Below are 72,089 nucleotides of genomic sequence, written 5' to 3' on the forward strand. Positions count from 1 at the left end.
TGATTGCATGGATGACACAGCAATTATGGGGTAGTGTGCCAGAGTCATGTGGGCTTTAAGCATTTATCTTGAGATAATAAAAAGCTATGAGACACTACTCTGCATGGATTACCTTGTGAATGCCATTGGTCTGCCTCATGTCCAAAATAGAAGTATATAGGTCAAGTCTATCTCAGATTTACCTGTCACATATCAACAGGGAAAAATATTTTGCTTTTCACTATATTTGCCTCCAGTAATATACAATAATCTAAATGCAATTTTCTTAAAATACATTGGAAAAAATTAGAAGAGGTCAGCATTTGATTAGTGCCTACTATGTCTTAGACTTTGTATGAAGTTAATTTACAAACAGTTTTAATTTTGGCCCTCACAATATTCCTATACAACGATTGTAATTTTCAGTCAGTTGGAGAGGTGGACACAGAGAGGTTAAAAAATTCATTCTGCATCAGTTTGTTAAAGGTAATTGGAAATGAGAATTTAACCTTTCAGATCTGTCTCCAGATACCAGTCAAATGAAATCGTGTTAATAAATTGAATTTATTTCTTGGTACCTACATCTCTTACTTTCCTATAATAAGGAGACTTGTGTAAACCCTTTATCAGAAAAATAAAATCAAAATGAAAACCGTATTTGTAAAAAGCCAAAACTTTTTGGTATCCCAAGAAATAATAGAGCACATGAGTTTGGGACTCTACTGAATACGTTCAAGAGGCTTTTTGCCTTTATAATATTTAATTAAACTAAACAAACAGCGCTACCTCGGGTAAACTGGGTAGATTGTTCCCTTAAGGTAAAGGGGAGGTGGGGTGGACAAAAATTCCTGGAATACACCTGTATACAATCCAGAGATTAAAAAGTAGACCCTGTAATGAGGAATTGGACACATTTATTGACTGAAAGAAAGATCATCATTTCAAATTCTGAAAAAGTGATGAGAAAATTTCTTAAGGAATATGATATTTTTTTCAGAAAAAAAGAAAACAAACCATTGTTACAGGAAAAGGGCTTTTCACATCTTTGACTTGGAAGATTTTCTTGCATGTGTGCAATGAAATATTTTGTAAGATGCATTTACAGATATAATCACGTTTGTTCCTGTCAAACAATCCTGAGTAGAGTATGTTAACTCTGTCCCTTCTTTATATCTAGGGATATTGATGAGCAATGACATTAAGAGACCTGACCAATTTAAATTGTTAGTTAAGTGAAAGAGTTAAAAGGAACTCAGACTTTAACCATATATTTATTCCACCACATAAATTGTGTTTCCTAAACAAGAATCAAGGTGAAAATCTTGAGAAGAAAATATTTAAGTGTAGTTGAAATTTAAAATATCTATGCATTTTAATTATGGAAATACCATAGTTGGCATTGTAATGTAGTCTTTCTTATATCTGTTTCTCTCTCTTTCACCTGGAGTGCAGTCCTGGACCCATAGCTGGTGCTTCTTAATTGTGGGATGTAAATTTCCTCATTGATATCAGAAAGCTCTAAATGCACAAAAAGGTTTGGGTGATTTATAAACAGAGTTTCCACACATCATATAACATATGCCGAGATAACCTAAAAATATCATCAGGCTCGGAGAATTTTAATACCTCTAGTTCTAGAGATGAGACAATGATGGAGGGGGAATGTATTAGCCAAGGTTTCCAAATGAAAGTTTACAGAATCAGGAAGAAAAAGAAAAGGGTGTGTTAGCAGCGGTAGATAAAGCAGTGGGCTTTAATAATTTTTAAATGCCAAAGTGTCTTGAGTTCAGAACAGTGACATGATCTTCACACCCTTCCCAAATTTCACCTTGCACCAACCTTTCCAGGTGATTATTGCCTTTAAGTTCAACAGAATTGTACCCTTTACTCAAGACAAAACCACTCATGGGAATGGAAACCACTTACACCAGGTACTGAAATTCTCATAGGATGTAGAGTGCGTGGAGAACAGAACACGTGGCTAGAGACAAAGAGTAAAGAGACCAACACTTGAAGCCTGGAGGGAGAAGATATACTTGCCCCTCTTCATAGATAGCAGTTGGTTTATCTGTAAGTTTTCTGTAGAAATCTATAAAAATCAGTTTTTGCCTTGTATTAGATTCTATAACAGCCAGAGAACAGATTCTGCAACAGTTAGAACTTAGCAAGAAAAGGATAATTTTTCTTGGGGTGTAGCAAAGCCTTTCCACTGAATAAATTCATGTGAGGCAAGAAGGGTCTATCAGAGGCTATGAGAGAAATCCCTGCATTTCTTAAGAAATGGACTAGATAGATTTTTGGGACCTCTCCAATGTGGAGGTTCCAGGTTTCTGAGAACTTTTACAAAAAATGATGGGGAGCGAGTTGTCAGATCCTTTATGCATAGGAAGTCTCCCCTCAGAGGTTCTCATCACCCTCTAGGTAAAGAGCTGCATGTGTTGGCCACCAGTACAACACTGCTGCAGTATAAAACCCTCAGGGGCACCTGGGTGGCTCAGTTGGTAAAGTGTCTGGCATCTGCTCAGGTCCAGGCATCAAGCCCCATGTCAGGCTCCCTGCTCAGCAGGAAGACTGCTGCTCTCTCTGACCCTCCCCCTGCTTGTGTTCTTTCCCTCTCAAATAAATAGATAAGTCTAAAAACAAACAAACAAAACCCAGATTTTGCTCTTACTTTTATGAGATGGGTAAGCACCATCTCATTGGTAAACAATGTACTTTATGAAATGTTGTCACCAGGTGGTCTTTCTCTCCCTTTCCTTCCCCTGCCTTCCTCCCTTCCTTCCTTCTCTCCTCCTCTCTCTTCTTTCCCTTCTTCCTCTTTTTTTTTTCTTTCTCTCCTCCTTCTCCTTTTTCCTCTCCTTCTTCTCATTCCCCTTTTTAACATTTTTCTTAACTGTATTTGTTGCTGGATCTTTCTGAATACTTTTATTTTTATTTTTTATTTTTAGAGATTATTTATTTTCAGGGGGGAGGGGCACAGGGAGAGGGGGAAAGGGTTCAATCTCCCAACCCTGAGATCACAACCCGAACAAAAACCAAGAGTCAGTCACTTTTAACTGCACCATCCAGACGTCCACATGAATAGCTACTTTTAGAGGTGAATGTCTTCTTTTTTCTCTCTCTCTCTCTTTTTTTAATCAATAGGTTCACAAATAACTTGGTACTAGATCAATTATGAGATGAAGTAAAATAAACTAGATAAATCCATAAATTTAGTTTCAAAATTATGCCTGCTAGGACTTTGTAGGGGAAAAAATATGTTAAAATGTGAAGTTATGTGTTGGTTTGAGCACAATTTTTGGGGTTACCTAATTTTCATTCCATAGAGACTCAATGCCTTTCATTGGCTGTGGGCTATTTCCCAACTTTCTAAGTTGTGGGTAACTAATACAGACCAATACAATACAGACTAATACACTTGAAAGATTTAGAAGATGCATCACGATTAAGTTTTGCAACAAGTAATTGCACGGGAAGCATGCAGGGCCTGAAGAAATTGTTTCATCAATTAAATGCTGAATTGCTTAAGATAGAACTGATAGTAATAAAGCAATTTCTGCAAGCTCATAATTTCCCTCAAAAGGACCGATGAGAACAACACTGTCCTATATACATTCTCAACTATGATATTTGCATACTTTTTGATCCATTATGGTTTTACCCCGTGGGCCCACTTAGGACAGTGTGCTAACCAACGATGCCTCAGTAGACTACGAAGGAAAACCAGCACTGCAGTTCATCCTTCCTTCCCAGGAACAGTGAGAAATGCTTTGCAGCTAGTCTAAACTGTTTTCTTTGTTCTTCTTCCCTGCATGAAAAGTTTCATTTGCATCCTGTCTAACATTCTGTAGATTACCATCCATATTCTCTCCAACGTCAGGGTGAAAATAAATATTTTGACTTATTGCCCCCACAAGACAATAGTGAACAAATCTTCATGGAAAGGTTATCAGGAGACTCAAAACTAGCTACTGGGAAAATAATGACTAAGGCTCACCTAGGGATGGTAATAGTTCAGTGTTGAATTCTAACACTTACTGGTTTTGATGAATGGCTCAAAGTCAGGAATTGAGAAAGATTCTGAGCCTGGACCCAAGCTGCATAAGAAAGATTGTCATGATCCCTTAGCAAGATCTGTAATAGGTACAGAGTGGGATGTACATCCATAACAGTTTTAAATATTTTTTCATACCTCGATTATCTCAGTTAATTTTCCTGTTTTCCTATGAGCTGTGCCATATTTTTTAATTTGAACTAGTGGCAAAATACATATACTAAAATTATAAATAAATATTAAATATTATATGCAATAACTATGAATCAGCTCTTTATGGTTGAGAATACATTCCTTAAATGACCAATAACATAGCTACCAACTTGGCAATGAAATTAATCCCTTCAGTCCTCAAGCCAGCAAACTGATAGGAGTAAGAGAGAAAGACAGAAACCTGGAACAAATGTTACATATTGACTTCAGGTTAAGAAAACTTTCTCTAGAGAGAGAGTGGCTAGAAAGAGCACTTATCATTGCCTCATAAACAATGCAGCCTCAGTTATAGTTCCTGAATAAATAAACAAATGAATAAACTTGGAATTATGAAATTTAGATTGAAGTTTTATGAGCTTATATAATTTTCTCAATCTCTGAATTTGCTTTATTTTGCTTCTTTTTGCTTTTAAAATATGATGGATACGCTTATTTACCTCTAAATTCTCCTGGATAACCTTATCTTTAGGGATTCTATATATTTAAGGGAAATCCTAAATTTGTGTAAAGTCATGTCTGCATGCACTTTGGATTGGCATGACATTTCACAAGCAACAAATATGTTTATATGTAGGCATATGTAATGAGTATACCTTAATCTACATAAGTATGACTTTCTCTGATAAGTGATGAGAAATAACGTTGGCCAATTGACTTCTAGGCTTTGAGTATGATAGTAACGAGGTCCAAAAAGGTGGTTTGATATGTATTTCCTAGTCATGACATATAATTCAAACTCTGACCGTAGATCTTTTAAAACAGTACTATTTTGTTTATTGTTTTTGTTGATTTTAAAAATGGAGGAAATAGGAGGAAGGTTGTGTGAGACTGAGCGAAGATGTGTCTCTCCAAATCTTTGCCTGCTCTATAGATAAAGCATCATATTTTCATATGGAATATGCTAACTAACGTTGATAAGGAAGTGGAGTAGATTCTGGTTACTTGATATATTTCAATATTGATAAACCTATGTCTCCAACAATATGTATTTGGTATCTGTATTAATAATGTATTTTATTTTATTTTTTAAAAATATTTATTTATTTATTTATTTATTTTAGAGGGGGGGGAGGGGGACCGCTGGCAGAGGGAGAGGGAGAGAAAGTCTTAAGCAGACTCTATGCTGAGTGTAGAGCCCAATGCAGGGCTCGATCTCACCACCCTGAGATCAGGACCTGAGCTGAAATCAAAAGTTTGTTGCTTAACCAAATGTGCCATCTAGGCACCCCTGTATTAATGTATTTTAAAGTGATTATATGGATGTTCATTACTCTGTACTATGTAGGCATTAAACTATATATTACTATCAGTATTAAGTATTATAAAAGGAATTAAATCAGAAAAAGTGGGAATATTGCCATCCATTTTAATGTTTTACAGTATCAGTATATGGCTTACCTAGAAATAAATTCAGAGATAATATACAGTCTGCTTTTAAGGGAGAAAAATATAAGTCTTTTGTTGAGATCTAAAAATATAAGGAAGGCCATATTTTTTTTTCTCCAACACCAAAGCAAGTCTCCACTACCCTACCACACACATGAGTATTGTGAGTTCCCTATGAACAAGTGAGAAAGACCAGGAAATAATTTGTATCCAGATCTTTCTAACTCAAAACCTTTTAGCAATATTCAAGAAATACATAATCTATATTTGTACCATTACTAAGAATATGGGAAGTACTGAAAATGAAGAAGACAATCTTTCTACAGAGACATGCAATGAAAATAGAAGAAATACTAATCAATAATTCAGACCTTTCACCCTAGTACTTTGTCTCATGGAACACTGACCTACAATTTCTAGATTTTCAATATTTCCATTCATACATTCAATGATATTTTTGACTATTATTGCCCATGTTAAGTTTTCCGCTAAGGACTGTTGCTCATGCACTGAGATCAATTCCCACCTTCTTATAGAGACATTCTCAAAGATTTACAACTCTCCTTAGTAAATCGAATTAGTCTGAGAAGAAAATTATGCAATTTATATCTATCTACCTATCTGTTTTCAATCTAAATGTCTTCTTAGTGTCTTGATTTTAAGAGCACATTGCCTACTGCCAAAGAAAAACTTTCTTCTGTGTATCTTACTTTTGGCTCTTCAATAAATTTGATGAATAGAAGTAATTATGAGCTTACTAAAAACCCTTGTCATTAATTATATAGATTGCAATTGATTTTGTAGTAGATAACTCAGAAATGTTAAATATTAGTACAGAGTTTTTTGTGTTTTTCTGAACCAAGTACTGGATTAATAACATGTTTTTTTCTACAGAATGCCTTTTCAGTATTCTATATATTTTAGGGGTTATGATGGCCATTTTGGAAGGACACAAAGCCAGATCAGAACATTGGTGAATCTTGTATTCCTCAGGTGGAAAAAATTCACACACATTAAAAGTTATGTTACTACCCCAATAAGTAGGGAATCATACCAAATGGAGGCATTTGGTTATTACGGAGAAGATGATTATTCAAATTAGCGTTGGAATAACTAAATTTATTTATTTGTGTATTTATGGTTATATATATGTATTAATTCACTTACTTGTTTTTAAGAAATGCATGAAACCACTAATTGCCTTAGGCAAGAAGAGACAGAAAATGTATTGTTTCACTAAGATTTACCAGCCACAGATTGCTCAATCTGATAATTGATTGTCATGGCACAGGACTGTAGGATTCACATAAAAAAGTCATAAAAATTCACTAGAATGTCAGTGGAATGATAGGTATTTATTATTACAGACCACTGTTAAACAAGTTAGTAAAGTATTTCAGAGAACTTCACAACAGATAGAAAATGACAATGAAAACCTTCATTAAACAGACTTTTTTTTAGATATATGACTTTAAAACATTTACTGATGTCTAGAAATTTACGATGTTTTCTTTCCTTTTTCTTATAAAAATGTTAGCAATTGTGTTAGAAAATACACTAAAATTAATGGAACTTCTAGGAGGAGAAAGGAACAATTATGCAAGATGGCAAGTGTCCAAGGTTTAAAAGGAAAAAAAAAATGAGCCTTCATGTTGTTTTGATCTGATTAAGCCCAGAAGAATAGAAATACAACTCACCTCTTCTGCACAGATGCCTCCACGCTCATTTCATGACAAGATCTGTATTTCAGGCTTTTGTATGGAAGTTAAAAACAAAAATAACCGTTTTTAAATTTAAGAATTCATTAAAGGCTGAGTTAAATTTTTAGCTTAGAAGTGTGGCTGCTTTATTCAATGAAACGTTTTGATTAAGTAATACAACTTCTTTTTGAAGAATATGAAAATTGATAATAAACTTATAGCATTTTTTTAGAACTATAACAACTAGCACATTTATTCAGTATACCAATATTCAGGAAATTTTTGAATATCATTTTATTTTTTATTATTAGTATGCATTTTTTTGAAGAATTTATTTATTTATTTGACAGAAAGAGAGAAATCACAAGCAGGCAGAGAGGCAGGCAGAGAGAGTGAGGGGGAAGCAGGATCCCCGCTGAGCAGAGATCCTGATGCGGGGCTTGACCCCAGGACCCCGAGATCATGACCTGAGCTGAAGGCAGGGGCCTAACCTACTGAGCCACCCAGGTGCCCCAGTATGCACTTACTTTTTATCATTTCTTATTTTATTTTTTCATCATGACAAGTGTACTCTTCAATTCCCATCCCCTATTTTGCCCATGTCCCATCCACCTCCCCTCTGGTAACCATCAGTTTTTTCTCTGTAGCTGAGTCAGGTTCTTGGTTGTCTCTCTCTTTTTTTCTTTTTTTTTTTTTTTAAAGATTTTATTTATTTGTTTTACAGAGAGAGAGAGAGAGATCACAAGTAGGCAGAGAGGCAGGCAGAGAGAGAGGGGGAAGCAGGCTCCTTGCTGAGCAAATAGCCAGATGCGGGGCTCGATCCCAGGACCCTGAGATCATGACCTGAGCTGAAGGCAGTCTCTCTTTTTTTCTTTCCTTTGCTCATTTGTTTTGTTTCTTAAATTCCACATGAGCAAGATCATATGATATTTTTCTTTCTCTGACTGACTTATTTCACTTAGTATTATACTCTCTAGCTCTATCCATGTTTTGCAGATGGCAAGATTTCATTTTTTACTGCTGGATAATATCTGACCTCTTGCTTATCCACTCATCTATCCAAAGATACTTGGGCTTCTTCCATAGTAAATAATGCTCCTATAAACATATGGATGCATGTACCTCTTTGATTTAGTGTTTTTGTATTCTTTGGGTAAATAACACAGCAGTGTGATTACTGCATCATAGGGCAGTTCTATTTTTAACTTTTTGAGGAACCTCCATACTGTTCTCCAGAGTGGCTGCACCAGTTTGCATTTCCACCAGCAGTGCACAAGGATAACCCTCTCTCCGCATCCTTGCCAACACCTGTTGCTTCTTGTGTTGTTGATTTTAACCATTCTGACAGGTGTGAGGGGATATCTCATTGTAGTTTTGATTTGCATCTCTCTGATAGTAAGTGATGATGAATGTCTTTTCATGTGTCTTGTTGGTCTTCTGTATATTTTCTTTGGAGAAATGTCTGTTTATGTCTTCTGTCCATTTTGATTAGATTATTTGTTTTTTGAGTGATCAGTTTTATAAGTTTTTTAGAGATTTTGGATACAATCCTTTTATGAAATAATGTCATTTGCAATATCTTCTGCCATTCCATACGTTGCATTTTAGTTTTGTTGATTGTTTCCTTCACTGTACAGAAGCTTTTAATTTTGATGTAGTCCCAATAATTTATTTTTGCTTTTGTTTCCCTTGCCCTAGGGGACATATCTGGGGAAAAAGTTGCTTTGGCTGATGTTAAGGAAGTTACTGTGTTCCCTTCCAGGATATTTATGGTTTCAGATCTCACATTTAGGTCTTTAATCCATTTCAAATTTGTTTTTGTTTATGGCATAAGAAAATGGCCCCATTTCATTCTACATGTGGCTGTCCAAACTTCCCAACACCATTTGTTGAAGAGACTGTCTTTTTCCCACTGGATATTCTTTCCTGCTTTGTTGAAGATTAATTGACCACACCGTTGTGGGCTAATATCTGGATTTTCTGTTCTGTTCCATCAATCTGTGTGCCTTTTCTTGCCAGTGCCATATTGTTTTGAACACTACAGCTCTGTAATATAACTCTAAGTCCAGAATCGTAATGCCTCCAGCTTTGCTTTTCTTTTTTCAAGATTGCTTTAGCCATTCCGGGTTTTTGTGGTTACATACAAATTTTAGGAATGTTCTAGTTCTGTGAAAAATACTGTTGGTATTTTGATAGGGATTGTATTAAATATGTAGATTGCTTTGAGTAGTATAGATGTTTTAACAACATTTGTTCTTTCAATCCAGGAGCATGGATTGTCTTTCCAGTTCTGTGTCATCTTCAATTTCATCAGTATTTTATAGTTTTTGGAGTACAGATCTTTCACCTCTTTGTTTAAGTTTATTCCTACGTATCTTTTCTTTTTTAGATTTTATTTATTTATTTGAGAGAGAGTGAAAGAGAGAGAGAATGCATGAGCAGGGGGGAGGGGCAGAGGCAGAGAGAGAAGCAGACTCCCCATCAAGCAGGGAGCCTGATACGGGACTCTATCCTAGGACCCTGGGATCATGACCTAAGTTGAAGGCAAATGCTTAACAGACTGAGGCACCCAGGCAGCCTATTCTGATGTATCTTACTGTTTTTGGTGCAGTTGTATATGGAATTATTTTCTTAATTTCTTTTTCTTCTGCTTCATTATTGGTATATAGAAATGCAACAAATTTCTTTACATTGATTTTGTATCCTGCAGCTTTACTGAATTTGGTATTTTTCTGTGGAATATTTTGGGTTTTCTATATATAGTATCATATCACCTGCAAATAACGAAAGTTTTACTTCTTTCTTACTGATTTGGATGCCTTTTATTTCTTTTTGTTGTCTGACTGCTATAGCTAGGATTTCCAGTACTATCTCAAATAAAAGTGGTGAGAGTGGACAGACATCCTTGTCTTTCTCCTGACCTTAGGAGAAAGTTTTTCACCATTGAGTATGATGTTGTTTGTGGGTTTTTCTTAGAAGGTTTTTATTATGTTGAGATATGTTCTCTCTAGACATACTTCCCAGAGGGATTTTATCATGAATAGATATACTTTGTTAAATGCTTTCTCCACATCTGTTGACATTTTTAAATTTTAATCATAAACCCTCATCATTGAAAGATTCTTACTTATTCTTAGAACAATGTTGGATTAATGAGTCAAATGTCCAAAAGTCCTCTATTCTACATATATATAATGCTTTTTTTTCTTTTTAATCTGAGACAGCTTCTAATTTGTGAAAGCACCATCTTAAATCTAGTTATTAAAAGATCATAAATACTAGACGTCTTGCATCCTATGATAACCCACCCGATGCTCATCAAGAATTCTGTATTTTTTGGAAGGCCTTAAATACTCTTAAGACTCATAGAATATCTGTGTTTTATACCGTAAGGGCTCCATGATGCTTAGAGACCATTTTTAGTTCTCAGGTGAATGTTCTTCCTGGTGGTTGAGACTGCTAGAGACCTGGTAATCCTCAGAATCTAGTTTTCCTGATCCAGTTTATAAATATGCCTATTCCTTACAAGTTTTGCAACCTGTATTAGCCATGACTTCAAGGGGTGCTTGTTGGCTCCGTCTGTTACATGTTCGACTCTTGATTTTGTTTCAGGTCATGATCTCAGGGTCATGAGATTGAGCCTGCATTGGGCTCTGCACTCAACAGGGAGTCTGCTTGAGATTCCCTCTCCATCTGCTCCTCCCCTTGCTCACACAATCTCTCTCCCTCTCTCTCTAAAATAAATAAATAATTTTAAAAAAACCAACTTCAAAATTCTGTCACTTTACACTTACACACATTGCACTTTCCTGATATAGTCATTGATACAAATTTCCTCTTTAATAAATGGATGTAATTGGAGATAGAGAAGTTTATACAACCCACAAATATGTTTAAAGAGGTATAAAGTATAACATTAAATATGCATTTTATGCACAATGATTCAAAAAAGGAAGCAAATATTGGGGCATCTGCATGGCTCAGTTGGTCAAGTGTCCAACTCTTGATTTTGGCTCAAATCATGATCTCAGGGTTGTGAAATTGAGCCCCACATCAGGCTCTGCACTGGGTGTGGAGCCTGCTTATGGTTCTCTCTCTCCCTCTGTCCCTTCCCCCTCTAAAAAATAAAAAATTAAAATTAAAATTAAAAATAGAAAGGAAAGAAATGCTGTTAGTAGCATGAAGAAATTGCACAAAATTCTATACAAAATAAATAGTTGAATTAGTATATCAAATTTTTAAGCGTTCTTTCCTTAATATTTTCTGATATTGAATAACTTTTTTTCTATTTCATTTTTAGCCATGCAATGCTGTTTGAGTAAATTGTTTATTTTTCCACTGAAGATGAGTTTTAGCATGCTAAAATCTTATTTAAAATTTCTAAAAAATGCTTTAAAACAACATCTATCTTTTTCACCAAGTACAAAGGAAATCACTGCTTTGTGCATGGTCATGTTTGACAGTGATAATCTGTGTTTTCTGCTTCTGGCACTTTCCTGTTATTGACATAATTCTTGTCGTCCCAGGTTCCATGGAAATATTTTGGGGAGTCCTCACAAAAATATGTTGAACAGGACTCTTCATTTTTTCTCATGTGATTATGATATTGCCTGAAATTATCTTCAGAGAAGTTAATGTGAGAGTGTGGATGCATGTTTTCCACACTTCACTCCATCCAGGTTTCAGACTTACTATACAAAAATAATGTTTTTGTGTATCTTGATGGATTTTTTTAGTACAATGGAGAGAACCAATGGATCTGGTCTCATCTTTGGATTCCAGGGTCTCATGAGGATATTTAATCTTAGTGCTGTGTGCAGGTCTCAGCCTGTTGGTAACCAGTGTTGTGGCTGGCCCCGTCCTTGTGGGTCTTAGATTTCAAGATAAACCTCAGCAGTAACCATCAGGACACTGAAGAAGAAAAAGAGGTTTATTATTCACAAGTACTGGTAAGCGCAGCTCATCTGGGGCACACGGAGCAATGCGTGCCTGCGATTCTGCTTTAATCCGTGTTGAGGGTGAGGGCCTAGGCTTTCTAGGGTTCCTTCTGCATTGATGAATTGAAAACATAAGGGAATTCAAAACGCAGGAAGAGTAAAAAACAAGCTTCTGTACCCCAATATTTATAGCAGCAATGGCACGGTCGCCAAACTGTGGAAAGAACCAAGGTGCCCTTCAACGGTCGAATAGATAAGGAAGATGTGGTCCATATACACTATGGAGTATTATGCCTCCATCAGAAAGGATGAATACCCAACTTTTGTAGCAACATGGACGGGACTGGAAGAGATTATGCTGAGTGAAATAAGTCAAGCAGAGAGAGTCAATTATCATGTGGTTTCGCTTATTTGTGGAGCATAACATGGAGGACAAGGGGAGATGGAGAGGAGAAGGGAGTTGAGGGAAATTGGAAGGGGAGGTGAACCATGAGAGACCATGGACTCTGAAAAACAGCCTGAGGGTTTTGAAGGGGCGGCGGGGGGGGGGGGGGGGGGGGGAGGTTGGAGGAACCAGGTGGTGGGTATTAGGGAGGGCACAGATTGCATGGAGCACTGGCTGTGGTGAAAAAACAAAGAATACTGTTACGCTGAAAAGAAATAAAAAATGAAAAACCAAAACAAAACAAAAACAAGAACAACAACAAAAAAACAAGCTGGCCCCAATGATCAGTTAAAAGAGATCAGCCAAGAATTCTAAAACAAAGGAGCTTCCTGGGGGGAAGACGCTTATCTCTTCATCTAGTCCGGTGGCTGGCAAACGTTCCTGCAGGGTGGCTGTCTTTGAAGTGGAGGCCTCAGCAATCAAAGCTGAAGTCATGCAGTTGCCTTCCAGAGAGGAGGCAAGTGTTAAGGCAACTGTTAAGGCTTACACCGCACTTGGAAGTGTTTCATCTTTGGCCTCACATCATCTGTCCCCATGGTGATTTCGTCTTTGGTCTCTATTTGGCTCACACATCTGTACTTTTGTCAGGACTTCTCAGGGTCACTTGTCTCTGTTCTGCTGCTGTCAGCCGGTGACTTGAAGTCTAAAGCCCTTCTTCTTCCCTGCTGGTGCCCCAGTTGACCTGGGTACTGGTTTCCAGTCATTCCCTCCATTTGCATCTTTTTCTTTTCCTTCTTCCATGAATCTTATACCTCGTCTTCCTTCAGAACCTGTGTTTCCTTCAGAAAGCTGTCTGTGACAGCCCTTCCCGCCTCTGCACTAGCTCTCTTCTCCGAACTGCTGCCGTGTATGGTTTGTTCTTGCCATTTAATGTTTAGTAAATTATGTACTTACTCGCTCTTCCCTTTCTGGGTACTCGGTGTGCGGGTCCTGGCATACAGATATTAACGAGAGCCCCTCTGCTTTCGGAGTAGTACACAAGTTAGACTAGGGAGGCTGCAGGGAGCACAATTAAAACACACTGCTTCACAAATCATATAGCATTAGAAACAATAAAGCAGACTCGTAAATAATACTCTGGAAAGATAACTCTGGCTACATTTCTTTCTTAGATAAAAATTGCAGGAACATATGGACCATGATTCCATTTCTCAAAAAAAAATAATAAAATGATGAATGTTTATACATACATGTGTGTGGCTCCAAGAAATTTGATAAAGATAAGGAGGATCGCACAACAGATTGGTAATATCATTGCAAGATATGGGGTTAAAATGTGTAATTAAAATTCTGTAATATTCAAATATGTAATCACTGAACAAGTACACATTGAATAATGAGATTCCACAATGAGCATCTGTAAGGGACTTGGTGATATGATTGTGACTAATTTTCTTCATGATTGTTGTAAATTTAATAAAAATTTGTATTTCAATATAGTTTTCACAATTTAAACCATCATTTGCAATATAGTTTTGAAATTAAATTTAAATGATAGTTAAGATAAAATAAAAATAAATCATAGAGAAAATGATATGTTAGTGCTTATAGAAGCATATAAAAATAAAAGCCATTTTAGGGACACCTGGGTGGCTCAGTTGGTTAAACATCTGCCTTTGGCTCAGGTCATGATCCCAGGACTGGGACTGAGTCCGGCATTGGGCACCTTGCTCAGTGAGGAGCCTGCTTCTCCCTCTGCTCCCAGCTTGTGCTCTCTGTCTGTCTGTCTCTGTCTCTCTCTCTCTCAAATAAATAAATAAAATCTTTAAAAAAACATTTTTTTAAAGCATGCAATATGGAAGTGCTAAAACTTGAATTCTCTTATTATTACTGATTACATCTAAATTCTCGGTGGCTCAGTCAGTTGAGTGTCTGCCTTGGGCTCAGGTCATGATGCCAGACTCCTGGGATCTACTCTAGCTCCGGCATCAGACTCCGTGCTCTCTCTCTTCCTCTGCTGTCTTGCTCTCTCTGTTAAATAAAGAAATAAAATCTTTAAATAAATAAATCCTGTTTCCTTAACCAAGTTGGGGCTTAATCTAAATCTTAGTTTTCTCTCTGTTTCCAGCGCCTGTAGTAATAGTCTATTCGTCCTTCATGTTCAGGAAAGATTTGTCAATGAGGATAATTCAAATACTAAAAAAGGAGTGGAAAATTCAACGCCTCTGAGGAACATTATATTGTTGTATTACTTCTTTTGGCAAAAGCTGAACCTCTTAAATCTGTATCTTGAAAATACCTAAAGCTTCTAATATATCGATATCGGTCTACATTTTGCTTCCAGAGAACATAAAGAACCAAACTTGTCTATAAATACTATGTAATTATTTAAGTCCTGTTTATTTCCCTAATGTTTCAGCACTCCTAAAAACTGCAGTGAAGTATCAGCTTGAAACAATCAGAACTGTGATGGTGGCTTCTTTTTTGGCACTTCTCATCAGACTGAGTCCTTTCAGCTTTAGGATCATGTTTTTGGTTTTTTTTAAACATGTCAACTCAGGAAATGTTCACCGTGATAGCCTAAGGGAGGTGCTCAATAAACATCCTGAATGAGTAACTTAAGAATAGATTGCAGCCTCAGTGGGAAGTCCTTTTATCTAAAACATATAACGGAGTCACAAATATCCACCTTACTTGGTCATCAGGATGGAATATAATTAACTGCCTGCTGAGTTCAGACACATTCAAGGGATCAGCATTCAAAAGGATTTTATCGAGGAGAATAACATTTTGGGTGTGGTATTGTTACGGAGCCTGGACTGATTCCTGGCCAAAGAACCAAGCAGCACTGGGAGATGTTGGAGGATCTGAGGTTTATTTAATGCCAGCGAGCACAAAAGAGAGTAATCTCCCAAGGTCTGAGCCCTGATCACCAAAAAAGGGGTAGTTTATACTCTTTTACTCCTGTTTGTGCCTGCAGTTGGCAGGGCAGGGCAGGGGGAACCCTGGAATGGCCCTGGGGCCAGGACTGGGATTCCCCTGCTGGATTGGTCAGCCACCTTAGAACACAGATTTCCCTTATCAGAATCATTACCAAAATTGTCATACATGCCTCGGTTTTACTAAAGGGAATAATGCAACATTGTAAACATGAAAATTGTATGGTTCAGAACTCTGTTGTGAATGAAAATAAATATTCTAGATGAGGGATTGGCAAACCTTTTCTGGAAAAAGCCAAACAGTAAACACTGTATGCTTTGAGGGTCATGTGATTTCTGTTATAACAACTCAGTTCTGTTGTCACAATACAAAGCAGTCGTAGACAATAGATTTTTTTTAATTGGCATAACAGTGTTCCAATAAAATTTTGTTTACAAAATCAAATGGTAGGACCAGATTTATTCATGAATTTAGATTATCAGCTTCTGCTCTACACTGTAAAAGTGATATCTTTGAGTGTTATTGAGATTTGAAGTAACTTTTGCACTTCCTTTAAATGTCCAGTGTCTGGCTTTTGTCTATGAATTCTTACGTTTTCTGTTTAGACCCTTGTTTTGTTTTGTTTTCTTTTCTTTTTTCTGTTTGAACCGCCTTGTGCTCTCTCTATAAGAATAAATATATCTAAAAACAGCATATATTTTATATTATATTATTATATATTATATGTAGTTTAATATGAAAATATTTCTATTTATAATTTTTATTTCAATAATATTAAATAGGGGCACCTGGATGGCTCAGTGGGTTAAAGCCTCTGCCTACGGCTCAGGTCATGATCCCAGTGCTCTGGGATTGAGCCCCACATCAGGCTCTCTGCTCCGCAGGGAGCCTCCTTCCTCCTCTCTCTCTCTGCCTGCCTCTCTGCCTACTTGTGATCTCTCTCTCTGTCAAATAAATAAATAAATAAATCTTTTAAAAAAATAATAAAATCTTTTTAAAAAAATAAATAATATTAAATACACATCGTCATGATAACAAGTACAAAAAATTATAATTTATTATGATTGCATATTTCAGGTTATATGACTGTCAGAGAAACATTTTTATTTATTTATGCCAGGGCATAAAATATCCCCAGTGCCTTAATGTGTTTCATTTATGTAAGTGGTTTCTATCATCGTCTTTATTTTTTTAAAGATTTTATTTGAGAGAGAGAGAAAGAGAGCGAGAGCGAGCGAGAGAGAGAGAGAGAGAGAGAGAGCGCACAAACAGGGAGTGAAGGGGCAGAGGGAGAGGGAGAAGCAGATTCCACACTGAGTGCAGAGCCCAAAGCAGGGCTCCATCCCAGGACCCCAGGATCATGACCTGAGCCGAAGGCAGATACTTAACTGACTGAGCGACCCAGGTGCCCCTCCTCTCTTATTAACTGTTCTTTCCCACCTCAGCATTTGGTTTAGCTATCAAAAAATCTTCATTCACAAATCAGGTCTGCATGATTGATTACTTCAGTTATTTGCTAGTAGTCACTCATTATGCAATTGATAGGTTTATAAGTGGTAATTCCAAATGGTCATCAAAATCAATGTAATGAAACCATTTGTTGTTATATCCTTCATAAAGATCACATAAATAAACTATTTTCCATTTGATCAGTTATATGATATTCAACTAAAATATTGCTGGAAAATGTCATTTTAATTTAAAAAAACTAATTTGTGGATCTCTTTAGATTATATGTCTGCATTGTCTCTTAATCAATTTGTTTTATTTGAAGTACATTAAAATGTAGACTATCTGCTTTGATGCCTACATGACTATCACAGCTATGGTTCCAAATAATTTTAGAGCCCTCTTTTGTCCTAAAATATTTTTGGGTTTATATTTGCTTAAAGTCATCCAATTTTTGAATTTACTAGTGGAAATTTTTTGGATTCATAGATGTCATAGATTTGGAAAGAGCCTAGTATAATTTGTGGTGGTTACTTTCATCTGACTATACTATATTGACTTCAAGTAGGACAAAAACAACAAAATAAAGCTCTTTGTCTCAGTTAAAACCAAGAGAAATTCACTGATATTCGCCCTCTGTTTATTCATTCCCTCAGATTCCAAGATAATTAGGCAGCATAATTCACAGGGCTTCAGCATAAATGTTTGTATACTACACTTGGACAACAAAGGTGGAGTGTCATAAGGCAAATTTTCATGCTTGGATATGGATGTACATATGGCCACCCAGAAATGGGCAGGGATTTTGATGCATTCCACAGTCCACTCCAGCAGCCAGTGGTACTGGGCAATTGTGTAAAGTAATATGTTTCCATAAGCCAAATGTTATTCCCAGAACTTCAAAGTATTTCACTTTTTGGAAAGATATCCAGAATACTGTCTGGTTTAAAACAGCCACAGCCGGGCCAGTTCAGCCTGAAAGCTGAATGGGACTCAGGACGGCCTTTTGTCAAGATTCTGTTTTGGTTGCTCTTAGGTTAGAAACACCCATTTCCAAGATAGAGATGGCACAGATGACAAAGAGGCAGTGCTGATGCTCAAATCAATGGCTGATACAGCCTGTTCTCTTATAATTAGTGCGCCTTTATTTTTTTAATATCCAAAAACTATATTCATTAGTGCATAAGCCTTTGGGATTAACTTTCTACAGGTTGATGAGAAGGCTTGAATCGTGATCATCTGTCCTCTCAACAACAGTTCTTATTCCTGTCAGACTATTTAGATAACAAATGCATTGTGATTCTCTCTTTACTCTCCTGAGAAGCCCTTATATTATTAAACCATCCTGACATAATTAAAAACTAAAACAACAAAATAAAGCTCTAACTGTAATATAAAGGAGATAACAGTGGGAAGTAATATCTAATGAATAGGTATCTCAAGATACAAGTTTCTGGTCACAACCTTTTGGAAAAACTAATAAAGCCCAGACATGTGCTTACATGTAGAATTACATGAGATCAACATGTAGAAATACATGAGAACAACAGCTTGAAATGCAGAAAGTTATGGAATGATAAGTTTAACCTCGGTAGAGTTCAACAGAAAAAAAAATGTGTTTCCTTAAAAAAAAAAGTATTTCCTAAATTCAGCTGGTAATTCCATGCTTGGACAAATTAGCGTACACTAAACTCAGGAAAAATCTTTCTGTTTATATAAAATGAGTATGTTAGGTTCCAGATTAAGATGATTATAAATAGCTTCTTTTTGTTTGTTGGACTGATTTTCTAAATGAAGGGCTGGCAGGGCATTCAAAAGTTGCACGAGCTATGGAATATTATTCTTTTGTGGAAGGAGGTCCTGGCTGGGTTTGACAGAATACCTATCTTCACCATCTCCACGGTCCCATCCCCCTAGCATCCCCACATGGCAGTCGTATTTCCCAGCCATTGTGCGAATCACATGGCTACACTATCACCATCAATTTTCAAAATACTTTTTGGAGAATGTACCACCCACGTTGAGTAGCATAGCTATAGATTGATTTCACAGTGGGCAAACTGCTTAGACTACTGACAGTAAAGTAATTGCAGCCAATCACAAAATGTCTGCCCAAAATAAGTGGAAAATTCACCTGGAATGCCTTTCTTACCTTGTGTAAAGTGTTCTTCTCCATTCTTTCTTTTTTGGAAGCTCCTACTCATTCTTTAAGATTCAGTTGAGAGGACCACTCGTTTAGTAAGCTTTTTCTCTAAACTAGTCCCTGTACCCTTGTAGGTTACCAAGAATAGCTTTCTTCATCCTCATATCTACCTTACAATGAAATATCTGTTTTCCATATCTAACTCTCTGAATTAGGAATAAGCATTCCCAGAAGACAGACATGTCCCCATAATTAGTGTCTGTTTGAAATAAGCATTAATTGTTACTTAGTGCTGATAATGAGTTTAGCCATTTATCATTAATTTTCCCACTTAACTAAAATTTTTGGGTTTTGTTTTACCTCGTTTTGGGTAACTGGTAAGCTATGGCCTCAGTTCCTATAACTTAAAAAACTCATTAGTGGTCATCCAACTTTTAAAGTTATTTTTCTTCAGAAATTGAAATGATTAAGGAATAAGACAAGTGATATTTACAAAGAAATATATATATATGAAACACTATATATGTTATATATAAGTGTATATATAAAAATATGTATAAATATGTGCATGATTATAAAATATATATATTTAATCCATTAAATACAAAATTAATAAATAACAAAATATTTTTTTCCAGATTGGCAACTGAAATGTACTTTGTCATTTGAAACAAGTAAAATTACATTTTTATTTTTTCATTCCATACTCTTGTTTTAGAAGGTGGGGATATAGAAGTGAATTTAAAAAAAAAAAGAAAGAAAGAAAGAAAGAAAGAAAGAAAAGTTTCTGTCTTCATGGAGCTTATATTCTAGTGGGATGATGTATGTGAAAATTTAATACACTATACAATATACATAAGTGCATTTTTTATTATCTATTGCTATTCATCCTATTCTGATTTAAAAAACTATAGGGATATTTTGTTGGTGTAGGGGGAGGGAAAGTTGGAGGACATATTAACTGGCTGAATTAAAATAAGTGCTGTGAAAGTGAAGTGTGGAACACACACCGATTATCCTTGTCATAGCATTTCTTTGCTTAACAATATGTTTCTTATAGAAGTTTCTTGAAATGATTAACTTTAGCCCAATATTTGTTTAACCTGTGGTGATAGATGGATATTTAATAGGATAAATTATTTTCCTTTTGATATTCTTTGATTGTGAGTTTGAATGAAATTTACACTGTAACTTTGAAACCTGTAGCTATACTGAACCCCCGGACCTATAGCTTCACATGCTTTGTGCCTCAGGAATTTGAAATTGCCCTTGTTGCATTGGAAGGGATAGAAGGAAAAGTAGTTTAGAACAGTCTTTATCAGGGGTGCCTGGATGGCTCAGTTGGTTGAGTGGCTGACTCTTGATTTCATCTCAGTTCATGATCTCAGGGTGTGCCGTGGTATCAGTATTGTAAGATCAAGCCCTGCATTGGGCTCCACACTGGGCATGGAGCCTGCTTAAGATTCTCTCTACCTCTGCACCTCCCCCTCTCAAAAGAGAAAAAAAAGAGAGAGAGAGAAGAAGAGTCTTTATCAAATGTAATAAATAATTGTTGTTTCTACCTATCAGCTAGCCTATGTTGTTTCTTCAGGTCATCACACCATGATTTTTTCTAGGGGGAACACTCCTCCTCCGCAGTAAGCTTGTTTGATGTGGGTAGCATTGACTCTACTCAGTAAATTGATCAGTAACCCATGGCATAGTTCTAGCCAATAAAAACTTCAGTTTACCGTTTACTGCATGAGCTTGACTACCTAGTTACAAATACATAACTTTTGCTGGAAGTAATAGGAGAAGGGTAGAGATTACAAGTAGCACAGAGTTTATTGATGAGTAAATTCCAATAAGAGAGAGAGCAGAGTTAAGATGTAAAAAGGCAAATACTGAATTGAATGATATAGAATGCCTGGATACAACTATTCCTGAAGCTCTACATTTGGATTTTTCAGTTACATGTGTCTAGAATTCTTGTCATTGGTCACTCTCCACAATATTTGACTTTTTCCTCTGCCTTGAATATTCTGACATTTTTAAAAATGTCATTTTATTACTACTTATAAATCAAAACAGCAAACAGAAATAAATAATTGACCAAGCTTAGATCATGTGTCCATGACATAGCTGATAAGGAAAGAGAAAGTTAAATATCTTCCTCTCATTGTTTTCTGTAGCAAAAGACAGATCCTTCTTTTTTTTTTTTTTAAAGATTTTATTTATTTATTTGACAGACAGAGATCACAAGTAGGCAGAGAGGCAGGCAGAGAGAGAGAGAAGAAGGGAAGCAAGCTACCCGCTGAGCAGAGAGCTGGATGTGGGACTCGATCCCAGGACCCTGGGATTATGACCTGAGCCGAAGGAAGAGGCTTTAACCCACTGAGCTACCCATGCGCCCCCTAGGTAGATCCTTCTTATAAAATATTTAGTACTCCTCCAAATATGAACTTTAGTCAAATGCTGGATCGACTAAATGTCCACTATAAACCTTTCTGAAATGCAACTTTAGTATATTTGTAAGTCCTACTTAACCTAACATCATTTACTTATTTTATTACATTTATTAATTTATTATTATATGTTTTCCTCTTATACACATTAAAAAAGTCTCTTGATCTGAATGATGGGATTTACTAATTAAATCAGTGTGACCTCCAACAGAAGGTAGTTTTAAAGCCAAAGTCAGAATCCATTCCAAAGGAAGAGGGTTATATTGTTCACTGTAATTCATACATACTTTGAAAGGAGCTAAACTAATTTATGTGACAAGCCAATCTATAAGCAGAGAAGGAAATAAATGACAGGCAAAGTGTAATTGGTAGAGGCAGCAAAATTGAAGAGGATTTAGGGGTGATGTTTCTAGTGTTCATTTTGTACATTTTTTATCTAGGCATCAGATACATCTGAAAAATTAATAATGCTTGGCCTTTTATATGTGGTATCAGCTGGACTTTGTAATACCCCTCTCTTCAGGTGGGAACACAGGGTCCATTATTAGAAAGTGGAAGGAAATAGTAACAAAAAGCCACCCTTTCTCAGTTTCCGGCATCCTAAGACCACCCTTACTGATAAAACAAGAATAGAAAAATTTCTAGCTTCATCTGACTTTTGTGGCATAAGTGAAGTTGTGAACAAATCCATTTTATATGAGATTTAAACTGAGATGACTCAGTTGGTTAAGTGTCTGCCTTGGCTCATGATCCTAGGGTCTTGTGATCAAGTCCCCCATTGGGTTCCTTGCTCAACAAGGAGCCTGCTTTTCCCTCTCCCTCTGCCTGCCACTCCCCCTGCTTGTGCTCTCTCTCTCCCTCCCTCTGATAAATAAATAAATAAATAAATAAATAAATAAGTCTTTTTAAGAATTCCATTTTAAAGGTAAATGACTTCATCTGTACCCTTCTACCTCAAAGGGAATCTATGCTAAATGCTCTGGTAAATACATGTTGACTTGGGAATTGATATGAAATGCAGGCTTTGAGCTTTGAGTATTTTGAAGACTGAAAAATCTTGCTCAGCATGGGTGACTACCAAAAACCAATCCAAGGCCACCTACATGTCACAACTGAGAAAAATTGGGGAATATGTTGTCTAATGTCAAATATAATGTACTACTTTAAAAAAAACTCTCAATCTGATAATAGTATTGAGAAATACTTGTTTGAAAATAAATCCATTTAATTTAGATTTGTATATTGAAAAGAAACCTAAATATTACAAATTTAGTGGAGCATATGTACATAGCTAAAATCTCCAAAATGTTCTTAGTCCGTAGAACAGAAATGAGTTACCACGACTCTAGTGCATCTCTGTAATCTTCCCACATGAAAATTCATTAATCGCAAAATCACTACGATCCTCCAATTTGTATCATGTTAAATTTTGTATTAAACAGGATTCTTTTGGAAGAATTTTGAATAATTTTAAGAAAAAGTCTGAGGATCAAGCCTTGGAAAATGAATAAGAAACAGGCAATACGCACTTGATATAATGAGGAACAGGTGATATATGCAACTGGTAAATCACTAAATTCTACCCCTGTAACTAATAACTAACTTGAATTTCAATAAAATTTTAAAAAGTAAGCTTAAAAAAATATAAGTAATATAAACCAATACGAATCTTAGTCTACATCCAAGGTTAAGAGATGGGAGTGAAGCACTATACAGAACTGTAAAGTGGAATAATTAAACTCCAGTAGATTTTCACAGAAAATTTCAGAATCTCAGACTGATTATGGTTGCATAAATTATAAATTATGAAAGTGAGTACATCCCATTATTTTTAGACCGAAATAAAACCTATCATTGCCCTCAGCTGAAATATACCATTAGATTTGCTAAGTATAATTGAATTTAAAATGAGAGCAAAAACACCTGCAGAAGCATTCAGTCTAAAACTTGAGTTTGCCATATCTTACTGTGCTAAATGTCTCATATTTAAAATGTACTAAACTGACTGTACAGAAGCCACTTTATAAGACTGCTTGGGCTCTACACTTGGTCAGATATTTCTTAAAATCTTTTGAAAAGTGACATATGCCCTTCAGAGATATAACTTTGCAAATGATGAGGAATCCTATGTTACCAATAATAAGGAAGTCCGTAGTGCACAATGGTTTACCTGAAAAATGAACATATCATTTCATCAACTCTTAAATAAGCAGTTTTTCACTTTTAAAGTTTTTGATTCTAGGATGTGGCTTGCAAAAGTTGAAAACTCTTCATGTATTGTCTTTTAATTTTAGAAACTTGTTGGTAAGTCATGATCTTAGTTAAGATACAGATTATATGATAAATTCTGCACAGAAAGATTCTCAGAAGCTCGTGTTTTGAAAAAAAATAAACTAGCTTTCTGTAACCAAATTTATGTATGTATTGAATTAATCTTTAATACGTTTTCTTTTTGTCAGAAGGTTGCAGTTTTCAAAGTCAATGTGTCCCTCTATAAGGCAATATAAAGTATTATGATTCCAGAAGTAACTTATAACTAGAGCAGTAACAAGGCAAGATAAATTTGCTATGAAATCGTTAGGAAAAATTAGTTAATTCACCCATAATTACTACTGAGGATATTTGTGCCCTGACCTACTCAATTAAGGCCTGAACACCTGCCACCTTTTCCATACTGTTCTGCTGGGAATCCCCCCTGGCCAATAAAACCATTTTATCCCAGGAACATGGCTGAATGACTATAGCGATTAAAAACGGATCTCACTCTTATCTCAAATCTGTCAGAAATTCTTGGAGTTTTGCCAAATTACTTTTCCTTATTGTTTAAGACAAAGATATAAAAATATATTACATGTTTCCAAATAACAGGATAAATGTATTGGGTGTATCAAGACATACAAATATCATTTGCTTTAAAAATGTTATGCTCAAATACAAACAGTGAACAGGACATGTAAAGGACATCAAAGATAATTTGTTAGATGGAATAAGTGACCACTTTTTTTAAATTATGTGTGCATTGAGTAAAGCTTGCCAAATATTTACTGCTGTGGACAATTCCTTTTTAATTGATTACTAGTTAGGCTCTCATGGATGCCTCAAGCAGACAATCAAATGCTATTGCATACTTAGTAAGCAAGATATTTAATTTAATGCATTTGGTTTATTTTCTTCCATTAGCATCATTTGAAAATTTTCAGTGCTAGGTAAAGTGGTCAGGGCCTTGCAATGAGCAGGGAACTGTAGTGTCACCTCCCTTATTATTCTAAACCAGAATAAGTTAGTCTTGCCTATGGTATAAACATATAGCACTGATCGGGGGGTATTGTTAAGACAACAATGTTGAACTTTTTCCTTGAAAGTGACTCTAAAAATAATGAAGTCTTACCAAAACGTGAAAGAGACCAAGTTTGCTTCTCATACCATTATCCCCCATTTCCTTTCCTCTCCATTGCTAACGACACTATTCAATTTGGTGGATATATTTTTGTACTTTTTAAAAGCATTACATACATATAGAAAAAGGGGGTTGTGGGATCCCTAATTTAAAGCCGGTTAGTCACAAGTACAGTGACAACCTTGAACTTACAATTGCTATCCGAAGTGGGATAGTCTTGTGGCACAGGAAGCTTAACTTGTGGGATCTGATGCTAGAGCCGGGTGGATTATGCCAAACCAAACTGAACTGTAAAACACCAGGCTGAGAACTGATCAGTGTGGGGGAAACTCATGTATGGGGGTCAGAAGAACTGTGAGTGTGGGAACTGAGGAAAAAGAGATTTTTACCTAGATAGCTTCAGCGATACTTCACTCTTATACTCAGGTAGATTGTTTTGTTTGTTTTCCAAGGCCTTTTCCACGCCCCCACCTTGCCTCCCTCCCTCCCTCACTTCTTGTCAGTTTCTGTCACTACCCAAACTCTCAACCTCAAAATGACCCATGTCTCAGTATGTAATCCTCTCTCTGTCTGCTCAGACATCATAATCTAAAATGTACAGGTGATCTGTCTCTTCAAACCTATTCCACTCACAGTCTTCCCCTTCTTAGTAATGATAAAACTGTCTGAATTTTCCAAACAATGGCTCTTATTTTCATAACTCACCATTGACATGCAAATTGTTCAAAAACACTGCTCCCTTTATTTTATGACTATATTCAGAATCTAGTATCATATCTGTTTTATTTCATCCCTGTTAGAGACTCTCAACTTGTCATTGGTGCCATACTTATCTGTAAGATGCACTGTGTTGGGATGTGCAGAGATGAGTAAAAGATAATTCCAGATACCAGGAATACTATGATCAAATAGAGCTGTTAAAATATGTTCTCTAATTATTATAATTCAAGAAAAAAATAAACCTTGAGTCCATGAGTTTTGACTGAGATTAAATACACATTTTAAGAGTTTTTTGGGTGCTGCCTAGGTGGCTCAGTTGTTAAGCCTCTGCCTTCAGCTCAGGTCATGATCCCAGGGTTCTGGGATCAAGCCCTGGTCAGGCTTCCTGCAGGAAGCCTGCTTCTCCCTCTCCCACTCCCCCTACTTGTGTTCCCTCTCTCACTGTCTCTTTCAAATAAATAATTAAAGTCTTTTTAAAAAAACGAGAGTTTTTCTTACAGGAAGGAAACATTTAATCTAAAACTCATCTCCTTGTCATTAAACAAAAACTGTAGAATATATTATGTTTAAAAGTCTGAGCTCTGCAATTAAATATAGAAGGCTTCAAACCCTGGCCCCCAAACTTACCAGTTATTTGACCTTGTCCAAGTTACTAAATTTGTTTGGCTTTGGTATCCTGATCTTTAAAATGCGATTGATAATTGAGGGGATCGAAATAATCAAACACTGAACAGATGTTTAACATGTAGCAGATGATCAATAAATATTAACAGCTATGCTTCATAGATATCACTTCTGTTCTCAACATCTTTGCTCATCTGTGTCTGCATTTCCTAACTCACTAGAACCAGCCTACAATATCTATGATTCTTCTTCTTTGTGCCTTTCTAATTTAAGCATGCCTTCCAGGCGTAGTGAAAATTTGCCCCCCCCCCCAAAAAAAAAGGGAAGGAGGAAGGGAGGAAGGACAACTTTCATTCTAATTAGTACCACATTATTGCATTTTTCTCAAGTCCATTCCTTGATTGCACTTTTGTCTTGGACTTTCTGTCATGCTATTTTTCAGTTTTACATTCTAATGCCTTCTTATTATTTCTACTCTTTCACGGGACCCTACATTCCCTAAGGTTAAGTCCTATTACTTCATTAGCATTTTCTTTCCTCAATGTCAGATACAAAGTTCTTCACACAGAATACACTTAATAAGGGCTTGGCCAAATACGGACACTCAAAGCTTGTATGTTTGCATCTGGGGAATATATAACATATAGATTTCACCATTTATAAGATGATAATTCTCAAATTACACTTTTCTGTAAGATTTATAGCTATGATATTCTATTTCTTAATGATGGATAAATTTAAACAATTTTAAGAAGAGTATTTCTTAAAGGGTACTCCGTTTTGATGGATGATTTCCAATGAATTTCTCTCTTGAAAAATAAAGATGAAATTGTATTTTATTTTAATCTGCCCTGAAATGTATTACGAGCATAAAAGTTTCATGAAGTCTAGGATGCTTTAGAGTGTGAACTCTAATGTGAATTAACTCTATATGAATTGTTCTAAGCAAAAATCCAAATGTACACATGCAAATTAAATTTATTGGAATGAAAAAGTAAACAAGAGTTCTGAAAGTTTAATATAAGCCTTTAGGGAGAAGAGGATTTGAAACAAGAAGATTTTATTTACCTGTGATCCTCAGAGAGATATGCTGATATCATAGATATGTGTAAAGAACACATATCTATGGGCATAGCAGTGCTCAGACCAAGGCTGCTCTTAAAACCTATTTGTTCCTTAAAAACATAATAGAGCTGTTATATTCCATTTACAGTGGAGCAATTTGGATCTCACTGGAATTGAAGAATAGAAGAATTCATGTGTTAGCCCTCACCACTTGTTAGATGATTTTATTTGAATGTTGAGCCCATTCTTAAATCTGGGTAGAGATGACAGATAATTTAAGACAAACTACTTAGAATTTTCTAACATCAGTTAAAAGGAAGGGATTGGAAAATTTGAAGGCAGTTCGATACCAAAATCAAAATAATGACACCTCGTGTTACATTCCTCTGCTGTATGCTCATCTCTTAAGTACAAGTTTGCTCATTCCCGTCTTCATGCGTTTTGTTCCTAATTTTTATGCAGTAAGTATACTACTGGTTATGTCCTTTTTCTAGTTCTTATAAAACTGAATTTAATAATTTTACAACAATTGAACAGCACCAAGTGTTCACGTATGCTATGATAGGAACAGGTGCCATTTAAAGGACACTTGCCACAGAGTACAAATTTTCCAACACATTTTCGCTTTTGAAATGTTTTATCACTATGCATTTTTCTGCATGCAAATGACTCTTTTTTCCTTGGAGGAAATGTGTGTTTTTAGAGCACACGGTATATGCTGCAGAACAGACCGTTCCTAGCACGGTATTGCTGAGGCACTCCATCAAAGTCCTCTCTGTCCATCTCAATTCTAACTCCCAATGGCATCTGAAACATCACCATTAAAGTCAGTGCTCTGGGTTGTAACTGGGATCTGTGTTCCTTCATTGTGATTCCATCGTTCACTCATTCTTCAAACATTAAATGCTTTTGTGAACCATGCACCAAAAATAAAAGGATCACGAGAAACTACACATGACTTCAGAAATCAGTCTTGGGCAGAGAGTCTCAAATGCTATAATACACTTTATTATAAGTAGTTTATATCACCATTATACCAACCACATTAGATTCTCATGTAAATACATAGTCTCTGAAGAGAATTAGTAAGGTTACATACAGAAAAATGATGGAGAACCTATGAACACATGTTTTCTTGTTTAATTACAGAAGTAAAACAAATATAATGAACCCAGTACACTGAATAATGAGAATGACTACACATTCTATGTAAGTACAACAGTGATTGCAATCCCTTGAAAGACCCTATCAAGCCACCTTGAGTACCTAATCAGTAAAATACATGAGAGATAATAATAAATGCTTAATGTTGTTTAAGGTGAAAAGTTTTGGAATGATTTGTTAATACAGGATTAGATAAGTAATATATTTGAAAAGAGAGCATCCACTGTATTCCTGTGCAAGTTTTACAATACTGTTTTTTTGTTTGTTTGTTTTTTGTTTGTTTTTTTTTTAAAGTAAACTCAACATACAACATGGGGCTTGAACTTACAACCCTAGGATCATGATTTGCATCTTCTACTGACTGAGCCAGCCAGGTGTCCAAAGTATTATTTTTTACATTTAAGCTTCTGATACGTGGCAAATTTCTACTATAGAAAAATTAAAAATCTCAAGTACTTTTTTTTTCTTAATCTCAACCACTTGTGCTTAAAAAAAAAAAAAAAAAGTCTTTTCTCCAATGAATTAACTTGATGATTCTGCTGAAAATTAATTAGAAATGTATATGTCTGTCGATGTTTGCACTCTCTTTTCTAGTCCCAGGATATACTTGTCTGTCCTTGCTCTGTCTCACATTGTCTTAAGTATAGTAAGATTAAAACTGAGGTGGTACAAGTTCTCCAACTTTGTTATTTTTCAAGATTATTTTGGTTATCATAGGTCCTTTGCTTCCCCATAAAAATTTTAGTTATAGCTTGTCACTTAAAAAAAAAAAAGAAAACTGAGGAACTTTGAGAGAAATAAATCAATAAATATAATTTTTAAAAAATTTCTAAATATATTTCATAATTTATGTTGAAATCCATTAGTTACCTATAATAAAATTCACTACTTAACTTTTTCACCTTCATGTCTATCAGAGTACATAGCCCATAGTAAGTCTTCTGTTGGGTCCCCCAATAATGGGCCCATGGTCAAAGGAGTGAGACTGATACAAAGCAAAGGTCAAGCAAAGCTTTATTTCACGCCAAGCAACAAGAATCAAACTGATGGTCAAACAGACTGGTTGGGGCTGCCCCTTACAGAGAGGGTGACCCCTCCCTGCCTCACAGACTAACTTTTATAGAGCAAAGGTCATGTGGTTGGTCCTGGCCACACACAGGTGGCGAATGAGGTTGTAACACACAGAGAAAGCTGCACAGCCATGCTAGGTCACTGTAAGGACCTATTTTATATTTTTATACTTTAGCAAGAGGCTTTCATTGAGTTTAAACAAAAACCTTGTTGTTTAACCCTTAAACTATCCCTGCTCCCCTTCCCCCAGGGGATTCACTTAAAAACAAGTCCTGGAAACCAGCTCCAGGTAACAAAGCCCAGATACAAAGGTGGGTCAGTCCAGGTGGAGACATCCGATCAGTAGGGGGTTGCATACTGTCTCCCTAGCTACCAAGGAGTATGGGCCCCTGCCCTTTGGGAACCCTTTTGGCGCCAATCCTAATCAAGGTGTAATAGGCTGATTCAAATGTCTACTAGGGTAAACTGTAATTCAATTGGTCACCTGTGCGTGGCCAGGCCCAACCACATGACCTTTGCCCTTAAAAGCTAGACTGTGAAACAGAGAAGGGTTGCCCTCTCTTGCAAGAGGTGCGGCCCTGAACGTTTGGTTAGATTCTTGATGCTTGGCGCGAAATAAAGCTTTGCTTGACCTTTGATTTGTATCAGTCTCACTCCTTTAATCACGGACCCGTTATTGGGGCATAACAGTCACACATGGGTGGCCAATTGAATTACAATTCACCCCATAGTAGCTATTTGAACTAGTCTATCACCTTAGTCAGAATTGGCGCCCAAAAGGTGCCCAAAAGGCGGGGCCCACACTCCTTGGTAACTAGGGAGACAGTATGCGTGCTTTACTGATTGGATGTCTCCACCTGACCCGACTCATGCCTGCATTCAGGCTGTTATCTCCACCTGACCTGACTCACCCTTGTATTTGGGCTTTGTTACCTGGGACTGGTTCCTGGACTTGCTTTTAAGTAAGATCCCCTGGGGGGGGGGGGGCAGGGTCAGTTTAAGTTTTACTGCATAAACAACAAAATGGCTGTTCAACCAAGGTGGGGCCACTTTGGCTAAATAGGCTCTTACACTTCTAAAATATTTTAAAGAAATATAGACAATTTGTTTCATAATTTTATAATAGTATGTTTCCTTCTTTCTCTAGAAATTGAGCTTGCAAGTGAGCCCTATCCCAGATATGTATTATCTTTTAGGCATTTTTTTTTTCAAATGGAGTTTTTCCATTAAATGTTGAAGTCTTGGTTATGTTTGCACTTTTTAAAAAATTCTGGGATAAAACAGTGTTCTCACATACATCAGACATGTGTTATGTTTCTCTACAAAAATTGTTTAAATTTTTCCTAAAAACATGCATTCTATTTAATAAATGATAAAAGAGTGAACATATAAATAATGAATAAAGTTTTTAGAAGTTTAATACCATATTTCCCAAAATGAGTTTTATGAAATACAGGTTCTCTGATGTAATCATGAAGAAAAGGTTTCATTGTCATGTCAGAAGGTGTTACCATTGCACCATATTCTCTTTGACTTGAGCGCTCTCAGCACATATTGGCTCTTTAAAGGTCCTGAGACATCTATCAGTTTATCAGGGTTTAAGATACAATTTTGCAAACTAATTTGGGCATTTCACCCCTTCTGGTAGGACATCTGTTAGTAACATTCAATTACAATACTTTTCAGAAACCTGTAGACTAAAGGGTTTGTTTTCCATGGACCAGTAATGTAGGCATCAATTGAAAAATGTATACAAATGCAGAATCTTAGGTACCACCCCAGAGCTGTTGAATCTGAATCTTTTGATTAACAAAATTCCTCAGGAGATTCTTATGCAGATTAAATTTAGAACAACTGCTTTAGTTTACTTTTTGTTGTTGTTGTTGGTATTGTTGTTTTTAAAGCAAACTCTACTCCCAGGATCAAGCTTGAACTCACAACCCTGAGATCAGGGATTTTGCAAGGGAAGGAAGAGAGAGGAGGGAGGAAGGGAGGGAAAGACTGTCACTGGCAAATGTTCCTTATGCCTACTTATCATCTGTAGAACAACTCATATAATATGTATGTGATATTGTGAATGAATGAATGAATGAGTGAATGAATATGTATGTGATATTTCAGCTGGGTGATATCCCAACTCAGGTACTTAAACTTGAAATTTAAAGATTAGGAACAAATGAGGCTTAGTTGGCCTGGCTCTGTATATCTAGGTTTCAGCACACAGACTGTTACATACAGGAAAGGAAAGATGGCTGTGTTGAGTACATTCTGTCCATTCTTCTAGATTTGTTCTTTCTCTACTTTCCTGTGTCAGAGGAGTGTGATCTTTAAGGATCCCTTGCACTCTCGGTTTGGGTTGTGTCCAGTCATCATGTACAACAGGAGACACGATGGTGGGAGGAAAATGCAGTAGAAGTAAGGAAGGGAAATGGAAGAGACCCATAGAAAAAGCCATTTTTTCCTTTGCTCTGGCTTCTCTTCTTGGTTGTGCCTACACTCCCAGCCACTCTACACATGCCTTGTAATGCAAACAGTGAATGTCCTCCTTATAAGAGACAAAGAGATAATGTTATCTTTGGAGTCTTCCAGCACAATATAAATACCTAATGAGTAACCAGGCGGGGTCATCATAAATGTTCCCCAAGACCACTGACTCCAAACACCTTGACACCAAGACCCCTGTCTTCAGGGAATGTATGACTTATGAAGGACACCTGGACCCTCCTTGTTCTGACCAGTTCCTGAAGGTCTAAGAGGACACCAGACCCCAAACAAAGGAGACTCATGGTCTTTTCCTGAGTCTTCTGGATGTTCTGTACATATGTCACTATATAGATACAGGTATAGATATAGATATATACCTTCAATAAACTCTGTTTTCATTCCCTGCTGGCTGGCTCACATTTGATTTTTGTCCTCTTGAAACCAGGGTGCCTCTTGGCTGATCCTGTGGGACCTCCTCTCTGGGTCCTTGGACCGGGCCTGCTTGCATCAGAAGCATTTGCCCCATGACTCCCTCCTTTCTGGCCTATGGTTAGGAGTGGATGAGTTCTTCTACTGAAGGCTATAGCCCTTTTCCAGTAGTCTTCATCAACAGTTAGGTATTTATCTAAATCTCTAGTGACAGTTTATTTCCCTGTCCCTTTACTTTTTTTTCTAAGTTTATTTATTTAAGTCATCTCAACACCCAACGTGGGCTCAAAGTCACAACCTTGAAATCAAGAGCTGCACATTATAACTAGTGAGCCAGCCAGCGAGGCACCACTCCCTGTCCCTTTAGACTTAGGGGTGGTAGCTATCCCTCTCTGCTATTAAGCCACAAGTACTTTCCTATATCTTGTTAATTTTAACTTTGTCCACATGTCTGTTAATAACCTTTCCATTAAATGCTAAACAATCACTTCTTTTGAACATTCATCAATTTCTCATTGGGGATCCCACTTAATGTACTAATTAATTCCATCAGGGGCCCCAGGAAGAGATCCTCAATATGGAGATGTAAGAATTGGGTTATCCACACACTTGGCAAATGAATGCATATCCTTTTGTTTGGGGAAAGAGGACAGCATGCACTGATTTCATGATTATGATCATATAGTCATATTCATGATTATGAAACTAACAATGGAGTGGCATGAGAAGTAGTAAAAATGCAGGACAAAGTCCTGGGAGATGAAGTGCCCGTGGCAACTTGTTACTATAGCACCAGTGGCATTAAATAGGCATTCAGGTGTTACTTTGCTACTTCTGACAACACTAGAAAGGATATAAGAGTAAAGGACAAAGTCATAGTTTGATTGTCCAACCTTGATGCAAAGAGAAAAAGCATAAAGCCTCTGTAGTATTTGCAGTGGTTGAGAATCATACCTAGGACCTTTATATATGACAATGCAGAGGCTCTCATCTGGAATGTAATGTGTTGGCTTGAGTATTTGGAGTTGCATTAACATGCCAGACTCAAGTCCCATCAACTAGAGGGGTTGACTTGACAGAATTAAAAATTAGACAGCTGACAGCTGTTACACTATAATCTGGAAGAAAAAAGTGCTCCACAAGAATGTGGTTCTTTCTAAGAGGATTTGACATCTGACTCAAACATGTGGGCACATAGTGAGGTCACCCCTGCAGCTGGAATGCATGTGTCCAGGAATCAAAGGCAGAGGTGAGAATCAGATGACTGATTTGTATGTGGAACACTCTGTATGTCCACCAGCCTTCTCCAGACTTACTCTGTGTGGACATACTCAGCGGTTACTGTCTTACTATTCCATTTAGTAACTTGCTTAAGAAAGTTTTGCACCTTGTCCCTATAATGTTCAGTTCAGTAACCATAGAAGACTGGATGCTCAACACAGGATTTTTAAAAAACTGCGTTAGCATATACATAACATAAAATTTATCATTTTAACCATTAGGAAGTGTACATTTCACTGGCATCAGGTGTATTTACACCGTGTGACCATCACCACCATCCACCTCCAGAACTCTTTCATCTTCCCAAACTGACACTCCAGATTCACTAAATGATAATTCCTCCTTGCCCCATCCCTTCAGCCCCTGACAACCAACTTTCTCCTTTCTTTCTGTTTGAATATGACTGTATGACTACCTCATATAGTTAGAATAATATAATGCCAGTCCTTCCCTGTTTGGGTTATTTCACTTAAATAATGTCTTCATGGTTCATCCATGTTGTATCATGTATGTACTTGAGAGAGTGTGTATATCTATGTTTGGAGATATGGGACTTTGTATTCACAATTAACCTTAACAAACACACTTTCCCCATAACTCCTTGACGAAAGTTGAACTCAGTTGTCCTGTTACTTGTGCCATTTATTTCAGGGAATATCTTTTCTCTCTGTTCCTAAAATGTAATAACAAAATAAAATGATGTGATTTCTTGTCCCAGTTTCTGATTTTTTAATTGTGATCAACAGATTTGCTAATGCAACACAGCCAGACTCATTTTTTCCCTGTAAGGTCGTAATTCATCTTCCATTACCAAACAGACAGGAGTTAGGAGCTGGTGATGGCTGATCATGCTTCTGAGTGTTCCATCTGGACAAATTCTTGCTTTCATCATAAATGAAAACAGATCACTAAAGCATTGGGCCAAGTTTGGGTTTTCAAAGCTTTATCACTTCTAGTTTTTTATGAGCTGCATAATAGCTCATCGTTTGCTATTTATTGAAATAGTATCTTATGGGAAAGTACATTTGTTATTAACTTGAATTGTTTCTTGGGCATATTCACTAACATTTCTATCTTGGGAATGATTATGCACAAGTTATGGAAGTTTAACTGCCAAGACAGAGTGAAGAATCTTTTAGGCCCTGAAAGGAGGCTTCATGGATTTGTCTGGATAGAATGGAATCATTTTCCTCTTCGCTTTCCTACAACGAAGATTAAAGAAAGGAATTTCCTTTGGACTCAGTTCTTCTAAGTATCATCCAGATGGTATGATCAGTATCAGCTCAAAGAGCTTAATATCTTTCACATTCAGTTTGTTCTTATTCCAAACCATGATTAGCTGCAGTAAATATGAAACTATTTATAGTCAACCCTCTAATTCACTCCCTTTACTAAACCCTGGAAATACAAATGTAGAGAGGACATTCTGATTACTGCCAAGATGAACTAAAAGATTTACTTTGCTTCACTGGGCTTAACTTGTTATTTTTTCTCCTTTATTTTCCAAAATAAATCATAATAAATTTTAAGATCTAAGAGCTACTACCCCACTCAGAAAGCTATTTTTGATTATTCTAGATGCCAAGTAAAGTAATGAGATTGATAGCTTTGTCTCTGGAGGCAGATATACCTCGACTGAAATCTTGACTTTATCCATTATCAGCTGCATGATGGAAAGTTACTTAAATCTCTCACATTCTGATTTCCTTGCCTTAAAGTGAGGGTACTCTCAGAGCCTTTTGGTAAAGTTGTTATGAGGACTTCATGTAAATTACAAGTATTGGGCAGTACATATCCATGTTAAATCCCCAACAAAGCTCTCAAGAGCATCGTGATCTCCATAATCACTATTGCCAGTGTCCTTAAATTCAGTCTATATCGCTTACCATCTCTGCAAACGGTAGACTGTCTTTTGTACTGTTTATTTAAACATTCATTTATGTATCATCTCTTCAAATAATTTGTAACCTCCTTGATAGCAATAACTGAATTCTTATATGTGTTACATGATTGGACTCTAGGAACAGAGCTATTTCACATTAGTTCACATTGCTGCTATAACAAAATACCACTAGCTTAGTGACTTAAAATACAACATTTTGACTCTTTCCACAGTTTGGCATTGCTGGTATGAACATTGGGGTATATATCGCTGTTTTGTTCACTACATCTGTATCTTTGGGGTAAATACCCAGGAGTGCAATTGCAGGGTCATAGGGGAGGAATGGAAACATAATAATCCTGTATCCATATAATAAAATATCACTTGGCCACCAAAAAAATGAATGACATCTGATATATACTACACTATGGATGAATCTTGAAACATTAGGTTAAGTGAAAGAAGCTAGTTACAACATATGGACAGGTACTGCGTAATTCCATTTATATGAAATGTCCAGAATAGGTAAAAGATAGAGAGAAAGTAGTGACTGCCTAAGGTTGGGGGATATAGAAGAAGTTAGAAATTGATAGCTGAAGGTTCCAGCTAAGGTTGCTCTGCTACCACATTGCTATTACCTAATCATGTTAAGTGCCCTTCAATTTCAGGATCTTTGCACAGGATATCTTCTTTGCCAGAATACCCTCCCACCTGTTACTTACATGTCTAGCCCCTTAATCTATTTGGGTTTCTTTTAAAATGTCACCTCTTTGGAGAATCCTTTCTCTAAAAGATTGTATAAAATATTATCTCCCACTGGGGTGCCTGGGTGGCTCGGTGGGTTAAAGCCTCTGCATTCGGCTTGGGTCATGATCTTGGGGTCCTGGGATCGAGCCCCACATTGGGCTCTCTGCTAGGCGGGAAGCCTGCTTCCCTTCCTCTCCCTCTGCCTGCCTCTCTGCCTACTTGTGATCTCTGTCTGTCAAATAAATGAATAAAATCTTTAAGAAAAATATTATCTCCTACTCTGGCCACATTCCTTACGCTCTTTGTCTGTCTTATGATTTTTTGTTTGTTTGCTTTTTAACTTAACCTTATCTGACATCATATAACTTACTTATTTTTATATTTATTTACTTATGTCTCACACCTCTATAATTAAATGATTCTGTGTTTTCACCAAGTTATGTCTGACATTTAAAAAGTGTCTGGAACATAACTGGTGTTTATTATAGTTTGAACTGCCCCCCCCAAAACGTATGTTGAATTCCTAACCCCCCAACCTCATATGTCAGAATTTGACTTTGTTTGAAACTAGGGTCTTCTCAGAAATCATCAATTTAAAATTAGTTCATTAGGGTGGGCCTGAATCCAGTATGACTATTGTGCTTATAAAAAGGGGAAAATTGGACAAAGAGACAGACACATGCAAGAAGAAGACATTATGAAGACACACATGGAGAATGCCATGTGAGGACAAGGAATTTAAGTAATACAGACACACACACACACATGCACATAAGCCAAAAATTGCCCGCGAATTACCAGAAGCTAGGAAGATGCATGGAAGGATTTCCCCACAGGTTTCACGAGGAATATGGCTTCTAGCCTCCAAAGCTCTGATATAGTAAATCTATTTTGTTTTAAGCCACCCAGCTTATGGTATTTTGTTATGGTAGTCTTAGGAACCTAATAAAAAGCTCAATAAATATTTATCAAATAGATAACTGAATTAATGGATCTGAGTTCCACAGGTAGATTTTGGAAAGCACTCACCCTATACAAAGTTTAAAAAATAACAAATCTGTAAAGAAGGAAGGAAGGGAAGAAGGGAGGGAGGAGGGAGGGAGGAAGAGAGAAGATGATAAATTTATTATTGGTGCTATGAAAACACTGTGCTTGGTCAAAGGCTCAAAAATAAAAGGGCCTTGTTAGCCTAGGACAACTAAATGTGTTTCAAGAATCCAAAGTGTCTTATTAATGAAGAGGAAAGTATTAGTATTATTATTTCTTGTTATAATTCAGAAACTGATTCTGTGTTAATGTGACATATGTTCTATGACATTCTCAAAGTTGTGAGGGGGAAACAATAGTGTTTTAAAAAACACCATTGGGATTTTGATAAGGTTTGCACTGAATCTGTAGATTGCTTTGGGTAGTATGGACATTTTAATAGGTTTTTCAATTCATGAATGCAGGATGTCTTCCCAATTATTTATGTCTTATTTAATTTCTTTCATCAATGTTTGTAGTTTTCTGCATGGACCATATGCTTCTCAAGGTATTAGGACTCTCACACTGAATTGGGGTCTTTTAGATGCTATTCAACTTCTCAGTCCCAGGCATCAGCTGCCCTCAGGAAACAGCTGCCTGCCTGCCTACTACCAGCATTACCATCACCATCTTTATAGATATAAACAAAAGAGAAGGATATATAGTTGAGGGGCTACTTTACTAACAGAGACCAAAGCTGATTTTCTACAAACAGTCTCATTGAGATCTTTTCAAAAACTTAAAAGGATATTTTTTTAAACTTCTTTAATGTGAGGGAAATAGAAAGGTCAGAAAAATTAAGATAGTTTCCTGAGAAACAGAACAAAGATTGGTGGAGCTGGGATTTTGAGTTGGTTCCTTCTGACCATAGTATGTATCCTGAAAGCCAGGAGAAGTGAGTGTCCATCTCACTGCTTTCTGTTCCACCCCAGAAATCATCCCAAACCAAAGATTCCAGGAAGCTCATTTCTTTCTCCTCATATCCGTATTTTACAGTTTTAAATCACTTTAGTGAAGGTAAATGTGACAGACTTAGGAACAGAGGAAATATCTTGATGACAAAACAGTGTCCTGTTGTCCTAAGCAACATGAGCCATGTCACCTGAACAGTTAAAGTTGCTGGGATTATTTTCTTCTCAAGAATGGGAAGCATAATCTCTAGGGAAGCCTTCTCGCTCCTTCAGAATAGTCCTTCAGCTCTTACCTTATGCCTTATCTTACAAGTGAGAGAAGGAAAGATGTTTAAAAATGGCCAACTTAAAATACAATCAAACCCAGAGAAAGGTCCTTGCTTAGATTTTCTATCTACCAATGCCTTTACAGTGTCTGATCATTTTAACCGTAACTACTAGGGGAAATACTTGGGACATTTAAATACATGATTTATTATTTCCTTGAAAACTCAGGAAGGACCTCGTTATCACTGTCAGGCATCATCCTTTTCTCCCGTTCTTTATAGTTGTTCCAGCTTGTTTATTGCTCCTCTCCTGATTTATGTTTTCCTGTGAACATTATAACCAGTTATGCCTTAAACTTCCATATACTATATGCATTATACACTTCAGAGGAATTATGATCTTTTTTTTTTCCAAAATGCCATTTGAAAGAAAATGTAATTGGTTTACTTTTGTAATTTTGCCTTTCAGATACTTAAAATATTTTCCCTTTTCATTTTTATTTTGCCCTTTAGACATTTCAAGCTTACTCAATAAGGGAGTTTAAACAAACTCTAAACTCTAAACATGCTCAAGTTTTGTTCTCCAGCTGTCAGAGGTATCTCTCAAATGTCATGTCATCACATCTTGCCATCTTATAATGGATATAACATCTTTGTGAATGGAAATGACAAATGAAATCTTTTTTTTTTTCTTTTGCTCTTGCAAGTAAATGATAAATACAAAGAAAATGCCTGATGTATTTATTCCTACATTTGGTGCTGAATTTTTTAAAGTTAAATGAATGCAAAGAGGTTAATTAACATAAGAAAAGAAGCAAATACTGAAAGCAAATGGAAAAAATATTCACCCTTTTGAGTAATCAACAAAATGCATATTTAATCAACCTTGAGGCACCATGTTTATACTGTGAACACAAGACAATATTACAATTATAATGCTAATTGCTAGAAGATTTAGTAAAATGAAAAGAAGAGTTTTAGAAACTGTAAATGGCTTTAAACTTTTGAAAATCAATCAGGTAATAGGTAGCATAGTTATAAAGATATTTATATATTCTGACCTCGCAGTTACGTACCACCTTGAAATGGGGTGCTTGTGTTTCCAAGTTTATAAAAAAATAGACAAAATTTCGTTCACAAAGATACTCGTTGATACATTACCCATTATTTAAACAGGAGGGAAAAAAAAGCCTAGAAATAACTGAAGTACACAATGATATTAAAATGGTACATCAATGCAAGCAATTATTATCCTATCATTAAATGTATAATTATAATGGAGACTAAAGATAATGTGGGCACCATTTTGAAATGTACATAAAATCATAAAATGAATTTATATCTATTCAATTATTATAATTGCAATAATATGTTTGTGTATATATTTGCTCAATTTGAAGAATGGAATAAAACATTATGGTTTTGTTTTGGGAATTAAATGCAATAAAATAAAGTACTCAGAACAGTGCCTTGCTCATACTAAGCCTTAAGTATATATTATCATTACTATTATTATTGTGAAATGACATAACCTAATTATACCTTTGCAGTTACTTTATGTTATGTCTTGGTTTACTTTGTGGTGTTTGTTTGTTTGTTTGTTTGTTTGTTTTTGTCAAATTCGGTGGTCATAAGACTATTGTTAGGTGATCTTTATGAAGTCTCTATCCCCACAACTCCACAAATCAGGTAGTATGTGTTAATGAAATTCAATTCCTAGCTTGAATTCTGCTGTTCATAAAAACATGTTTTGGAAGAATGCTTTTGTACAAACATATATACACTCAAGTTATACATTTTATGGCAAACTTGATAAAGTTCCAGTTGTCTGTCTTATAAGAAGTGCTCTGAAAAGTATTTCTTGAGGAAGTTGCAACAATATTTAATGGTTGGTTAAGCTAATTTAATGGTCTGATCAAGCAACAGAATCTTCTCTTAGTTGCAAGGACACAGTGCCAAATCTGAGCCCTAAAGTTAAAAAGTATAGTCTGAGATTGCAGGGTGCCAAGATCACCTTATGAGATTCTGAAAAGGGCAGAGATGTCTGTAGAATTTTCCTGACTAATCTACATGTATTGTTGTGGAACCTGGACTGGATCCTGACGGAAGAACCAAGCGGCACGCGGAGACTTTGGAGGATCGGAGGTTTATTTAACACTGGTGGGCTCAGACGAGGTTGTTCTCCAACGGTCTGAGCCCAGAGCACAAGCTGGCGGGGGGATTTATACCCTTCTATTTCTGCATACTTGGTACTTTCGGTGCATGCGGAAAATGGGGTAGGAAAGAAGAACCCAGAAGGACTTTGAGACAGGGACTGGAATTCCCTTGCTGGTTTGGTCAGCCATCTTAGAGTACAGTTTTTCCCAATCATTTCCCCCTTTGATGCCCCTTTAAACACCTAGTTTAGAGGGAATCATTATCATTGATTACCATGGCCATGCAAAGCTAGTATTTGGACAGTGGCTCAGCTGGTGACAGCGTTTTCTATGAACTTAGCAATCATCTTAAGGTTCCTAAAGCTGCCCAATAAGCAATAACAATAACAAGTTTCTGGGAGAAAGTCCAGTCAGAAGGGGGAGCAATGTAAAGTCCAGCTCATGAGGTGAGGGTGTCTGTGTCATGTCGACAATAGCCAGGGACCATGGGGAACAGATGTCCATCAGTCGGTAGGGTCTCATCGAAGGTGGAGCTGGAGCAGGTCCATAGGATCTGGTTGGACTTTCCACTGTTGTGATTCATCCAACTGGTGAGGGCCTTCTTTACTCTAGAGCGGTGGACCCATTTGGTGACACTTAAGACACTGAAGGCAGTAGGGGTGATTAGAACAACAGTGTGGGGCCCAGTCCACCATGGTTTGAGGGTGTCCTTTCTAAAGCTTCTCAGGAGATGCGCCTTCGAGTTTTTCCCAGGGCTTGGAGGTGTTGGGACACCTCTAAGTTTCCAATCTGTTCAAAGTCTCTCTAAGCCTGCTTACCATGGGGGATGGCCTGCCATAGAGCTTTTGAGGTGAATTACAGCTGCTGCAATCTTTTAAATCCAGTAGACTAAAATAAACAGTATCAAAGACCTCCAACAGTTATGCTCTACAGAAGTATGACATTCAGGTCCAGGCATAAGGGTAGCTGGATTTTAAAGTCTGACAGGTTTTAGGTATTATTTCAGGCATCTCTATCAGTGTAGCCTGGTATTTAATAAGTTGGTTTCCATCATCCATCAGTGGCCTTTGGTTTCTAAGACAAATCTGGATCTGATGTGAAGTCATTACTGTTAGAGGCTGTCCCATAGTGAGCTCTGAGACTCCTTTTACAAGGAGGGCTGTACTATGCTTAGCTAAAGCCTTTGTTTGTAATTGTACCTCAATAGAGGTGGCTTCTAGGTTAAATATGACTAAGGGATGAAACCATTAAGAAGCCCTTTTCTTGAATGGTCCAGCCTTAACAATATCCTAAGTGCAAAGGATCATTGGCAAGTGGGAGAAAATTTGTCAAGAGATAAGGGGAGTCCCACATGCATCATCCAATCCAATCATAAAGAAAGTGGGGTCATCTATTATTTCCACAAGTCCATAGTTAATCCTATGGAGTGGGGGGCTTGCTTCTGTCTTTTAGGCAATTTCATTATCCCAGCCACACAGAACTGGTCCAGGTGATAGTTAAGTTATACAATTGTTGGGGAATCAATCCCATTTTCCAGTTGTTTAATCATGTGCCATGGGGTCCTGTTATTATCCCCACAGAATAAAAAGCAAGAACGTCTAAGCAAGCTATTGTGCAACTTCTCTGAAGTTTACATCAAGTTGTCTAGCTTAGGTAAACAACAAACATTTAAAAACAATCAAATCTAGAATCCACAAAGGTGTGCTATTAAAACATAATTTTTCTCTCTAAAATAACCCTCATTTCCAGAGATAGCCAAATCAGGACTAATTTATTTGAAAAACAAGTCCAGTTTAAACAGACTTGGCCTAATTATTTACATAAGATCAGCAAGAACAGTGAGTGATCATATAGATCTTTTAGAATCTGCTTTGCAGGAACTTTATAAGGAATCTCTAGGTTGAACTTTTAGTAGCCTCTCCAGGCCAGAAGCCAAGCCAAGTACTTGCCATTAGACATGCCCGTAATGCCTCTTGATTTGGGTGAATTCCTTTTCCTGAAGTCCCCAAAGTATCCTGAGGTTCCTGCACCTGCCAGGAAGTGACTTCCTTTCCTCACCTGGTGAGGCTGCTGGGAACTCTGTAAGCAAGGTATTAGGCCAACAGTTTCAAAGGGCTTTATGGCTCCAAGTTTCATAAAGTCAACTTTACTTCCTTTAAGCTGTCTGGTCATATCTGACTCTATGCATATCTTTCTCAAATATGACATTCCAGTCAAAGCCTTGGTACAACAACCCATGCTTCCAATAGTGTCCTGTTACAAGGAGAACAGATTCTTATTTAACTTATGCAAATGACTGATTGCCATGGAAGAAAGAATGCTTACAGAGACCTTTTGAGTTTTAGAGGGTTCAGATAGAGAGAAAACTTGAATGCTTTGATTTGTTTATAAATGAAGATTTTTACATTTCTGTAAGTCACAGATAACTTAAGTAAAATTTTCCTTAGTGTGGAAGAGCAAACATTAGAGAACCAGCAATGTTTCAAACAAGAGTCACAACACTATAATCTTTTAGTTCATTTAGTATGCAGCTTTAGTTAGTTCTGGAAATTCTTACCCATTTCAGTTTTAGGATTTTCAACATATTGAATACCTGTAGTTGTCCTGAAAGTCCTTTATATGAATCTCCTTTAAGGTGAAACTCATTTTATAAGAGAATTAAAACAATTATAAGTGACAAAAAATCAGAATTGATATGGTTATAGAGTTGATGAGATGAGAGTTTACAATATAGCTGGCAAGGAAATCAGGTTTTTTTCTGTGACACATAACACTTCAATAGTTAAAATATCAAGTGATGACCTTATCAAAACATTAAAACTTTAGGAAATGCATAGAACCTCTAGAATCCTTACAGCATTTACCCAAATGTAACCCAAGGTTTATCATTTGTTTAGCAGTACTTTGTGAGTAACTTAGCATACCAAGGAAAAGCCTAATGAGTTAAAGAGATTTCATTTACAATTTAAATCTTGTCAACATTTGCTAAAATCTTAGAAAATTTTAAAGCACATGCCTAAATGTAATCAGGGGTATTAAATACCTGATACAGGCAAAATGTGGAAAATGGTTTTTCTGAACAGGCAAAGAGGAAACAACTGTTTATGTTTTCTTCTTAACAACAGATCAAGTAACCTAAGAAAACTTTGTCCTTTTGAACAGAGAGAAACCAGCTTTCTATACCAGTGTCTTTTAAAAATTATTTCAATCTTAGTCCATCATGACCACACTTAAAAATCTTTTCCTAAAGATTTCCCTTCACAAACCTTCTACAACTTTCCTTTGCATTTAGGTTTTGTCCCAAGCCATTTCCTTCCAAACAACCATCTCATTTAGGACAAAATTACCTTCTTTTCCCTCAACAAAATGCATTCCCATTCCTTACATCTTTCTTACATATCTCCTACTTTTCCACATACAGAGTTGTTTCCCTTATTTCCAGCAGTCATAGTTAGTTAGCAGAATTTTGTACTCTTAGAAACACCTTAATATCTAGTGATGGCTAAGTATTAACCATTTGTGAACTGTTACAACAGAAGTCTTTAGATGGCAAATTTATGAATCAGTTAAGCACAGGACGTTTACGAACAGACTTAAATATTCTTAATTTCTTTGCAGTAAGTCAAAAATACAAACCTATGTCCAGTAATTAATGACTTAGCATTTTATCCTATTTGAAAGACCTAGATGTCCAACGAATTTAATTCCATTTGTCATTCAACCAAAATTTTAAAATTTCAGTTTACCAAAGACTTTGAAAGCTGTATTAACAATTACCCATGAAAACTTTGAGACAATTAACCATCAGTTTAGTCATCACTTTGCTAACAAATTTCAACAGAGGTAACGAGCTTATTTGACCTTCAGTAAACCTTGATAGAATAAAAGTTTCACATTTACCACTGATAACTTAAAAGACACATCTGTCTGAACTAACCCAACAAACTTAGTTTAAATGCTGAAAAATGTTGCACCAGGATCTTCGTCGTGGTTAATTTTCACCTGAGACACGTGGGGAAAAATCTGGAGTGGGTGGTGTTAGGTCCTGTGGGTGTTCTTCTTGCTCCTTGACAAGTGGTGCCTGAGGCACTGAGGATGGTCTAGAAGCCAGTAATGCAGGCCGCACCCAAGGCAGTAGAAACTGGAAAAAGAGGGATGGGGAGACAGAAGAGACAAAGTGCTGCCAGAGGGCAGAGGAAAGGTTCCCAGTTCAGGAGATCCTCAGCTCCAGAGGAGCAGACGCCATGTTTTCCTGCCAACAAGGGCAGGGTTAGACAATCCTTATTGGGCCAGGGAAGACAGGGAATTTCCCCGAAACAAAGGAGATTTGGCAGCTGCTGGGGAATATTCTTTAAAGTCCCCATCCTGAAGGACACCTGGGGTCGTGACCTGAGCATAAGGCAGACGCTTAACCAACTGAGCCACCCGTGCACCTCCCCCACTTTCACTTAAAGGTAAATATGAGAGCTCCTGTCGTTTTACATTGTTTCTGTCTGGATCAAGTTTCCTGTGGGCTATCAGAGCTGCTAAATCAGGTATCTCCCCACACATGCCACTTACCAGAAGCAGGAGCACTGTCTTCCTGCAGCTCAGCTTTAGGCCCCAGGTCAAAGGAGGACTGTGGTCCCTACACTTGCTGGTGGGTTCATCCTTGTCCAGAGCTCATCCACGTTGCTGCTCCTGAGGCCCCTGGCCAGGGCCTCCCTAATAGGTTTTGCTTCTTTATAGACTTTAGGCTCTTTTACTTGGGTTACAAATGTCCTACTTTGGTCCTTCCTATTAGCACAGAATTGGACCCATGAGGGCAGAGTTTGGGCTATGTGAAGCCAAGAATCAATATATGGGAATCGGTCAGGGTATCTGGGAGTCCCAACCAAAATAAATGACCTGGACAATGGGTCATATCCCCCCCGGGGAGGCCCTACCTGTGAGACCTCTAAGAGGTCTCTGGGAGGTGATCAGTTTCCCCTTCCACCCTTGGGGTGGGTCTGACTGGGTCCTGGGCCCCAGGCCTTACTGGAATCTGATGTCAGGACCAGGTCCTCACCTGCTAAGTCTCCTTTGAGTCTGGGTAGGAACAGCGGAGCCGGCTAGCCCGAGGCGACCAGGCGGGAGACTGCCAAAAATCAGGCAGGGCATGCCTTCTCCCTTACAATCCCTCATTCCGTCACTGCCCCACCATTGCCGCAAACTGTTGGCAACAATGGGCCAGCACAGTTGGGTTTCCCAGACAGGGAACCAAATGTTGCGGATCCTGGACTGGATTCTGGCAGAAGAACCAAGCAGCACTCGGAGACTTTGGAGGATCGGAGGTTTATTTAACACCAGTGGGCTCAGATGAGGTTGTTCTCCAAAGGTCTGAGCCCCAAGCACAAGCAGGGAGGGGGATTTATACCCTTCTGCTTCCGCATACTTGGTACATTTGGTGTGCGTGGGAAATGAGGTAGGAAAGAAGAACTCAGAAGGGCTTTGAGACAGGGACTGGAATTCCCTTGCTGGTTTGGTCAGCCATCTTAGAGTTGTTGTTCCCAATCAGTATCAACCACTACACATTTCACACAAAAAAGTAATTCTAATTATTTATAGTAACTAGAAAAATTCTATTGAAAATATAGCCATAGTTGAAGCACTTTTAGTACACCATTGTTGGATAATGCATAAATGATTAGAGAGTTTCAAGTGTTAACTAACACTAAAGTATAGGTTAGAAGACACACACACATATATTACACTGTCTACTGACGTGTTATAAAGCAAATTAGAGATAATATGATAATCATGATCACTGTTATTATTATAATAAATATTCTATACATGCATATGCAGTAGATGGTTATACAACCAAACCCTGGGCAAGGATGAATGGGATACTTGATATTAAAGGAAACCATTGAATTAATCATTTCTATACACTCTTAGAAAGGGTTCTGTTTAAATGTTATTTTCCTGCTAAAAGTCAGTCTCTGTTACCACTTCAGAATCTGCTGAGCTGCAAAGGAAGTGATGCTGACAGCCCTAATGGAATTTTTCAAGAAAATTTTCCTAAATTTCAGCTCTACACAAAACTTTGCAGTAGTAGCTAATTGGAACCAGAATAGGTTGGTCAATATAAATTCATTATGGAGAAGCTCTTATGAGTTGTTTTAGATAAAAGGCAGAGATTTCTTTGTAATTAGTATAGAAGTTCCAGTACAAGTGACAGATGTTACAATTAAAGTAATGAGTCAGAAGATCTAGGATATGATAGGAAATTAGCATTAGATAAAGTAGCAGAAAATCTGAAGTATCACTTAATTATTATGTCATTTTAATACCAAGTAATCTTATTTGTGTTTATATTGTATAAAGTATATACTTATTTGACTCTAATTCTGTATTATGAAATTAATTATTTTCATAATTATTTCTAGTGATTTTATATAATATTGGATTAAATAATGTCTTCTCTAAGAGGAAAAATATCTTATTGGAAATAAGATTCTTACAGTTATAATCAGTCAAGTTAAGATGAGGAGATTCTGGAGTATAGTGGGTCCCCACTCTAATGACTGGCATCTTTATAAAGAGTGGAAATTTGGACTAGCAGACTTACAGAGGGAGTACACCACGTGAAGACTGTAGTTACTCCTTGAGCCATGGACCTACCAGAAGCTAAGAGACCTGGAATACATATTTCCCTGGTGTTTTTGTAGGAAATGTGGCCCTGCTGAAACTTTGATCTTGGATTTCTGGCCTCCAGAATGGTGAAACAGTAAATTTCTGTTGTTGAAGCCTCTCGGTTTGTGGTAGTTTGTTAGGGTACCCCTGGAATGGTGATACAGCTCTGGCTACCTTGTTAACGATTTTACCCCCATGCCAGTTCACAGTTCATTAGCTTCTCTCTCCTTTACAGTTCTGGAAAATGTGAAGCTTCTTTCACATTCCATTTCAGATATAATGCGTCTTTATGAAGGTGTGTATTTTAGATTTAAATCCCATTTTCTCTGAATCAAAATAATTTGAAGCAGCTTACAGGGTAAGCACGTTGCAAAGTAAGACACTTTGATATAAAAGCAGAACCAAAGACAAGAGAGAAGACCCATCAGAGGAGCACCGAGTCCTCTTGGGAGAGACTAGTGGTGGTTTGGGACCCACCAGGAACCCACTTCGCAGTTTCTTGGTAGCTGAAGTAAATGAGTAAAATTATTGTTTTTCATTTCCTGATTAGGAGCTATGGTTTAATTAAGGTAGATTTGCAAGTAGGAAAGCTGAAATTTGGTCAGGTCCTGGTAGAGATGTGGGGATACAGTGCATAGCTTCCTGAACCTCAGCTCCTCTCTGACTCATCTGCAGTTCCAGAACACAGCATCCTACCACTGGATGTTTGACAGGTTTGGTGACTGGGAACCATTTTTATGTTTTCTTGTTTTGTTTTGCTTTTTAGATTTTACTTATTTGCCAAAGAGAGCGAGAGAGCACAAGTGCGGGGGAACAGCAGGCGGAAGGAAAAGTAGAAGCAGTCTCTCTGCTGAGCAGGGAGGCTGATGTGAGACTTGATCCCAGGACCCTGAGATAATGACCTGAGCTGAAGGCAGACGCTTAACCAACTGAGCCACCCAGGTGTCCCAGGGAACAATTGTAACAATGATGGGTTGGGTGCTTATTTTATGGCAGGTGCTAAAAACTGCTTCATAGAGTTATGTAGATTCTATATCACCAACACTAGGGGGCCAATATTGTTCATCATGAATATGTGTATATATTTTGATATTTTTTCTGGCATATGGTAGAAAGATGTCCTGACCAGAAAAGCTGTTTGTAATTCTCTTCAAGACAACACAGAGGTACATATTGGCTCAGATCTTCCTGTAGAATTTACGTACACAATCTATCTATTCTTATAACAATGCATTTTAAAGGAACAATATCCAGATTTTACAGCTAAAGAGACTGAGCTTCAGAAAGATTGCAACTTACCCAAAAACACAGAGTTTGCCATTGATTGAGAATTTGAATCCCAATCTACAAATGGAGAACATATAAATGTATATATTTCAAATATCCATATTTACTTTTTATTTATATTTCTATTTGTATTTTTTTAAGATTTTTATTTATTTGAGAGAGAGAGAGATCATGAGCAGGGTGAAGGGCAGAGGGAGAAGCAGACTCCCTACTGAGCAGGGATACTGATGTGGGGCCTAATCCCAGGACTCCAGGATCATGATCTGAGCCAAAGACAGACGCTTCACCAACTGAGCCACCCAGGCACCCCTTTATTTGTATTTTTAGAATGAAAACTTCCAACTGTATATAAACTAAATAGAACGTACCCATGAGTCAGGCACTTGATACAGAGGGGAGTTGAGGGAAGTTCCAGCAATCGTGGTGAGTAGTGTCTGTCACACACCTGACACAGCATCTCTACAATAGGACAAGTCTCTCTCTTGGCAGACATCAGTTATTTTATATAATTTATTCTGAAGAGATCATATTCTCAGTAGAGGTCATTGTGAAAATACATGTTATATATATTTTTATATAATGTATTTATTTATCCTTAATCTGCAAATTTGAGTCATTCCTGTAGGGCTTCTGATGAAAACAAATACTGTGGCTGGAAAGTTGCTGGAAAGGCCAATTTTCTCGATTCAAGGCCAAGCTGATGGAAACAATCATTTCAAATGACTTTTTGTTGGCAGCACAGAATATCCAATATTCATTTTTGAATGCATCTGTATTTTCATATCTTGCATCCATAATTGACTATTTTCATACAAAATCATCTTACTCCTGAACAATTGAGAACTCAGTAGGCCAGAACGCTTCTGCAAGCACAAAGTATGCGTTTATACACTAAGAAACATGCCTGTTCTAATAAATTCTAACTTATCTGCATTTGAAGATCTAATTTTTAGACTGCTTCATTTGGCTAAATATACTATCCTGGAATTTTAAGGAAAATGCTGTTCTGTTTTCAAGGCCCATTATCCTATGGCCTTTTTATGTAGAGAGAAAGCTCCCAGTTTGTGACTAATGATATTAAATGAGACATATAATTAGTATATTCTTTAGAATATAATTAATATAATATTTTACCATAGATATAAATGCACTAACATTACTGATCCTTTCTTATGACCCAGAGACTATGCTGTGTACTCCCTAATTATAACTCTAATTAGAATATTGTTCTGTTCAACAAAGTCTGTCTTCACATTGCCTGGTAAATCACCATGCAGCCTGATTTTATCTATCCTGAGCCAATGAGAATTATAAAATGAGGATGGGGTAGGATTAATTTGTTTCACATGGGATGTCCTCTGGTTCCTTTTTATCCTCTTTCATATTTGCATGATTACGTTATGGATAGTGTATATTGGGTGATGCAGGGCAGGGTACTGAGAACTACAGAAGGAGAAGAGGGATTTATGCCATTAATTGAGAATCACAGAGACTTAGGGAGATGCCAAACTTTCTAATTTTAAACTTCCCTCGTAAAAATAAAATAAAAATAAACTCCCTCCTGCTTTGCTTAGCTACTCAGGTTACATTTTAAGTAGACTATGGGCATTCCTGAATGCACAGAAATACATTCCTTTAGGAGAAGATGCACTCATCAGTAACCCCCAGGGCTACAAATCACTGCTACTCCTGTGTTTTGTGGTGCTGTTTATCCCACCAGATCTGATGCTCAGGATGAGGGAAAAGTGAGAATCCTTACTTTTGGACATATCACCATTTTTATCTTTCCCTTGAAATAGAAGTTTAGTAGTTTTCTTTCCCCAGGGCTAAGTGTTTATTGGTTTTCTCAGAATATTCACCAAAAACACAAATAAATAATTTATAAAATCTGATAAATAAGATCTGTCAGTACAAGATCTGATACATTTTTTTGTCACTTATGATCAATGTAGCTATATGATAAATGTCTCAATTTCAGACATTTGTTTTCACTTATAGGGGATGTATTTACCCATCTTATCTGTTTTTATATGGACTGCATGGTTTGACTGAACTCAGAAGTAAAAGCAGGTTGAAATTAAATCATGGATCTGTTGGTAAGTTGTGTCACCTTTGGCAAAGTGTATAAGCCTTCTGATTTACCTTCCTAACTGAATGCTGTTGAAAGTATTAGACTCAGATAACATATGGCAGCACTGAGCATGGTATTTCAACTAACAGCGTTTGGAGTGTTCATTGAATTCACAATGACACTCATCCTTTAAGAACATTACCCAGTGGGAAATATCCTGAAAGCTATGACCCTTAACCCATGGCCACAGATCCAGAGACGATTGGATTGCTGGAGGAAAGAAAGCCCCAGACCCCAGAAATTTGAAACTGAACTAGTGACATTAGTAAAGGAGAAAAGATGTGAATTGCAGTGTCGTATTAGTAAAAAGTAAAGTCTTTCTGCCAAAACAAAACAGAACAGAACAAAACAAATGAGCAGGAATGAAACAGCTCAAAGAGGAAAACAGATTAAGAAAAGAAAGCATGGGCCAGAACATTTCCAGCTTCTGGAAACAACCTAAATTCTTTGCTGTCCTTGCTCCAAAGATGGTTTAGGGTCTCTTCAATAAATTCACTGGTCTAAAGCAAATGCCTACAACATGATAAATACTCAGTAACTATCAATACAACAACTACTTAGTTACACAAATGCTTTGCCAATCTTTTAGTTTAGGAAACAGAAGTATGCAAACACACATTTAAATGTGAAATTAATGATTAAAACAGCAATGAGCTAAGATTTGACTGCTTTTCTATTAAAAACAATATAAAGATGTGACTTTTGTTTTTGCTTTTTGTCTTTTTTAAAGATTTTTAAAAATTTTTAAGTAATCTCTACATCTTACAACCCTGAGATTGAGAGTCCCATTCTCCACTGACTGGGCCAGGCAGGAGTCCTTGACTTTCTTTTATACAAAGCAAATAAAATACTTTAAAAATCACACACATCTAAAAACTTAATAAAATATTCTTTATTAAAAGAGAAAAACAAAATGGAAAAGATATTCTTCATGAAAGAACACAGGGGTAAAGAATAAGAGATAGACTTCCCCAAACCTCAGGCAAACTGATTCAAACAAAATAAGGTTTTCATTAGCAAAATTCAATGTCTAAATCTGTGAATTTAAATTCACAGAAAAACCATATATCCACTTATATTCCGGATGGGAAAGACCTCAGAGGCCAATCACACAGTCCGTTTTTAAGCTACCAGAAGGTGGTGCTCTATTTTATTTGGCAGTATATATGCCCATCTGGTGTTAAATGTTGGATAATATAAACCCACACCGACAAAAATCACCATCATAAAACATAATCAGCCAAAATTAGGTCTCAGCAATACACCAACATTTGTCTCTTGCTTTGAAAAGAATATCTAAATTGATGTGGAGAACAAGGCAAAGGAAAAAAATTAAATTTCCTTTAAACTTAACAGCCCATTGACAAGTCCTTGAGAGAGGCAGACAACCTTCCTATAGGAACTCAACTGCCTCAATGTTAATACTTTAACTGAACATTAGCCTGACCTCCAGGATCCTGTAAGTCTCCTTTAACATATAAAAATTCTTCTGGAAACATTCTTTATCTCTACTGTCCCCAAGATACATGTTGACAATCATCAATCAAGCATTGGCCTACTTACATACATCTGCAGGGTCTCATTACAAGGGTTTTGCTGGACAATAAAATGACCTTTTCCTAACAACAGCTAGCCCCTCAAGGTCCTGGGAACCTTGCTTCAAAATTTCTTAGAAACTTAGCTATCCCTAACCCCCTCCCAACTTGAAAGTATATAATTAGCCGTTCCTCACGACCCGGGTTCAGTTTTCTGCCCACAGGTCCTGTCCCTGTGCTTTAATAAAACCCCTGTTTTTGCACCAAGTATGTCTCAAGAATTCTTTCTTGACCATTCACTCTGAACCCCAACATTTTCACATCATAAATTGTTTGCTTGAAGGTATACTAGCATTTAAGAAGTTGGCTGAAGATTTTGCTCTCAGAGATGTCTATCTTCAGAGAAAAGAGCAAACATTTCAGATCACATTTCAAAACAGATTGGATGAGAATACCCTTCTTGCTAAATGAATAAGTTCGTTTTCGCTAATTGGGAAAGACAGATGTATGCACATCTCTGCATTTACAACACTTTTTTTTTTTTTTAATCTTAAGGAGATCTGTTTTATCAATCCTACCATATTTGGATCGAAATGTGATCCAAGGTAAATGTTCTCCTTTCTGAATGACCTTCTGAAATTGACCGTTGCTATTCTCTGCTGATTTGGTGCATCACCATTTCCTGTCTGAAGAGACCTCCTTGATCTTTGGAGTCAGGCACAATAAGTCATCTCTCTGTCTTCTAACTGGAAACTATGTATGAGAAGAATAAACATGAGTTTTGGAGTCTTCTCAAATCTCTGTTCTCCTATTAATTTCTGTGTCATATTGACAGATCGCTTAGTACCTTCGATTATTCTTCAGACATCTTGAATATCCTGCAGAATCTAAGGTTGAAAACCATCTAAATAATGCCATAGATAAGCGTCCAGACTGCTTTACCTTACTTGGTTCTTGGAGTCAAATCCTAGAAATCAAAATAGGCACAGGTAACTGCCAAGTATCTAGAGCTCCTTGGAGAATTCTGAGTGCCCTAACATACTGCATCAATATTACAGAGCCTTGTGATTCTTATCAGGAAAAAAAAAAAATCTGCAAATGTTTGGTTGATTTCCAAAGTTTCTTCCTTCAGAGAGTTGTGAATTTTAATAGAATATAAAAACCATGAGAGATAGGTCCTTATTTTGTTCACAAACAAATCTCAGATTGCAATAGACTACAGTGCCTAGTTGGTGCTCAAGTAAGAATTCCTTTTTTGTTTTTTAAGGTTTTATTTATTTATTTGACAGAATGAGAGAGATCACAAGTAGGCAGAGAGGCGGGGGGGGGGGGGGGGAGCAGGTTTCCTGCCGAGCAGAGAGACCAATGTGGGGGCTTGATCTCAGGACCCTGAAATCAAGACCTGAGCTAAAGGCAGAGGCTTAACCCACTGAGCCACCCAGGCACCCCTCAAGTAAGAGTTCTTGAATGAAAAATTTAAAAAAAAAATCTTAGTGAAAAAAAGAAAAGTAAACTAAAAACTGAAAAACTCCCAGTTATAGGAGGCTATAGGACTAATTTCTAGACCTTAAAATATGCGTACCCAGAAAATATGCCCAAGGTTTTATGTGCTATTATAGAAAGAAATTAATGTCACTTTGTGTCAAATTTGGCTAATGATAAAGCTATATTTACCTATGGAGACATTCCCCGTGTTTACTCAGATTTAACTTAGGTAATCACTAGGAATCATTATAAATCTAGGTAAGACCCTGTTACACTAAAAGGCAGTAAGTAAATGTTAATTAGTGGGTTGATAACAATTATTATAAAGCCATAGATCTTTCGAGAAGAGGGACTCAGGAAATCCTGTGTGTCTCAAAGAAGAGGTAAAAGCCCAAGGTATGCTGTTAGGATAATGCTTGAGGGAATGCTTGATATGGTTATATTAGCCTCTAGAATAAAAATTCTTCATATTTGCTCATTTTAAGCTTAGGTACTCACTACTAATCATCATCAAGAACCAGATAAGCAGAGAGTCAATTAATCAGACCTGGCAACCACCTGTATAGCACTTTAGTTATTGTCTTCCTGGCCTTGGTGAATCTTGATTTTTCATATGTTAAATGAGGACAATAACAGCTATCTCGTAGTTCACAAAAGGTTGTCATGAGAGTTAAATATAGTTACATGAAAGCGTAAAATAATGTCCCTAGCTTAAAATAACAGTTCATCAAAAGTCAGTTCACTCTTTTCCATGAATTTCTTTGTGAAAAATGATAGTTTGAAAAAAGGGCAGAAAGTCTAAGGGATAGACTGGTGACTGATAAATTAGAGAAAAGATCATGACTGAGAAGCCTGGGATCTGGTTATTGGTCCTGGCTTTGCTATTGATTTAGCTGGTTATGAACTTGATGCCAAAGGGGGTCAGCACATCTCTCAAGAAACCTCAGGTTTTGCACTCCATAAGGTGGTGCCAACTTATGTCCCTCCTTCCCATTACCACTACCCTCTCTTGACACTTCCAACCCAGGACGCTATTACGGTAGAATGAGGGCTTGCATGCATGTAACAGGCCTTTCCCACTCTAAAATGATCTGCTCTGAAGCTGCCTGTTTTTGATTCAGGCTCATCATTGCTTGCCCGGGTGAGCTGCCTGTGCCGCATCCAGGTAAGGCAGCCCGTACAGGATTGTGAGAAGTCTGTGTCTGTATATCAAACCTGTCACTTCATAGTTGGGATAAGTCCTCACACATGGATACTCTTTATCATAACTGAAATTGAATTTTCTAAATTGTTTTTAATTAACACAGTGATAAAGGCAGAAGCTAAACACTTGTCAGGATCCTTCTCACTGGAGAATTTTCCCTAATAATGCTAGTCGGAATTTTCCAAACTCCGTGTCGATTAAATTTCAGTTATATTTAAGCATATTCTCATATCAGTGATTCTGACAAGTATCTAGAAATTCCTTCAATTTTATAACTTTCTAAATCACATCTAAAGGAAACATATCACATTTGAAATGACAGAAAGCTTAAATTTTCAAGACAAATTAAAAAGATACATGATTGTAAGGGTAATTAGAAGAGAACTCTTTTATTAAACTTTTTTCTCTTTTGATGTATGTCACTGTGGTGCTGTCATGCCAAAATAATTTCTGACATTTGCACATGATCATTAAAAAGGCAATTCTTGAATTATCATGGAATTGTAAAACTGTGCCTTTCTTTGGAAAACAGTGATGAGAGAATAATATTCTACTCCATTCCTTTGGTACAAAAATAGTTTAAACAATTTTAACTTAATTTAATAATCTGAATCGCCTTATATAATTTTTAAAAGCAGTGATGTAAAATGATTAAAGAAGTATTTCCATGTGATTCTAGGCTGGGATCCAGCGTCAAAGACATTTACAGCTAAGATAAACAAAGATAATTCATTATTGAGTTCTAGAAGTCATGGGACATTAAAGCGACTTTAGGATTGCCTTAATAAAATAAAATTTACATAGTAGCTGTAGCCTGGTATTAAAATCACCAAGAATTTATCTTCTGTTTTGGAAACATGAGTAAAGATGCAGTTTCATTTGATAAGCAAGTGATAGCTTCAAAAATGCTGTGCAACCATTCTCCAGGTGATCCTTTGCCTGTGTTAATGAAAGAAGTATCTCCTGAGCATTTTCATCTACAAAATACATGGTATTCTTTTTATATAATGAGCATTTTTAGTGAATGCTCATGGAGGTAGCTTCTTCATCTTTCATTCAAATTCTCGCTTCCAAGCCATTTCACTCTCCATGTTTAAAAGTGTTAGTTACTTAAACAAAGTACCAAAAATTGCCTTGAACATCTAGGAAATGAGCCACCAGTTATTTAAACAATAATTCTTCAAGCTGTAAGTTGTTAGATATCTTGCATCCTGATATAATAATTCTGCTTTATAGGTCAGTGATTTAATATTCCTTTGAGTCTCAGATTTTTTTTGACAAACTGATAAAAATCATGGATTTTATCCAGAAAACATATATACACTCTTTAATTGGAAAACGCACACTCTTAACACACTTTTATAAAACCACATACATAAACCCAAATGCCTGAAATGTGCCTACAATTTCAGGGGATTCCTAGATCCCCTAATATTTCAGTTTTCCAAATTATAATATTGGATACATGGAAATAGGCTACTCATTATATACTCATGCAGAAGGATGTCTGGCCAGTTTACCTAAAACAACAAGCAGACCATGAAGGCATTGGGCAAATGGGAAGAGCCTAAGACACTAATAACACTTAGATCCTTACTACCAAAATGATATGGAGCAATATTCTGATATTCTGATTGTGAAATTGTATGAAATTTATGTTTAAAATAATAATAACCTTGAGGATTTGCTAAGCAACATGAATGTATGAATCAAATAATGTAATGACCACATCTGGTGTTGGGTATTTGGCACAGCAGATATGGCGAAAATACAGAAGCTACGTGGTACTGTTCAACAGATTTTTGTATAATGTTCTGTGTTTGAATTGCCCAGTGAGGTAGCCATTACCCACACGTGATAAGTGAGCGCTTGAAATGTGGTTAGAGAAGTGAAGGAACTAAGTTTGTAACTTATAGTTAATTTTTTAAGACTTGATTTTTTAGAGCTGTTTTCACTTTACAGCACAATTGAGAGCAAGATGCAGAGATTTCCCATATACCTACTGCTCCTACATGTGCATAGCCTCCCCCACGGCGAACACACCCCAAAAGAATGGTGTATTTTTATGCAACTGATGAATTCACATTGACTCATTATAATCATCCGAAGTCCACAGTTTACATTTAGATTAATTCTTGGTATTGTATATTCTATGGGCTTGGATAAACGTTTGTTTAATGATGTGTACCCGCCATTGTAATATACAGAGTATTTTCACTGCCCTCAAAATCCTCTGACTCCACCTGCTTATCTTCTCCAACACCTTGAGTTTGGTTCTAATGCTTGCTTTGACCTCTCAGGCTCTGTTTTCCCATTCATTCATTCATTCATTCATTCATTCATTTATCTGAGAGAGAGAGAACCAGAGCATAAGAGCACGAATGGGTGGGGTGGGGGGAGGGGTAGAGGGAGGGGGAGAAGCCGACTCTGCACTGAGCAGGGACACAGAACTCGAACCCAGGACCTTGGAAGCATGACCTGACTGAAGGTAGGCACTTAACCACCTGAGCCACCCAGGCGTCCCTCCTTCCTTTTAATATGCTGTGTAGTTTGTGTTGAAAGCCTGGCATGGTATTTCTGGTGGGAACTGAGGTTAACAGACCTCACTCTTAAGATTTAATGTTAGTGTGACTTGGTATTGGGCTGTCTTTAATGTTTGCTGTAGCTTTAAGTGTCAAGGCTTTGAATGCTTCCAGGGCCCTTGTTTCTTCCACCTGTTGTCTTTGGGTTTTCCTAAGAGCTCCTCTTAGGCAGTGGCATGTCTCTTACAGCCGCTTGAGCTATAAATCTGTTGTTACCTTGGACTCTTGTTACTGTGATAGTAAGATGTCGGGGAGGAGCAGGGTTCTATGATTTTATGATTAAATCTCATTCTTTTAATGGTCCTAAGCTGTGAATATAGCTGTCACAGTGTTCATTAGAGTCATTGTATTTTTTAACCCTCATTAACTGAGACAGAAAAATTAGAGGGGCTGGAGTTAAGTATTTTAGTGAAAAGTTCAGAGAAGTAGATAGAGATATAACCATTCTGCGTACATTATACATCAGGAGATTTTGGGAAAAATACATTACAAACCTTTTAGCAGATCATTAATGCATAACTCTATTATGTGGTATATATTTTAAAATATAGATGATTTTTATCACCCAAGGACTTATTATTAAAAGATTGCAAAAGAAATGCCCACCATTATGAACAATGTAGACAAATGAACCAAATAATATACACTGAAATAAAGAAACAGAGATGACAACCTTCTAATGGCATTTAGTTGGGAATTTAGCACTAAAGGAAGCCAAAGCACAAAGCACAGTTCATTTTGTACACAACGTTAATGATCTCATTTGTTAACTTCAAAAGCCATTTCAAAATCAGGGAGCCCAACGCAGAATTCTTACTGTGTTACAGGCTGTTTCCAACAAAGCAACAAGGAGCAACAGACATAAAATTATATTCATACTTAATCAATCATCATGAAAACACACACACTCACGTTATTTTCCCAGCCACAAGGATTAAACAGGGAGTTAATGAAGCCTGAGTGCTTTCACTTTGTGAACAGTGGTTGGGGAGAAAGCAAGTAATAAAACTAACAAGTTTTAAACACCTATGTAGGGGAGGACAGATATATTTTCCTCTAATTTTCTAAGTTCTTGACTGGGGCCCCTATAACAAAAGGCAGATTGACAAGACCAAAGCACAGAAATTTATTTACGTAATATAAATTTGGGGTGATGTGTGAGCCTTCGTAAGAAAATGCAGACTTGATAAAGAAACTGGGTCTGAGTGTGTTTATGGTAAAGTTGATGGTGTATGGAAAGCTGTTAAAATATGTGATGGAACAAAAGGGGTATGAGCTCAGTGGAACAAATGGGGGAAATTAGCAAGACTGTTTGTTCAGATTCCTCTCATAATTCCTGTGAATCCAGAGATAAGGATGTTCCTTCCCTTCAAGTATAGGGGGTTACCTCTCACATAAGGATGAGGGTCTTAGGATCTATTTCAGGGGAAGGTCAGAATGTCCTTCCTTCCCCTAAGTTTCTCAAATTCCTTCAGCTTAAAATACTCAGTTTGCCAAGGTCCATCTCTATGGGGTAGTGTGTCCTGAATTCCATTATCTACCGTAATTAAAATGGGGCACTATTCTGGATACACGTGTGTGTGTGTGTGTGTGTGTGTGTGTATTTATACAAATAGTCTGTCTCATTTTTCATATGTTGGTGAAAGAATCTATATTTGACTTGGCACTTATGTGAATTTAGTGAAGGTGATGTAATATTTTGAGGGCCTTGGTGTGAAATGGCATGCTTTTATTCTAAGATGCTGATCAATTGCTTTTGGAACTGCTTTGGGTTTCAGCTAACACAGAATAATTTCAAAGAAAAATTTCTTACAATAGTCAGGAAAAAGAGGCATTTAATACCTTAATATCAAAAGATCTCAAAATGTCATTTGAGTGCATCCATCCAAAATCTTCTCAAAAAGCATTTCCAGTAGCATTCTATATAGTACTTTTATAAAGTTAACCAATTTTTCTAAAAAATGTACCTATTTCTTGGACCCCATTAAAAGATGAGCAATGTCTGCCACAAGTGGGAATGATACAATACACTGAGGGCTGCGAGAACTTCAGGCCCAGAGTCCGGCATATAGTAGTCCTAAATTCAAGTCACTTCGTTTTCTGAGTACAAACCACATTTTTCCCCAAATATGCATATATATAAGTAGACATATAAAGGGTGTTGTTCATTTTAGACATCAGAGAAAATATACTTGTTTATGGACAGAATTATTAAATATACTCTATAAATTTTAAGAATTGCTCTATAGGAAACTGCATCAAAATCTTAATTCCTTAGATGTGGTTAATAATAGCAGTTTTCAGTCTTAAAAGAGATTAAGGTAGAAGGGTTAGAAATTTAGACCAAAAAAAATCATGGTTTTGATTATGTAAATTGGCTGATTTGAGGTGCTGACTTTTAAAGGGGTAAGTATAAGTAATTGCAGCTAACCAAAGCCACGTTGGAGAAGAAGGCAGATATTTGCATATGGCCTTGCATGGTTTAGAAAGTTTTTTCTTTGGGTCCCAAATATTAAATTGAAATGTAAAGGAGAGGAAGAAGATATCAGCGTAAGTTAGCACTATGTCAAAAGCTCAAAAGGATACAGGATTCTTCATATCTCTAAACTTAAGATGAGATCACGTGGTGATGTACCCCTCTCTCTCATCACTCCCAAAATAAGGCCAGTTAAAACATAGCCAGGCTCAAGATTTTCAATATTAAGAATGATAAATGTCGATTCTCTCACCTTTTTAAAAAGTTTTTATTTTAATTCCAGCTAGCTGATGTCTGGTGTAATATTAATTTCAGGTGTACAATATAGTCATCTAACACTTGTGCTCATCACAAGTGCTCTGCTTAATCCCCATCCCCTATTAGCCCATCCCCCCACCCCCCTCCCCTCTTATAACCATCAGTTTGTTCTCTATAGTTAAGAGTCGGTTTTGGGGTTTGCCTCTCACTCTCCTTTATTTCCCTTTTGCTAATTTGCTTTATTTCTTAAATCTTCATATGAGTGAAATCATATGGTCAGTCATAAAAGGAATGAAATATTGCCATTTGGAAGGACATGGATGGAGTCAGCCATCTCTTCTTTAATTAGACCAAGGCTTGACCACGGGATTCAGTTGCTTTCATCTTAGTGACAATCACCTAAGTGTTCAGAGTAGTACATCTAACATGGTATGAACACTGTGTAATCTGAGGAATGACTGAAAGAAATGAGAAAGAGTAAGGGGGAGGGGAGACAATTATCTCCCCATATCTGTCCTTAAAGCTCAAGTACAAAACTATGACTAGTTCGATAGATGTAACAGAGAAGCAGACTTTCCTTTAATATAAGAATTTAAAAATGATTGGAATTGTTCAACTATGAAATGGGTTATCCCTGACAATGATTTCCCAATAGCTGGAAAATGTTACATTATGGTCAGGATGAGCATATACTGGAGAGCAATGCCCCTCAAGTTTAATATGTCTAAAATCGCCTGGGGATCTTGTTAAAATGAAGGTCTTGATTTCAGAGGTGAGAGAGGGAATGGGTTGTTTTGTATTTCAAAAAGTCTATTTTGATGCTAATACTGCTTGTTTATGGACTGTGCTTAGAATATAATGTAGAGAGGTTACATAGATTTTTTTTTTTGTAGGTTTCTTTTAACCTTGAGAATTCACTAGTTCCTGATGGGCACGACATGAATGCATAAGTATCTCAGATTAGACATTTGCTCACCCATCCCACTCTGGTCATGAAAGAGGGAAAATTTTTCACAGAATATGCAAGAAGAGCAAGTGAGATTACATTGCCTAATGGAGAGGAAATCTTCATCCTGGTAGGTGTGTTACCACACACTACATTATTTTTGCCTTCTAAATTTAAGTTTTTGAAAACAAATGCTGCTCATACATTATTTTCTAGTGCCTTTTAGTAAATGCTTGTATTTTGTGTCACTGCTCCTTGTTTTCATTAATATTGTTGGCAGTGAAACTCTTCACTAAGATGACTGCATCAAGGTCTTACTTAACTGCAGATGGATCTCAACAAATTGCATGCGGCAGGTGAGAATTTGGAACATGACTCAATATCCAAAGTCTTTTCTTGTGATTTCATTTCTTTGTTGTTTCAGTTATAATGGAGGACAATTAAAACTTCAGATGCTTGGCTATAAATTTGAAGGATGGTGGCTGAATTGTATTTTGGATGAGAACATCTAAGCACTATAACTTTTTTTTTTAAAAAAACACATAAAAGAATCTAAACTTTATTTGATTTGGCCATAATTAAATGATTTCTTTGAAGATGAAATGCAATATTTGGTGCTTAAGAAAGTTTCACTCATGGAATTTAGTATGTGCTTCTCAGTTAGATGGTTGATTTAAGTTTTAGCTTATATAAGGGAAATCAAGGAATAAAAAGTAAAGATTTAAAAATTGTTTTCAGATCCTACAATAGAACAGGCAAAACAGTCAACATTTTCCCCTTTATCACTTTGAAGGTCCAAATTGTAGTAAAGAAAAAAAATCATTTCTGTGTTTCAATGTTTAACTCATATTTTACTCCTTTCATATCCAGCCTTAAGAACTTTATTATTTTTAATGAACTAATCTGTACCAATAAGTTCAAGAAAGCTGAAAGGGGTGGAAAGAATAAGAAGAATTAAAAGGGTTTTAATTTTTTAACAGAAATCCCCAAGAAAGCTAATTAAAGAAAAACCAGGACAAAAAATATATTAATTGGCTTATTCTAGATTGCATGGCAAATCGTGATAATTTTAATTTGGAAAAAGGAGCTAAACTCTAAGCTTTGTGCTCTGACATAGAAACCAATCTCTGATTCACCAGATGAAATAAAGGATATTTGCCTTAGAAGAATTTAGGTTGAGACATGATTCATCCTCTTAGGGGAAAGTAAAACTATATATTCTTTGAATTCAGATGTCAGTCAATGAAAAAAAAAACTCTTATAAATAAATGGTTTCTTGTTATTTCATCTATCTTCCTGCCTGCTTTAGGATGAGACTGTCAAAAAAATATTTTAGAAGAGCAATCTTGGTATAGGTCTATGTCTCAGAAGTGCATAATGAGCTATCAAAAACCAGTTCTGTAGAGTGTTAGTTTTATGAAAGATGGAAAAATAAATTTCTTCAAAACCCAATGGGGAAAATAAACTTTTGGGTGCTTTAGGTAATAGAGAATTACATAAAATCATCCTGAGATATATATACGCACATGTGTGTATGTGTTACAAATGTACACATGTATGTTTACATATGTATATACACATATACATGTGTAACATTTATTTGCTACATATACATAATTTATATATTTATAATGTGTGTGTTATGTTAGAATTAGGGTCATGGTTACCATTGGTGTTCATGTTTCTTATTTACTAAGTGATCTTTAATTCTCTTCCAACTCTGAAATTTATGATTCTCATACACTAACTGAAATTTCAAAAGCCTGTGAAAATTCACTGAGTTGGTGGAAATCACATAGTCCCTCACTAAGCTTCTGATGGCAGATGAAGAAAATGCTCAAAATGCATAGTTTTGTCTTGCCACAGCATTTTGTTCAATTATCTTCCTATAGTTTTTATTGTACATATAGAAGAGAGGGTCAAGGATTCGGTGTGTTTTACATAGCCTTACTGGCAAAACCCAGAGAAAGTTTAGGGTTGGATGACACACATTCAGAATAGACAGATGATAGATAGATAGACAGATAGGTAGACATATCCTATCTACATACATACAAAACATATATATGTATATATATACACACACACACACAGAAAATGTACATTTTATATATATATATACACAAAACATTATATATGTGTGTGTGTTTGTGTATATATATATATATAAATCAGTGATTTCTAGAGACACTGAAAGCAAAAAAATTGTCTTAGATATAAGAGAAATATGACTTGGAAAACAATTTGAATACTAACAATATTGTTAATTGACAATTAACAATTAACAAGGACACCGAACTTATTCTATGTTCGGTGTCCTTCCAACACAAGTTCCTTAGACTTTAATTCCTGAAAGTATTTCTATTCTGGTTTCTATTCTGGTAGAACTTTTTTGATAGACACAGAAAGGGATTCATGGATGTAGAATGCTTGCAGTCCTCCTCCGTAGTAGTAGCGTCACTATTACTGAAATGGTTTCTTTTCAAGTTTCTTTGTTTTCCTGGACAATTTTACTAAAACCTAGTAGTACAGTAGGATGTGATAAGGAAACAAAGAACAATGCGTGGCCCCACCAAGCAAATAGCTCATCAGCATTAGTGTACTATTTTTCTCAAAGACTTATGTACTAACATAATTGGGGCTCACGATTATAGGTTAAGTTTATGATCTTAGAACTATCAGAAAGAAACAACAATCAGTGCAGAGTATGAAAATGTAGCCTGTTCAACTTGTAACATGTCATCATCTCTGCAAAACAGAGATATGGTCATACACCCATAAGAAAGCTATTTGGCAAAATATATTCATATATATTCTCATTTATGTATTTAAATACATACCATATTAAGAAGGAAAAAGAAACAGAGAAAGAGAGGTGCACACATTTTCTGTGTGTGTGTGTGTGTGCATGCGAGTGTGTATTTCTTACCCTATCAAATTGGTTACATTTATATTGCCAAGTAACCCAGAGGGATACATGATTATAAGCACAAATGTGAAAAACAATAACTTTTACATTGTATTATATGTTGAATATATATGAAGCACTCTTCTAAGCTGGCTACATTTCTTTAATCATTTAAATCTCACCACGCTCCAAGATAGGTTTTCTCATTCCTAACTGAAAAGTAAGAAAACCGAGGTTCAAGGAGCTAGAATGATCCGTGGAAGGTCAGACAGTTCATGTCAGTGGAACTGGAATTTAACCAGGACAGTCTGGCTCCAGAGTTGTCTCTATTCATCTTGAACCTGCGTCTTTTCACAAATAGAGACACTTAACCCTGCTTTTCTCTGGACAGTTAACAGCAGTCTGTCTCCCTTTCATGAAGCTGTGGTAGACGTGCAGTCTTCAGAATTTGGCACTGCTGCCACACTTCCACACTCCAGCAGAGATGACTTGAGGGAAGACTCTGTGCCTTCTGCCTGGGTTATATGTATTGCTAAGCCGGCAAATTCAACTGCAGTTGACCCTTGAACAAGGTGGGGGCTGGGAGGGCTGACCCTCACATGTTCAAAATTCTGCATAAAACTTTTGAATCCCCCCAAACTAATAGCTATGTATACATTGACCAGAAGCCTTATCACTACCAGAGGTGATTAACACCTAGCTGGTTGGGTTTATGTATGATATACTGTATTCTTACAATAAAGCAAGCTCGAGAAAAGAAAATGTTACTAAGTAAAATCATAAGAAGGGGCGCCTAGGTGGCTCAGTGGGTTAAAGCCTCTGCTTTCAGCTCAGGTCATGATCCCAGGGTCCTGGGATTGAGCCCCACATCGGGCTCTCTGCTCAGCGGGGAGCCTGCTTCCCCCTCTCTCTATCTGCCTGCCTCTCTGCCTACTTGTGATCTCTGTCAAATAAATAAATAAAATCTTAAAAAAAGAAAAGAAAATCATAAGGAAAAGAAAATGGATTTATAGTGCTGTATTGTATTAATAGAAAATTTTAAAAATCTGCCTGTAAGTGGACCCATGCAGTTCAAACCCATGTTGTTAAAGGGTCAACTGTATAGGGAATGCATAAATCAGGAAAATTTTAGTAAAAACCAATGTAAGGTAGCTGAAACTCATAAAAATACTGGGTTTTCCATGGGAGTCAGTGCAGTAAAGGAACTCAGGAAGGACATCAAATTAGAGACAATGTTAAGATTCTCTCTTTCTCAGTTTCTGCATCTTTATAAATTAGTATCATTTCTGTTTTATTCCTTTGACCCACAGGGCAGAAACATGGCCCTTAACAGCTCCCACACTTGCGTATACAGTGAGGCTAACTCCTTTAATCTTTGTCCTAGTGCCAATCTCCCAGCTCGGATTCTTAATTCAGATATTAGCTCAAGTGTCCAGGGGGTAGCCCTGAGAGTTTATGTAGTTGGTTAATCAAAACATACATCCAAACATTGGCTACCCCAAATTAACTATTATTAATACATACAACTCTGTGCAACAGATAATGTTGTTAGAATAAAAATAATAGACCTAATACTCAGGTTATATGATGTGCCCAAGTGAATGGTGAAAATAGTTCTCAAATTTGGTTCTCACCATGAGTGCCTGGCTGGCTCAGCCAGTAGAGCATATGACTCTTGATCTTGGCTTTGTGAGTTTGAGCCCCATGCTAGGTGTAGAGATTACTTAAAAATAAAATCTTAAAAAAAGAAAAAAAACTGATTCTGATCAAAATTTACACTTTTTTTTTCTTTAGATGACACCGCCTCCTTGCTGCTAGGTAATTTGTAAATTTAAAGAGCTAAAAATAATGCAAATGTAAGTTTTTACACTTTGAATTGCATATATTTGAATAAGAAAATGCTCATGTTCATTTTAAACTGTCGTTTTCAATAATCAAGAATTTGTCATTTTCTTGTGTTACTGAAGAGCTCAGTCTCAGCTATTTTCAAAATTACATGATGGCACTTATGAACTGAGAACATATGAAGTGGGTTATTGGAAAAATGTGTGAAAATATTTGTGTCCATCTTAGAATTGAGGTATCAAGAACTGTACGATAGTATGTTTTTAGACAGTTTAAAATATTCAGCCTAAACACTTTTAACTTTTTTATGTATCATTTAAAATTATTTTTATAAATAATCATAATAATATTATAAATATTATATATAATGTTATATATATTATAATATAAATAATATTATAAATAATCATAATAATCTCTATGTACAAGAAAGTATAACCTATGTTCATGTTTTAAACACAATTTATTTCACATAACCAGTCCTTTTATTTGGATATAATCATCTGTATTTTTAATGGAAACAAAAGAGAATCATGAACACTCATAATCATCTCTTGAGACAAAGATTTTGGTTGGTGCCGGGATTTACACCAAAGATCTAAATTCATATATACAGCCTATCCCAGTACTACTGGGGAACATTCATGTATAGCATAAGACCATCCAACACCCCCTAATTTTTAAGCATAATGGCTCTGTCAAATTTTAAGCAAAAGAAGTAGCCCAAGGATAAACTCCATCTTCTTTTTAGAAGAAACTGACTGTTCCTTTGAGCTGACACACCCACACTTACATGCCCTCACCTTCCTCCTCATACAGATGCACAAATGTCTTCCCCAGCAACAGCACCCATGGGAAGAATTTGTCCAATTTTATTCTGCAAACACAGTTCTATCTGCATAGCCAGTATTTTCTTCTACGGTTCTTAAACTGCAATTTGTTTTCTGTGTTCATCAGCCAATGTGCTTACAGCTGAAGCCTCTACAATTAACATAGGCATATAAAGGATAATAAATGAACATTTCCTGTTAATTATATCTATATATCTCTATCTAGCTACCAATCAAATTTTCTGTGTATCTGTGTCTGTGTGTAAATATTTAGTCTGAGGTAATTTTAGGTCCACGGGCTATTTTAAGATACAGAGAAATCCTTTACAATTTTCACCAAATTCCCTCAATGGTAGCACCTTGCAGAACTATAATTTATTATCACAACAAGGAAGAGGACTTTAATACAATCCACCAACCTTACTCAGATTTGAGATTGGACCAACTTTACATTTTGACTTCTTTACTATAATTGAGTCTTCTAATCTATGAATACATTATGACTCTCCATTTTTAGGTCTTTGATTTTCTTCATCAGCATTTTGTAATTTTCAGTATATAAATCCTATCCATGTTTTGTTAGATTTAGAAAAAGTATTTCCTTTCATTTGGAGCCATTAAAAATGATATTGTGCTTCTAATTTCAGGTTCCACATTTGTTTCTAGAATATAAAAATGTGATTGAGGGGCACCTGGCTGACTCAGTCAGTAGAGGATGTAACTCTTGATCTCAGGGTTGTGAGTTTAAGGCCCACATTGGGCACAGGGAGACTAAATCAATCAATCAATCTAAACAAAAGTAAAAAAAAAAATGTGATTGATTCTTGTATATAAATCTTTTATCCTGTGACCATGATAAAGGCATGTTTTCAGTGGGACTCCCATGCAATCCACAGTGAATGCATCTACCTGGGCTGGCTTCTGCTGATTTGTTAGGACTCAGGGTGTACTGGATCTGTGTTACATACCGAAGCAGGGTGGAAGTCATGAGATGCTATCTTCCAATCCTGTGATCTTAAGTCCATCCTCCTTTTCTTAAAAATTTTCAGTATCCTTCTTTGTTTGCCTATTATTTTATTTCCCGGTTTTATAGGGTTTTTTTTGGGGGGGGGAAGGTGAAAATTAGAAACAGATGATTCTTAGCATAAATGATAAAGCAAGTATAGTTTTGTGGATTCATTAATGTATGGTAGCTATAGGTAAGTAAGGATTAGTAAGTAAAATCCCCATTAATAGTTGGGTAATGAGTAGTCATAGCAAAGAAACCCGGTCATCTTAATTAGAAAATGTTAAGCAACTGTCACCATGTAAAATGGTATTCAATTTACCTTCTCTTAACCAACAATTAAGTTATTTACATCATTTATTTATTTTTTTCATATATTCATTTAGTTGAATAGTTGTTAGTCACCAGTTGTGAATTTATTTTTTGTTTTTCCCTAAATTCCAATATAATTGTGTCCACATGGCTGCTGCTTGTCCTTGCTATTTCATAAGGTGCTTTGTATAAACTTTAGAACTTGTTAGTTTGTAAATAAATTAATGGCAGTAGAGCAATTTGACATTTCAATTGGGATAGATTTGTTTTTGTTTATATTATGAGCATATCAGGCTGTCTCTTTCCATTTAGAACTAACAATATGATCTAAATGCTTTTTTTTTTTTTTTTTTTTTTTACTTTTTCAACACCTTTAAGAGGGAAAATTTAGAGTAAAATCACAATGCCAATAGACCCCGGTAATCTTTTATCTTTACAAAATTGTTCCTTGTACAACTTATTTCTGCAGAATATGAAACTATTTGTTCTCACAGACCAGAAAAAGATCTCACAAGATAAGATAGGTAGACAGGTAGGTAGGTAGAGAGAGAGATAGAAGGCAAAGTTGTGGATATAACTCAGCAGATCATTCCACAGTCATCATTTAGCTATAACTATTAATGTAAATACATATATTTTTTCAAATTTTTATAATAAAGTCTCCCAGAGCCCAGAATAAATTTAGCAACATGTTAGTATTTGTTGATGGTGTATATTATATTTTATGAATTTTTGTATGTTTGAAATATTTCATAGGAGATATAGCAATATATTGTAACTCATTATGTGGTTTTCTCTAACTAACACTAGACAGTTACATTAAAATGTTCTCTCGTGACCAATTCCATGCTTTTCATCCCCATTTCAAGAGAATATCAGGGAAAAATTTCCTATTTCCCTTAACAAAGGAAACAAGGACAGATCAACTGAAGGCCTTGCCATTTATATAAACTATATTTTGCTTCTTGGAAGAACATCTATTATAAGTCATTTTCTGAAATACAAGAGTTCATGACTAAAGCAGTTTGGTGGAAGAAAAATTACTATTTTAAGAACAGAGTAATCTGTGTTCAATATCAGATTTGCTGCCTACCACTCCTTTTTTCTTAGTGTTATGCAATTATTAACATTCTATTATTATGAGGATACATAGGACCACTGAGAGAATTATTTTTCACATTAGTTAGCACATGCTAAGGAAGAATAAAATTTTACAGTTCTTATTTAGCCTATACTACTTAGTTTCTACAGTACTGTTCTGAGGAATTTTTTTTTTTAAAGGAGAATATAGTAAAGAAACATCTGATTAGAAAATTATGTGGACTCTCTGGAAGTACCTAATATGTTCTTTATGAGGAAAAGTGCTTATAGAAAGCACCTCAGAAGTACAATAATAAAATCTTTTTGTAGTAATCAAGAAGGATTTGACCAGAGTGTAAAAGCTACTTATCACTATGAAGAAATTAGGTTGTCTTTATATTCATAGAATCTGAGTTTTAAGGGAGTTTATATGCCCTGTCATCCAACTGCTTGATTTTATAGTCAAGGACACTGAGCCCCAGAGCAATTGAATGATTTGCCCAGTAAAGCACCTGCAACCCTCACTTATTTTATACAGAGAATATAAATTAGTCTAGTTTCAATAATGCGTTTTTGTGCACATTTTTCTGGTGTTCTCCACAATACTTCTTTTTAAAATATGTATTTCATAGTGATAAAAGATTTGAAGTCTAAAACCAGAGGTTGCAAAATCTTATTCATATTGTTTTTATTTATGCAAATGGGAAAATCCTGAATCTTTGAAATATAGAAACCCATGTAAACACTGAGGTTAAAATATCAACCCTGATCTTCTTCATAAGATTCAAGATTGTTTTTTATTACAGATTTTGCCAGATATTTTGTAGATGTTGCTAATTATATCTCTACCCATGTTTTAATCTTTTTCTCTCCCAAGGGTAGCTGTTGAAGGGAATAGTATATTGAAATTGCTATTTCTTTCTATCCAGATATTTATATTTTTCTATATATGGACCTATTATAGTGAATTATTATAGTATATAATATTGTGGAACTGTTTTGAGTATATCACTTTCATTACATATTTTACATCCTATTGGTTCACTCAATATTATGTAATCTCAATCTAGTTTATTCATTTTATTTACTGGATAAAAATTTATTACATCATTTCACATAACTAAATTTGTCCATCCCTCTTTTCAGGAACATTTTGGTTTCTAGTTTTTTGATTATATACATTTTTCTTTAAAAAACATTCATCTACACATTGTAAAAGAAATATTACACCAGAATTATACAGTCAAGGAAGCTATTATTCAACTCTATACAATGTGGAAGAGAGATTGAATTCAACCTCACTGAAACAAGGATGAGAGGGATTTTAAGCATGAGGGTGACCAAGCAGAAAAATACTGAAGGAGTTGTGGGAGGTTGGTTCATGGGACATGTCCAGCACAGTAAGTCTCCCATGAGTTTTCAAAGGTTTATCTCTGAAAACCTTATGTGTTGTGTTGCTACTTGGCCTTATCAAAGTTAGGTTCCTACAGAGACTTTATCTCTGCACCATACAAATCTTGTTTGCTCTCCTGGGGTAGATGTCACTGTGGAGAGAGGTAATAAAAATAATTAATTAAAAAGATTGTAATTTAAGCTTCAGACATAAATAAATCAAAAAACAATTGAGAATGCAATAAATGAGCTTTTTAAAAAAAAAAAAGAATGGACAGCACATTAATCATTAATAGAATTATATTTAAGTAAAGACATGAAGAAGATGAGGAGTGAGCCATGTGTTTATTGAGGGGAAAGAGTTACAGATAAATTTTGAACAGCGAAGACAAGACCTGAGGCAGGAATGTGCCTCATGTGTTCAAGGAACACCCAGATGGACAATACAGCTAGAGCAGATTGAGACAACATTTGGTAGACACTTTTAACAACTTTGACTTTACTTTGAGAGAAATAGGGAGCCAACAAAAGTTTTGAGCAAGAGAATGATAATTACACTTGTGTACTAGAAGGACATAATGTACTGGAAGTGACCACAGTGTTGACAGTAGAGAAGTGGGATTCAAGAACAGGAGCAGGACGGGAATTGAGAAGCTATTCTAATAAGCCAGGTATGAAGGTAGTGAAATAATTGTCACTTGATCTGTATTTTGAAGGTGCAGATAAAAGTATTTTGGTGAGTCATAAACGGGCTGGAGTGAGAGTGAAAGTAAAGATGAACTGGAAGTTTCAGGCCTGTGAATTAGAAACATTTTCACTGGGGCGCCTGGGTGGCTTGGTTGAGAGGTGTCTGCCTTTGGCTTGGGTGGTGATCCCTGGGTCCTGGGATTGAATCTTCCATCTGGCTATCTGCTCTGTGGGAGGCCTGCTTCTCCCTCTCCCTTTCCCCTGCTTGTGTTCTCTCTCTTGCTGTGCCTCTCCCTGTCAAAAAAAAAAAAAAAAAAAGAAAGAAAGAAAGAAAGAAAATCATTTTGCATCAGTTTCTTTGAAATGTATAATTATAAAACTTTATTAAATTGAGATATAAAAATGTAGAGTATATAAAGTGTAGTTTCATGGGAGCATTGTCCTTATTTTATATTTGAAAATCATTTAGACAATTCTTGGCTCTTGAAATTTTAAAGGAATTTTAATATGAGCTTGTTAAAGTCTGTGAAAATCCTGATGATATTTTGACTGTCATTGTTTTGACCATATTGTTTTACTCTCATGGAGAGTAAAATAATAATTACTTATCTAGAA

Source organism: Martes martes (genome assembly GCF_963455335.1).
Source record: "Martes martes genome assembly, chromosome: 10".
Taxonomy (NCBI): domain Eukaryota; kingdom Metazoa; phylum Chordata; class Mammalia; order Carnivora; family Mustelidae; genus Martes; species Martes martes.